Raw genomic sequence first — 55,889 nt, 5'->3', positions numbered from 1 at the left:
TTTGTTATAGCAGCCTGAACATACTAAGGCAGCTGCAATAGGTGGTGCTCAGCAGAGGGTCTGAGATGAAAACAAACATTTGTGCACAGTGGGGGAGGGACAGCATGGGAGCAACAGAAGCCTGAGGAGCACATCATCTAAGCTCCTGATGTGGATGAGGAACCAATGAAGCTGACCACACAGTTGTCCTCCAGTAAATGGTAGGTCAAGATTATTGGGATACTGGGCCAGAGGGTGGGAGTGTGTGGGGGGAGTCCATTTGCACAACCCTTTAACTGCCAAGAATGCTCATAACCATTGCCTCTGTGAGACTCACAGTAGCCCTGGGGATTGAGGGTCAGCTTTCTTGCCCACATTCCACAGATGAAGACACAGCCTGACACTTCTTAAGGAGGGATGGGCCTTGTGAAGGTCATATGAGGGGACCAGTGGAGGCACTGATCTCCAAGCCACAGCCAAACTCTCTCTGTTCAGAGGCACTGCTGTTTTCATTGGTCAGAACCCAGGTCTGGGATGGTCTTGTCAACAATTGCTGTATTCTGTGTCTGGATGGCCTCTGAGCATAGCAGAGATTTGGTCAGTTATTGGCCAAGTAGTCTTGAGTTGGAAGGCTCAAGAACACTGGGCAAGTCACTTCCTCTCTCTGAGTCTCCCCTGCTATTACTTGAAAAATGTGTTTGTACAGATTCTATAGGGATCAAGTGAAAAAAAAAATGGAAGCTACTGTGGACTGAACACTGCTTGTCCCCACCCAAACTCGTGTTGTGGCTTGGTCTTCAATGAGTGGTGCTGGGAGGTGGGGCCTGGAAGCAGAGCCTCATGAATGGATTGCTGCCTTTCTTGCATGAGTTCTTGCTCTCATAGGACTGGCTAGTCACTGTAAGAGAGGGTTGTCATGAAGCAAGCCCACTCTGGTAGTCTCTGTTTTGCACATGCCTGTTCTTTGCACATGCTTCCTGCCATGAGTTGAAGCTGCAGGAAGCCCTTGCCAGAAGCTGAGAAGATGCTAGTATCATGCTCTTGGATTTCCCAGTCTCTAGAATCACAAGCCAAAATAAATCTCTTTTTAAAATAAATTATCCATTCTCAGGTATTCTGTTATAGCAATAGAAAATGGACTAAAACAGAAGCAAAGGCACTTTATAGGCTCTGTATTTAAGAAAGGAAAAGATAAAGAAGAGGGGAATTAGGAAGGAAACCAGGATTAGGGAGTGAGCATGGAGAAGTATAAAAAAGGAGGCTTGGGTCTGGAGGAAAGGGAACACTTGGACCAGGTGTTCTGACAGAGTTAAAAGATAAAGACAGTCCAGACCCTGGGAGGGTGATGATTCTCCAGCATCCTCTTGAGCTTTGCTCTCCCTCGTCCCCATATCGGCTAAGCCTGCCAGCTCCACTGCTGGCTCACAAGCAACTTCCTTATCAATCTCGTAATTCAGCCTCCCTCCACCAATCCTTTACCTGGCAGCTCAGGCTTTCCTTCTCTTTGGGTCTTTTCAGTGGCTCATTCTTCTCTGCAGGATAAAGGCTAATGGGGCAGTCAGGCCCTCTGGCCTCTGTCCACCTTAGTGGCCTCACCTCTTATATCTTGCAGTACCACAACAGGCTGTTAGATACCTCTATGCCTCTCTCTGCACCTGGGCAAATACTGTCTGAATTTCCCAGCTCCCTCCAGACTCCTATCCATGTGCAGAGATCTTCCTCATCTGCTCTCAGCTCTGTGTCACCTTCTATGTGTGGCCTTCCTAGACCCCAATCTTCTGTGTCTCCGTTATGCACACTTGTAACCTAGTGCCAGTTTAGATTGGTCTATTACCTGTCTGCTTTTTATTCTAGACCAAGGCCATGACAGCCCATACAGTCCTGCAGCCATCTGCGGGGTGACCAGGTGGTTTCTGAATGCCACTTTAGGAAGCCACAGTAGCTGGATAAGCAGGCTCACCTCATCTGAACTGCACACCCTGTTCCCAGGCCAGTTGTGGGGGTGAGGAGGTAGTTAGGCTCAGAAATAGACATATTTACTGGGTGCAGTGGCTCACACCTGTAATCAATCCCAGGGGCTTGGGAGGCTGAGACAGGAGAATTGCAAATTCAAAGCCAGTCTCAGCAATAGAGAGGTGCTCAGCAACTCAGTGAAACCCTGTTTCTAAATAAAAATACAAAATAGGGCTGGGGATGTGGCTCAGTGGTTGAATGCCCCTGAGTTCAATCCCCAATACCCCCCCCCCCCAAAAAAAAAAGGGGAACTAGACACATCTGATCAGTTACTCCTTCCTTAAATGTCCTATGCCACCCTAAGGAAAGCCAGGTCCTCACAATCACATCCTCTTTGTACCTCCCACCTCGTCATTTCCTGGCTCAGTCTCATTCTGCTCCAGGCGCTCTAGCCTCCTGTTGGGGGTGGGGGGGAGGGCTCCTGAGTGTTCCACAGGCAGGGGTGCCCACCTGCTCCTTCCTGGGCATCATGCTGTCCATTCCCTCTGTGGGAACAAACATCTCCTGGTCTTTCCCAGGCCTCCTCTTTGCTTGAATGGCTGTTCACCCTACTTGGCACTTTTCTCCAACAGCTCTTGCTACCACCTGACAATCTCACATCTCATCCCTTCTCCGTGTCTCCACTCTGGTGCTTACGGGGCACGTTTCATCTGCTCTGTCCATCTCTGAACCCAGGGCTTAGAAGTTATAGCAAACAGAAGGAGCCTAGTAACTTCTTGCTAACAAGTGAATGAAGTAATAGTGGGGAGTCAGTGGGGCCTGAGCTTACCCACCACCGCTAAAGCACTGTAGGAGGTCCGGGCTGGAGAGATCTCGCTCCTTAGAGAGGGGTGGAGCTTGGGCGTGCAGGCGGGCGGAACCCGAGGCGCGCGGGTCAGGGCCACCCGGAGGATTGAACAAAGGGCACCCGCACCGCCGGAAGAAGCCGCGCGCTGGTCTGTCCCAGGATCGGAGCAAGAGATCCTGGAACTGCTATGGAGCGCTCTCAGCCTGACGCTGCTGACGACAACGCCATGGACTCGTTCCTGGACAAGTTCCAGAGCCAGCCTTACCGCGGCGGCTTCCACGAGGACCAGTGGGAGGAGGTGGGCGGTCCCGGGGACTCGGCACGTGTACTGGGCCGTCCTCTGGACTCCTGGGGCTCCGCGGTGTCTCCCGCATGCCCAGGTCCCTGTAGCTGCCTGCGGGTGGATGGTTTCTAGTTGAGTATTAGCGATTGGCCTTGAGGTTTGAGAGTCTTCTTAAGCTGTCAGTACTTTCAGGAGTACCGGATTTGCAGTCAGGCCCGTGACGCCGTCACCTACCGGCTCTGACACTGGTTAGTTTACTAAGTTCTCTGAGCCGGTTTCCTCTTTTGGAAAATTGCCCTACCTGTGGCACCAATCACTTAGGGTTATGGCAAAGATAAAATGAAGCGTCAGGAACATAAGAGCGCTCAATTGATGGTAATTACTACTGCCCTTGTAGAATCCCGTAGAATGTGAGAACTGAAAGAATAGATATCGTTATCCTTCATTCTCATTTTACAAAAAGGATTCAGCCAATCACGATAATTTGCAGATTGTGATGAATAAGAAAATGTTGATGATGAGTCGTGGATTGGCTTTACTCGATAGAAAAAGTTTATTCATGCTGTTCATTATGATTTTGAAATTCAGGAATTTGACAAGATCCCCTTATTTATGAAGAAAGCACCATCAGAAATTGATCCCAAAGAGAATCCTGACTTGGCTTGCCTCCAGTCAATTATTTTTGATGAGGATCGATCTCCAGAAGGTATCTTACGTGACTAGCATTTGTTTTGTATTGAGATAATGTGTGAATCAGAAAGGTTCTGATTGATAAGAAGTAGTTTGCATGAGCTAATTTGTCACTGTTCACACATATTTCTTTGGGTACCTACAGATTGCCAGGCTTTGGGGACATGGGGGTAAATAAGACACAGTTCCCGCCCTCAAAGGTCAGGCTCCAGTGAGAAGCTAAATTGTGCTGAAGAATTAGGACAAACTTGTGTTAAGTGCCAATGTATATACTATAGCTGTAGTGAGTGCTATTGGAACACTGAAGGAGCAGGAGTGGACTGTCAGTGAATTGGAAATTTGAGCTGAATCTTAACAATTTTGTAGGCTTTGACTAGGGCAAGGAAGGGGATTTGCATCCCAGAGAATAAAATAGTATAAATAAAAGCAGAGGGGCCGGGGATATAGCTCTATTGGTAGAGTGCTTGCCTTGCATACCCAAGGCCCTGGGTTCAATTCTCAGCACCACAAACAAATAAATAAATAAATAAATAAAGTGTAACCCCCTCCCATATCCTCAGTAATTAAAAAAAAATCCTGTTTTCAAAAGCTAGGATAAGTATACTTTTTTCCCCTTTATACTTTTTCTTTTTTGCTAAGTATTTAGTAATGTTCCTTATAAAATATTTGGAATTGATTGAAGCATTAAGTTTTCATGACATTGTTTCTCCATATTGACACTCCTGTTTTTTTTTTTTTTTTTTTTTTGTGGTACTTGGGATTGAACCCAGAGATGCTTTACCCACTGAGCTCCATCCCCAGTCCTTTTATTTTTTATTTTGAGTTAGGCCTTGCTAAGTTGCTGATGGCTCTACAAAGTTGTTGAGGCAGAGGCCTTGAACTTGGGATCATCCTTGCCTCAACCTTTTGAGTCTCTAGAATTACAGGCATGCCACCCCATACCCCAAACAGTGCCTAGTTAATACCCATTTTTTTAAAGTATTAATTTTTTAGTTGTAGTTGGACACAATATCTTTATTTATTTTTATGTGGTGTTGGGGATCGAACCCAGGGCCTCGCCTGTGCTAGGCGAGCGCTCTACCGCTGAGCCACAACCCCAGCCCATTAATACCCATTTTTATCAGAGCATTACTTTTGAGTTTCCTTTCCCTATTGATTTATTTTTCCTGTTGGTTTCTTCTCTTTGACTTATCATTTATTAAATTAATACATGATTTAAAATCTTAATGGGTCTTTTAAAAAGTGGGAAATAGTGTCTATTTTTCTTCTTTTTTGCAGAACAAGCCAAAACCTATAAAGATGAAGGCAATGACTACTTTAAAGAAAAAGACTATAAGAAAGCTGTGATTTCGTACACTGAAGGATTAAAGAAAAAATGTGCAGATCCTGATTTAAATGCTGTCCTTTATACTAACCGGGCAGCAGCACAGTACCATCTTGGTAATTTATTTCATTATTAAGTGCTTTCTAAAGAAATTACTTATGATAAAAGCCATTAGATGGCTAGAGGAGGTTTTGAGAATGGCAGAGAAAGAGGGGTTGTTCATCCCAGAAACCGAGACTAAGGATCATTTATTCCAATTGAGTTTTGATCTTCTTTGTAGACATGGTGAGAAGGAAACATTTTATAATTTTTACTATCTGAAACAAAAATAAAAGTGACTTAGTTACTTTATAAGGTATTTGATGTATGAATCAGTATGATCTGTGATCTTTAAGCTCCAATGCTTCTGTACTTTCAAAAGTGTTTTTTGGGTTTTTTTTCCCCCTGGCCTTTTATCCTCTTCTCAAGAATGCTGAAGGATTAAAACAGCAGAGCTCTTTAGGTGAGAAAAGCTGTAATCCAAGGGGAAATTTCTCAGTATTTATGGAACTCTTGAAGTAAAAAATATTTCTTGGATGAGGAAGTTTAGAAAATGCTGCTTCTTTGCTGGAGATTTTCAGTATGTATTAATACCGAATAGCCTACAACAAAAAACCTTATCCTGGGTTTCTAAAGTTTGTTGTCCCCTTTTCAGATAAAACATTATGCAGGGCTGTTCTGCTAATATGATTTTAGGAAGTGCTGATTATTTAAGTAGTAGTATTGCTGGGGACTAGTTTGGGTCATATTAGGCCCTTGTTTATAATCACAGAGTTTAAAGAGGACCTGGGGGGTAACCTCAGGCATTTCTGAGGGTCCAGTAGAAAACAAGTGCTGTAGTCGTGCTGGAATAGTTTTTTCTAACTCATCACCATTTGAACAGTTTATCTCTAAGGCAGGTCTCTCTCAGTCTGTTTCATTAGAAAATTTGAAAAAGTGAAAGTGGTACCGAATTTGAAAGATTATTTAAGCTAGCAAACCCCTTCAGTTTACATAATTTCATGAGGGTCCTTTTCATTAGTGCCTGAACCTAAACAGGAAACTTGTCTTTAATTTCAGGAAGAATATTTTTTCTTTATTCCTGTCTCAAAATAAAAAATAAAAAGGGTTGGAGATGTAGCTCAGTTGTTAAATGCCCCTGGGTTCAATACCTGGTACCAAAAAAAAAAAAAAAAAAAAAAAAGGACAAGTAGGCATTAATCAAGTAGAAGCAGATTGGGACATTCCAGCAAAAGGGAGAAGCAGGAGAAATTCTTGAAAGTCCTTGAAAGTCATTGTTGCCAGTGGAATCAAGACAGGAAATTGTGAGGAGGCTGGAGAAATTGTAGGGTTGGTTGCCACATTGGGCTTGAACTTTGAATAGCTGTCATCGAAGAGGCATTTAAGGGCTTATTGCAGGTCAGTGATAGGGTTATATTTCTATGAATTTGCAGAAGGATTAATTACCTTAGCAGATAATGTGAAGAGGACAGACTTAAATATTTTTTTTTCTTTTTTTGTGGAATTGGGAATTGAACTCAGATCTTTGCACATGTGAGGCCAGTGCTCTACCACTGAGCTATATCCCCAGCCCTTTTTATTTTTTAATTAATTAATTAATTTTTGCTACCAGGTGTTGAACCTAGGAGTGCTTAACCACTGAGCCACATCCTTAGCCCTTTTTAAATACTTTATTTAGAGACAGGGTCTTGCTGAGTTGCTTAGGGCCTTGCTAAGTTGCTGAGTCTGGCTTTGAACTCATGATCCTTGTGTCTCAGCATCCTGAGCCGCTGGGATTACAGGTGTGCACTATCACACCCAGCTTAATTTTTTTAATGTTTAGATATGGTCCCACTTAGTTTTTTTAGGTTGGCCTTGAACTTGTGATCCTCCTGTCTCCTAAGTCTCTGGGGTTATTGGCATGTGCCACTACACCCACTGGATTTAAAGAATTTTGAGAAAGGCAGTGGCAGTGAGGATGAAGAAAAGATGGATACAATAGAAATTAATTTGATCATAGTGATTTAGCCTGTTGATGTGAAATTGGTGATGAGCTCTTGGTTTTTGGGGAAGATAGTAGTGCCACCACTTGAAACAGGTAGTCTAGAGAAGAGAAAGTTGGTGAGGATGAGGGGTTCAAAATTAACTTTGGGGACTATTTGAGTTTACTTGGAATACTCAGTTCACTTGGAGTACCTATGAGATACCAGGTGGAGAAATCTAGAAAGTGGATTGATTGTGTGAAACTTGGGGCACAGGCTTGGACCAGAGATCTGTATTCATAGTCATCAGCATCAATGAGAGGCAGAAACCTAACCTAGAGCGCAGTCTAGGGATGGTATACAGCAAGGGAAAACAAGTGGCTGAGGAAGAAGCTTTGAGGAACTAGTTTCAGGAAACTGTTGGATGAAGTCGCCAAAAGAGAGATTAATAAGAAAAAATGAGGAAAATTTGGAAAAAGTTATATTATAGGTATCTGAAGAATTAAAGATGTCAGTGTAGCAGAAAAGTTACAAATAGAAGAATGGCTTTTTTTTCTCATTCCAAGTAGTGATTACAGGTACTTCTGTAAAACTGGCCATGAGCAATATGTCTTGTTTACTCTTTTTTTGTTTTGTACTAGGGATTGAACTTTGAGACAGGGTCTCATTCAGTTGCTTAGGACCTCACTAAGTTGCTGAGGCTGGCTTTGAATTCACAATCTTGTTGCCTTAGCCTCTGGAGCCATTGGTATTATAGGTGTGTAACACTGCATCTGACTTGGCTACTCTCGTGAATGGAGTTTTTCCTGCTTTGTACTGCACAGGTTCAGGGGCTATAACTTTATATGAATGATGTCTGCTTTTGGAATTTAGGACTCTTATCTGCTGATTTAGACGTGAGGTATTTTAGGAACTTTTATTATAAAAGTAATACAAGCATATTGTAACAATGAAAAATACAGAAAGGTTATTATAAAAGAAAATTAAGCCCATCCATAGTTTACATGAACCACTTTGAACATTTGATATGAAGCCTTTTGGTCATATTTATTTATTTAAAATCAGTCTTGGTTTGTGTCACAGTTTCTTATACACATAGTTTAAATGGGCAAAGTTCTGTAAGGCTTGTTATAAAGGTACAGCCCCTTGACTCTTTTTCCTACTATTTCCTGTTCCCTGGAGGCAAACACTACCAACTATTTTAGCTGTTTCTTTTCTTATGTACCTTCATATAACTAAATAATATGCTTGTATTTCTGCTGCTTTCACTTTCCAGTTTGGGGCAATGCCTGTTGATTCCCATTGTGGAAGTGAGTATGTTGTCCCCTCTCATCACTGCCACCCCAGATCCACAAGTATCCTGTCGTTTTGTGCATATACTTATGTGTTTGTTATTTATTATTTTCATTTATAACTATGTAATTGTTATTCACAGCTAAACCATGTTGAGAATTCTGGTCATTTTCTATTTTGGTAATAAAACTTTAAATTTTTAATTTAAGTAATAAGTGTCATAATTATTATGCTTACTTGGTTCCTATTGTACTTATCACTGAGTCAGTGCTGTGCTCTCGCCCTATTTTCTTACTCCCTTCCTCATCAGGTGTTATAACCATTTACCTGATTGGTGACACCCCTCTGGAGCTTTCTGACCTACTTCAGTATGGACTGGTTGGTTTCTCTGCCTCAGTTACTTCTCATCCTGCCATTACTATTTTTTTTCCCCTGGTAGAGGATCAAACCCTGGAACACTCTACCACTGAGCTGCATCTCCAGCCCTTTTTATTTTTTCCTTTGAGACAGGGTCTCACTAAATTGCCAAGGCTAGCCTCAAACTTGTGATCCTTCTGCCTCAGCCTCCCGAGTAGCTGGGATGATAGGTGTGCACCATATACTGTGCCCATTATGTATAAGGCATTTGTATTCATAACTGCTTTCTAGCTTATAGTATTGCTGTTGAGATGTCTAGAACTATTCTGATTCTGGCATTCTGGGTTTTTCTCTTTGGAAGCTTCTAGTATTTTCTTTTTATGCTTGGTGTGCTGAAACGTTTTGTGTAAAGTATGATAGTTCTATAGGTTGGGTATTCAGTGGACACTTTCAGTTGGAAACTTGTTTCTAGGACATTTTCTTAAATTATTTTGATACTCTTCTGTTTTCCATTTACTGTTTTTGGAAGTCCTGCTGCTGATGCTTTGGGAACCAATTTGGGGTCTAAGGTTACTGGGGTTCAGTATTTAGATTTCCTTTATTGATTCACCAATGTGCTTGGAGGTTCCAGTCCAAAGGCGCTCTGTTTTATGATCTGTATAGATTAAACCTCTAGTACTTTCCCAGAATTGGAGAGAGAGAGATCCCAGAAACACCAGAGGGAAAGGAACGTTGAGAATCTGTTTCTTAGACTTTAACGCACCTTCATTCTTAGTTCTGGAGTTACCTGAGTCTTGAGTACTTTATGATTTCTGCAGTACCACTTGGTAGCCTTTATGCTTTCCTTCTGCTGGCTTAGAATTCATTTTTTTCTAGCCTTATATATCAGTCTTTGTCCTTTTGTTTTCCAGTTTTTAAAATGTGTTCTGTGTTCTTCTCATTCTCTTTGTCTCTGTGGGTTTATGGCTTTGAGGAGTTGGGGAAGATGGTGTAGTTAAATACATGTGTTCCATCTACTACCTTTAACCAGAAGTCCTTGGTTCTTTTACATATGCATTTTTCCCCAAAGTTGAGATTGTTGTGTTCTTCCAATTTTGTATTTTTAATGTAATTTTATCAGGTAAATAATTTCACCTGTCATTAAAAATTATTTGTGAATATTATTTTAATAGCTATATGAAGTTACATCATGTGGACCTACAACTGTTTGCTTTATTGTTCTACTATTTTTGAGTGTATAAGCTATGTGGAGGTTTTTAAATCATACAAAAATGAACAAAGTTAGACATAAAGTTTTTTCAGTAATTTAAACTAAAGCAGGATTTGATAAACTGTGGCTCATAGACCATGTCTGACCTTCTGGCTGGCTGTGAACTAAAATTGTTTTTTACATTTTTAAAGGATTATTAAAAATACAGAGAAGAATATGTGACAGACCACATGTGGCCTGCAAAGTCTAAAGTGATTACTATTTGGCCCTTCACAGAAAAATTTGCTGACCCCTGATCTAGAGTTTTAGAAGTGAAATTAATAGGAAATATTAAACCATTAAGTAATACTTATAGTCTAAACTAAAAAGAGTATAACTAGAAATAATGATTATTACAGCTGGGTGCAGTGGCACATGCTGGTAATCCCAGCAGCTCAGGAGGCTGAGGCAGGAGGATCATGAACTCAAAGCCAGACTCAGAAACTTAGCAAGGCCCTAAGCAACTCAGCAAGACCCTGTCTCTAAATAAAATATAAAAAAGGGCTGGGGATGTGGCTCAGTGGTTAAGCACTCCTGGGTTCAAACCCTGGTACCAAAAAAAAAAAAAAAAAACAAAAAAAAAACCACGGTATTGCATTAAGGAATATTTATAATGTAAATCTGCCTCATGCCTTCCTCCTAGTTTGGATAACTGGTGTGTATGTGATTGTACTTTTTTAAAATGCACTTACGTATGTGTGTCTATATGTCTAAATATTTAGTTTGGTTTATTTTACACAAACAGAAATCTGGTATCCACTTGGAGTGGATACCACTACCACTTAAAACAGTATAACACTTATGTCCTACTGTGTCTCTTACAAGCAGATCTGTCTCACTCTTCTTTTAATGACTGCATAATACTCAATAGTATGAATCCATAAAAATTCATTTAGTCATTACCAAACTAAAAATATGTGAGTTATCTCCAGCTTTTTGCAATTAAAAGTAATGCTGTAATTATTGTGTTTTTATATTTATACAAACTTTTTTGAGCATAATGTTGAGAAGAAATTGTTGGGTCAAAGTAGTTGCACAAAATGCATGCTAATTTGCTAATTTTATCCTGAGAGTGCCCCTTTTCTATATCTACACCAATACTGGATATTATCTATCTGTCTTATTACCAGTTTCATGTCAGTTTTAATTTTCTGATAACTAAGACATGGAACATCTCTTCACTTGCTTACTAGCCATTTATAGTTCTTCTGTGGATTGCCTGATGTTATAAACATTTCTAAGGCTTAAATGAGCACAACTATATGTTTTCTAAAAATGGCACTCTGATTTATGTTTCTCCAAGATTGTTTTTATCACACAAAATTTTGGAAATGTTTGATCTTAAAACTTGTTCTTTCTTTTACTAAATGGTGTTTTTTTTTTTTGTTGTTTTTTTTTTGTAGGTAATTTTCGTTCTGCTCTCAATGATGTGATGGCTGCCAGAAAGCTAAAACCCTGCCACCTCAAAGCCATAGTAAGAGGTAAGTCTTATAGAACTATAGTATAGTTATCATTATGGAAAAGCTGGTATTCACCTACCAAAAACTGACATTTAAAGCTTTGATGTTAAGGTAGTAGGATACTTCCTAGTGAAGTTATCTTAGTTTTGCACTCTTGATATTAAGCTCCTGTTCCTTATTAACAGCACCATGCCGCTTTTGAAAGAAAATACTCTAATCCTTTATAAGAATTTGTATAGAAATTGAGACTCCTCTTTTTAAATTTGTATTGAATAAAGTAATTCCAAAAATGAATTAAAGTAATTCCAAAAAGCTACATTCTGATTTTTTTTCCAGATTAGCTGATTGAAAGGCAAAATCTTCAAATGCCTTGTTAATTCAGTGAAAAGATAAGTTACAGGACATTTGCTGATAGCTCTGATGCTGAGATGGCCCCAGATTATTTTTTCTCTTGTACCTTTCTGTGTAATAATAGTGCTTGTATTTCTTTTATACTTCACTTTTTCTTTGAGAACTTCATAGATGCTTTGCACACTTTTTTCATCACACTTAATCTTCCCTGCATTCTTATGACCAGCTTAAAATGCTTTATTAAGTTATGTTTCTTTAGGTGTTCATGGCTAAGGGATAGTAAGTAGGTCCTTGTCTCTCAGCTGTATAGAAAGAAGTTACTAAATAAAGATTGGCATATAGAAGATAGTCCTGTGGAATTAGCCTTAGGCTAGAAACCCATAATCCTGAATTCAGTTGTTGATTTTCTGTTATAATGTGACAGTAGGAAGATACTCATTCTAATGTTAGTTTGTTCATCTCTGGAAGATGGGGTTAGGTTCCTTTGACATCTAAGCCTTTATAATTCTGATATTTTGAAATTCTGTGGAAAGGCTAAAGAGGTTAATTATTAGAGAAAAACACACATGATTGCATTAAAAATTTTAATAGAAGAGGCAACTTAAACTAATGGTCATAAGGATCAAAATTAGGAGAGACCTAACATCTTTGGTCTTGTTACTACCATGATGAATGGCTGAAGCAAACTCTGCTTTCTGTCTGTCTTTTTAAAATCATCTGAGATTGGCTTTATTATTTCTATTTGCATATGAGGAACCTGGAGCTTGGTGATATTCAGTCTTTTGTCCTAATGGAATAGTGAATGACAGAGCCAAATCAGTCTGATTCCAGAGCCTTTGCTCTTTGCTAGTAAGCCTACTTTTAGAGTACTTTATACCAGGGAGACTTAGAGGAATTTTGAGCTGAATAGGCACTAGGGCATTTCTGATCTATAATACAAAAAAATATTCTTTGGGGAATGAAGTTCTCTTCAAGGGGCTGGTTGGTAGCTGGTAGCTGGTATGGGATAGGTATTGTTCAAGGCAGGGCTTATTCATGTATGTCATTCCTAGATCTTAAGGGCCCTGGTTTCTGTAGGTGCCCTGTGCCATCTGGAACTGAAACACTTTGCTGAGGCTGTGAACTGGTGTGATGAGGGGCTGCAGATAGATGCCAAAGAGAAGAAGCTTCTGGAAATAAGGATTAAAGCAGACAAGCTGAAGGTTGGTATCAGCAGACAATTGGCTTTGGCTAATTTGCATTTATCAGATTGCATCTCTCAGGTCATTGTAAAAACCTGGGTGCTGGAGATGTAGCTCAGTGGAAGTGCATGCTTTGCATGTGTGAGGCCCTGGGTTTGATCCTAGAAACACATACACACACAAATAAATAAATAAAAATAAAGAAACAAAAGAAAAGAAAAACAGATGGGTGCTGTTGTGCACACCTATAATCCCAGCGACTTGGGAGGCTAAGGCAGGAAGATCTCTAGTTTAAACCCAGCCTCAGCAATTTAGCGAGGCCCTAAGCAACTCAATAAGGCCCTCAGCAACTCAACAAGACCCTATAATTAAATATAAAAAAGGGCTGAGAATGTGGCTCGGTGATTAAGCAGCGCTGGGTTTAATCCTTGGTACCAAAAAAAAGAAGAAGAAAAGAAAAGAAAAACAAAACAAAAAAATCAGTTTCTATTCTTGGAACTCTGTAGAGGACACAAACAAGTAAATTGAGGTAAGCAAGAACATACAGTATTGTAGTAGTAGTAGTTGCTAGTGGTATCCAACTTTGCCCTCCTGCTTTTCCTCCTCATTTCCTGACCTACAGTAAGGACTCTGTAAAAAATTGACTTTTGGAGCTGGAGTTGTAGCTCAGCGATAGAGTGCTTGCCCTGGGTTCAATACTCAGCACCACATAAAAATAAAAAAAATAAAAGGTATTGTGTCCAACCACAACTAAAAAATAAACTATTTTTTAAAAATTGACTTTGAATTGAATATGATTTTAATAAATAGAAAACAAAATAAGAGTGCCATAGTTTATCTGTATAGTGTAGAGTTCTTGAAATAAGAAAAAAAGGACAAGCTAAATATTTAAACAAAACTTAAGTTTCTAATGCACAACTCCCAGTATTAAGACACCTATTACTTGCTAAAACAATGCCACATTTCTGACACATAACAGCCAAAATGATGATAAAACAGTAATAACAACAGAATACCATTAATACCAAATATACTACCCAATATTTAGATAGTATTTACTATGTATATGTTCCAGGCTCTAGTTTAAAATTTTCACTTATTTAAACTATCTAAACAACATAATACCCCTATGAGGTAGGGGCTGTTACTATAAAGGTAGCTAAAGCACAGAGAGATCAGGAAGTTGCCCAGGTCACACAACTCTGCTGAAGTAGACTTCAGATGCTGGCAGTCTGATTCAGGGCCCAGGCTCTTGGCCACTATGCAATACTGCCTCATCTGTCTGTTCAGTACAAAGCCAGCATGAAACTTCATGTCTCCTTTTCCTGGCTTAAATATCTCCTCACTGCTTATTCTATGGAATTGGAAATTTTAGTGCCTGGAGAATCTTTAGCTGGTCCTGAACAAGGAGTCGGAAATCATTCTCATCATTTGAAATATCAGAAAAGATAGATCTCTATGGCCTCACCTGGTTAAGTAAACAGAATTGTAAGCCCAGGTAACTGGGGGTTTCTAACATTTCTAAAAGTATATATACAGGAATGAATGTCCAGAGGGCTCCTGTGGAAGGCTGTGGCCACATCTGTCTATAGAAAACCCAGAGTGGACTTAAGTGAAAGTGTCTTGGTCCTGCAGCAAAGGTACACTTTAGGGGAGATTTCAGTGCCCAAAAGCTTGACATCAGATATAACTGACTTTGTTTACTGAATAACTGAATTATTCTCAAGAGTCTTAGTATAAATTGATTCTGGGTTCATTTGTGCTTGGCATATATAAGCACTAGATTTTCTGTGGCTAAGTTAATGCCAGAGAAAGTAGACTTCAAAGCAGTGAGTATTGCTAAAATAAAGCGAGGATTTTTAAAAATGGATCATCTTATGGGAAGATTTAATAATTCTAAATGTGTAGGAACCTAATAACAGAGCTTGAAACAAAAATTGACAACCCAAGGAAGGAAAAGACAATTCTACAGATAGATGGAATTCATGATATTCTTCTCTCTCAGTGATTGCTAAATCAAGTAGATAAAAAGTAAACAAGATGATATCACTGTAAAAAGTTGACTAAAAGATCTACAAAAATTCTCTCCTCCATAAAATCAATGAGAAAACTGGCAAAAAAGGTCAAAATCAACTTTTCTAGAATTCTAGAAATGAACCAAAAGCTTGCAGCAGGCTAGGAAGTGTTGTTCAAGAAACATGACTAATGTTCTATGAACTTTTTAACTATAGAAATATTGATGAAGTTGTGGAAATAACATACAAATGAAGTTCTAACCTTTTTGTCTCTAGGTTTAATTGCTCTGTAAAGGGAAAGCTAGTGGGGAAGATAAGAGGGAATTTCCTGAGTGAAACTCATTCTGTTCCCATGGTACTTGAAAGCAATTGCACTTGGAGAGTCTTTGTGAGCTCAAAATCTCTGGAGTTCTTTTTGTTTATTGTGCAAGATGGTGACCTGAGAGCCTTGCTAGTAGCTTGTGTGAACTGAGAGCTCCTCTTGGAGAGGATAGGTAAAGGTAGAAAATCAGCTTAATCACGAAAGGACAGCTTCTTGAAGTCTGAAGGACAGAGAATTAGGTGCTTGCCTGGTGTGCTGCTTGCTTTCTTGGTGGTACCTGTGGGTAGAATTAAGTGTTAAACATGACATTTGGAATTTAACACTAAGGAACAAAAAGCAGCAGTTCTAAGACTGATAGCAACTGTTTTCACATAAATGGAAATGGAGTGATTTGACCTCTCTTGCTATATTACCCATTGACTGACTACAGGAAATACAGCATAGCAATCATTTAGTATGCTATTCTGTTTTCAGAACTAAAACTACTCAATGTCAAAGAAGAATAAGAAAAAAACACATAGCCAAGAATAATAAGCTGTAGTAATAAGCTGGTGACATTTCAACTTCTTTCAGTCCTATCTCTCCCTTCCCAGTTCCCCAGTAGTTGTGAAAGGTGGTAGTCCATAATCATGGTGAAAAAAAGTGGCCTGGTGGCCACCAGAAAAAACAACATTACAATTCCTTCAAAGCCTTATTCCCAATTTATCATTATTCGACCATCTAGTAGATCCCTAGAAGACCCTGCTTATAGGCTGTCTTTATATGACCCAACTTGGAGCTCACCCAGTATGGACAGCTTTTTCAGATAGGGTATAGTAATAGGGAGATTAAAAGGGAGAACATTCATCAGAAACCATTAGAGGAATTATTTTAAGATTCCACATACCTGCGGCACCAGATAGCATTTAGTACAGATAATGAAGGCTTACTAGAAAGCTTAAAAGTAAAAGCTAGGGATGAGATTCTGAAGGGGCTTTGAAAACCTTCGGTATTCCTGGGAATCTAGAAGGTTACATGTATGCCCAGGGTGTTACATGTGTGCTTAGAAAAGGACCTGAGAAGAAACTAAACTCTCACCTCTGGCTGACCAAGCAGGAAGTGGCAGCTATGGTAGAATTGTAAGCTGCTCAAGTAAGTGTGTGTTGAAGGTGTGCTCTGGCATGTGCACAGAGCCTCTAGGCAGCAGCTAGAAGACTTACTGGCTCTGGTATTTGTGGAAATCTGTGCTCAGTTGTTAGATGATGACCAAATGAGTAGAGATTTTAATAATCACATATGACAGAATACAGACATTTTACAGAATTAGTTGAGGAAAATCAATAAACAGTAACAGCAACAATAATAAATCCAGGAGTGGATGGTCAAATATGAGTTCTAGAGTTGCCACATTATAGTGTCTGTTTGGCTGGCTTCCTTCCTTCCTTCCTTCCTTCCTTCCTTCCTTCCTTCCTGGGGATTCCTTTATCTCATTTTTTATTTTGAGACAGGGTCTTACTAAGTTGCTGAGGCTTGCCTTGAATTTGCAATCCTGCCTCAGCCCCATGAGTTGCAGGATTTACAGGTGTGTGCTAGTGTTTGGTTATTAGCAAAAAATTATAAGACATGCCAAGAAAGAAGAAAGTATGCAGACGGGGAAAAGTCAATGAATGGAAATTGTCCTTGAGGAAGCTCAGACATAGAATTTACTAGACAATGACTGTAAACTATCTACTTTAAATATGTTCTAAGAATAAAAGAAAACAATCTCTAAAGAACTAAAGAAAAGCACAAGAGTAATGTCTTGTCAAATAGTAAATGCCAATGAAAAGAAATTATTTAAAAAGAACCTAATAGTATTTCTGTAGAGAAAAAGAACAGTAACTGAAATGTAAAATTCACTAGAGAAGCTCAACAGTGAATTTGAGCAGGCAGAAAAGAATCTGCAAACTTGAAGATAGTTTGAGAATGGGAAAAAAGAAAAAGAAAGATAAAGAAAGACTTAGAGGCCTTTGAGATGCCATGAAGTGCACCAGTGTAGGAATAACCGAGGTTCCAGTTGGAGGGGAGAGTGAAAGAAAGACAAAGGAATATTCGAAGAAGTGATGTCCAGAAACTTGTCAAATTTAATGAAAAATAATAATTTGTACATCCAAGAAGCTTAACAAACTCCAAGTAGGATAAATTTAAAATGGCCTATACCTAGACACATCATTATCAAACTGCTGAAAGGCAAAGAAAAGAATCTTAAAGCAGCAAGAAAGACTCTCCATGTATAAGCAATCCTCAATAAAATTAACAGCTGATTTCTTACCAGAAACTATGAAAGCCAAATGGCAGTGAGATGACATAGTCAGAGTACAGAAAGAAAAAAAAAAAAGAACCTTAAGAATTCTATATCTAGCAAACCTGTTCTTTAAAAATTAAAAGAGAAGAAGAAGTAAAAGTATTTTTCTTGCAGATGATATGACTTCATGTATAGAAAATCCTAAGGGATTCAGTAAAAATTTCTTGGGACTTACAAGTTGAACAAGCTTGTAGATTTTTAACATCAAAATACAAAAACCAGTTTTATACATTAGACTTTTAATTAACACTCCAAATGGAATTAAGAAAATAATTTCATTCATATTACCATCAAAAAATAAAATATTTAGGATCAAGTTTAACAAAAGTAGCATAAAACTTATACTTTGAAAAATACCAAACACTGTTGAAAGAAATTAAAGAAGATGTGAATAAATGAAAGATAAACCATTTTTTTCTGGATTGGATCTTAATAATTGTTACAATGGCAGTACTTCCCAAATTGGTGTGCCAAGCCATATAATCTTTTATTTTTTAAAATTAGAACATTATAATTATGCACAGATCATACAGTCTTCATCAAAATTCCAACTGGCTTCTTTGCAAAAATTGACAAGCTGATCATAGTATTCATTTAGAAATTCAAGGGACACCGAATAGCCAAAACAGTCTTGGGAAAAAAAATTAGAAGACTCATACTTCCTAGTTTCAAAATGTACTACAAAGCTATAGCAATCAAGATATTGTAGTACTGGCATAGGATAGACATGTAGATCAGTGTAGTAGAATTGAGAGCTCAGAAATAAATACCATTTGTAGGGAATTGATTTTCAACAAGTGCTAACAGCCATAGCCAGTAGGAATGATGCATGGCATTTTTGGTTGAAAGGTGCCGACAGCAAGCCATTGAGATGATAATGATTATGTTAAGATGTGCATTCAATTGGAGATTAGACCCCTGCTGTCCGCCTTGGCCTGCTACTTTGGAGCTCTCTCGGGACTCCCGGAGAGTTCCCATTGGTTGGGGAAGTGCAGTAGGAGGGAATTCAGAGGAGGGATTTCCTGTTGGTGTGGTGTGTCCCAGGAGAAGGCCGCTTGCGTGTCATTCATGGGAGTTTTGGAAATAAAGTTTGTTCCTGCTTGAGTGGCTTGTGATTTTGTGCCCAGCCAGACTGTGGCATTTGGTGGCCCGTATGGCTGAGGCAGGATTGCAAGTTCAAGGCCAGCCTTGGCAATTAAATAAGATACCATCTCAAAAAACAAGTCTGGGGATACATCTCAACGGTAGAGCTTTGCCTGGCAGAGCTTTGCCTGGCGTGCTCAAGACCCTGGGTTCCATTCCCAGTAGAGAAAAAATAAAAGAAACCTCAGTGAGATCCCAATTCATTCCTATCTGAATAGTCAAAATTGTATAAAGACTGACAAAATAAAATATTGGTGAATATATAGAGCATCTGGACCTTTCATACATTGCCAGTGACACATAAAATAGTAAAACCACTTTCGAAGTCAGTGTTTTATTTTGGACACTTATCCTGTGACCTAGCAGTTTCACTTCTGTGTGTCTGCCTAAGAGAAATTGAAAGGTGTACACAATAAGACTTATATACAAATGTTCATAGCCTTTTCCTTATATAACAGCCCAGCAACAGGGTTTGTGTCCAACAACAGGAGAATAGATAGGCAGATTATAGTATGTTTATTCAAAGAAATATTATTTGGCAATAAAAGGAAAGAAGCTTATCAGTGATGGGTTGGGAGGGGGACTGACTACAAAGAGGCAGAAGGGATGTAGAAATGTTCTCTATCTTGATTGGTCTTTTAGGCACCCAGGTGTATACATTTGTAAAAACTCATTGAACTGTGCACATTATATTTCAGCAAAATTATTATTTTTTTAGGTAGTATAAGCCAGATGTGGTGCCATGTACCTGTAGTCCCAATACTCACAAAACTGAGATGGGAGAATTATTTGAACCCAAGAGTTCAAGACCATCCTGGGCAGCACACTGAGACTTCATTTCAATTTAAAAAAAAAATACCAAAGGGGGGTTATAAACAGACAACCAGATAATATGCAACAGAGATAATCTATGGTCTGTGCAGCCTAAAATATTTACTGTCTTGCTTAACAGAAAACATTTGCTGACTCCTACTAATGTGTAGTTCTGAGGATAAAAGCAGAAACAATGAGTATTGGGTAGATTAGCAGGAAAAGAAAATCTGAAGTATATTTCTGCTATATTGAGTAGAATGTTGGTGTTTTTCTGTCATGGATTACAATTGTTCAAAAGGCAGAACCTCTGATAGGTTCTTATCCTAGTTTTTTCCATTGTGTTATCCTGTACTCCAGCCAAACCAGGGAAGTTGAAATTCCCCATGAGGTGCTCATCTGCCCTGTGTCAGTTCCTATATGGAGACTGCCCTTTCTTCTTTGTCAGTCAGTCTTCCTTGTCTAAGCCTGCTTCCTCAGTTGGGCATGGTCAGTCACTGCCTGTGTTTCATAGCACTTGGTTCACTCCAGCAGACTAACACAGAGCACACCTGTTACACGTGTCTCTTCACTGGTCTGTACCTCTCAGTAGACTGTGAGTTCCTTGAGTCTGGGAACTAGACCTTAAACTTTTGCTGATAGCACCTCACACCTTGGTGTGTGCTTTGTGCATGTTTATTGAACTGAATCAGCCCCTGGCAGCCCTCAACATAGGAGCATGGCTTGAACAGAGTCCAGAGAGGCATTCATTCAGGCACAGGCTGCAGGCGGGGGAAGAGGAAGCAAGTTCCCTGGGGCTGATGTATCTGAATTTCATCTCCAGCGAACTGAACAGAGGGATGTGAGGAAAGCAAAGTTGAAAGAAAAGAAGGAGCAGAATCAGAATGAAGCTTTACTCCAAGCCATCAAGGTAAGTTCTCAAACCTTAGGTCCCCCAGTCCTGCAAAATCCACTAATCCTGTGATGCCTGCTGGGGACCTTTCTTACTGGAATTACTGTGTTCATTTTCTTTCTGCTTTGGTGAAGCAGTGTGACAAAGGAGGCCCCCCCCCCCCAGTTGAGTCAGCTCTCCCACTGTGTGAATGTGCTGGTCTCTAACATACTGAGTACTGCTCTGGGTCAAGTGACCTCTCCTTTCATCTTCACTACAGCATCTGAGGGGGGTCTTCTTGTTCCTGTTCTGCTAACTGTTGAAATAGCCTCAGAGAGGTGAAGAAACCTCACACAGCTAATGAGTGTCAGCCAGGGCTTTGCTCTTCATCACTGTGTTATACTACATCCTGAGAAGCTGAATTTTTAGGATGTTGCTCTTTTATCACAACAACATCCTGCCTCCCTTTTCCTCTGTTTCCTGCATTTTGAAATTTATGTACTGTGACTCAAATCTTGCTTGAACCTTGTTAGTGCTAGCTTCATTTCCATAAGGTACATAACACCTGTTGAGAGATTGTGGGGTGGGTTTTGATTTGATTTTTTTTTTTAATATTTTTTTATTTATTTTTTTAGTTCTCGGCGGACACAACATCTTTTGTTGGTATGTGGTGCTGGGATCGAACCCGGGCCGCACGCATGCCAGGCAAGCGCGCTACCGCTTGAGCCACATCCCCAGCCCTTGATTTGATTTTTTTGTTCAGTTAAATTATCCACACATTTAAGGTACATGTTTGACTTTAAGAATTTAACACTTCTAAAATGCCTCCACTTATCTTTCTAACAAACAATCTGTTAACGTGTATTAACAAATAGAATATAGTATTCCAGATTTCTCTTCTCATTCACAATGAAAGATTTGGTCATTTTCTCAAATGTAGGATATTGGAATGCTAGACATTTACATACAGACTTTTTTTTTTTTTTTTAATTTGGTTTTCTCCTTTAGTCCAACCCTGCATCGTAGATTTCAGTATACATGAGAATTATTCTCAATAGAACACAAGCCATACTTTATTTTTTAAACATATTTTTAGTTATAGATGGACACAGTAGTTTTATTTATTTTTATATGGGGCTGAGGATCAAACCCAGTGCCTCACACGTGCTAGACAAGTGCGCTACCAGTAAGCTGCAACCCCAATCCTTACTGATGGTTTTAAGCAGGATCAGCAAACTACAGCCATTGGAACACAGCTTTGACTGTTCATATATTATTTATGGTAATTCTCACACTACAATAGCAAATTTGGTTAATTTCAACAGAGACTATTTAGCACACATTATCAGATTCTTTAAGAAAGTTTGGTAGTCCCTGTTTTATCAAAAGTAATTCTGATTGCATATGATTTCCCTTCATGTGCTAAACTTATGAACCTCCACGCATGTACATAAGAGGTGACCTTTCTATTCAGACCCTTGATTGATCCTCATTTCTTTATCTGACTGTCAAGATAAAGTCTGTATACATTTTTTGTACTATCCTATGTCCTAGCCAAATTGAAACACTTGACATTTTTGTCCACGCTACACTCTTGATCTTTTCTTTGTCTTTGTACATGTTATTTCTTGTGGTGGCATATTATTCTAATCCCCTACCCCCATCTTCTCTGCCTTTCAAAGTCATCATTCAGAGCTTAGCATTTTCCAATACTTCCAGCCCCAGGGTGAATTATTCCATTGTCTGCAGTTCCACAATTGTACTTCTTACTTTTTATTGTAATTATTTCCATAGCTGTCTCCCCACTAGACCATAAACAAAGGCTTAAGGGTGGGAGGTGGGGGGAACCATGTCTGCTCCTCTCTGTGACATGGTCCACATGGCAGATACATGGTAGATGCCTAGTGAAAGTGAGTTAAACAAGTGGTGCCTACTGTGCCGGCCAGTCCTCAGGGATCGTGATGATTAATCTTGGGTAGAGCTGGCCCTCTAGGAGCTTACGTTGTTAGGTTTCCCTATTTCAGTGAAATGGATTTCTGTCTTCCCACATAATAAGGTTCTGGTGTGTGCGCATTTCTGTCTTTAACCCAGGCTAGGAACATCAGGCTCATCTCTGAAGCTGCTGGTGAGGATGAAGATTCGGCCTCAGAAGGTATAGGTGAGATTTTTCTGGATGGACTTAGCTCTGAGAATCCCTATGGAGCCAGGCTGAGTCTAGATGACCAGGGAAGGCTAAGCTGGCCTGTGCTCTTTCTGTACCCGGAGTATGCCCAGTCGGACTTCATCTCTGCTTTCCATGAGGACTCCAGGTAATCACTTGCCCCAAAACCTTCTGCTCTGGCTGGCATTCTCTCTCCCTGCTGTCTTTGTAGGTAGGACAGGTGGATTTTTGGTTGAGAAGAGAAAAGAATAGTTCAGAGAGTTTCATACAATCTGATTTGATATAACTTCTCTATCCTATAGCTGAGTGAACTTCTGTTAACTAGGTTTTTAAAAAAAATTTTTTTTTAATTTATAGATGGACATAATACCTTTATTTTATTTGTTTATTTTGTATGTGGTGCTGGGGATTGAACCCAGTGCCTCACGCATGCTAGGCCACAATACCAGCCCAACTAGGTTTTAATGATAGATACAAGTCTCATTGTCATACTGCCTGGGCTGGTCAGTGTAACACCACGGTATAGTATTTGCCAAAGAGTGGCACACCTCTGGTGAAGTGTGAAATCATTTTAGGTAGTACACATATAGTAATTTAAGTGTATATTTATTAGAAAAAATATAAATAGCACATTTATCTTGTGATTTCATAGGGTTAATACTTAGAATATGGCTAAATATGAGAAATGTTTTTAACTCTTGAGTCTGTTTAAAGAAATTATGTCATAGATAAGTGATATGCATATACCACATTTTGGGCACTACCGTCAAAATGGATTAAACCTGTTTTGCGTTTTATACATTCTTTTTGTCTCTGTGAATTGCTGTCCAGGGACTGATGTAGGAAAGTAGATCTTGAGTTTTTGATACCCAGAAAGTATATGTTATATCCTTAGGTTTATTGATCATCTAATGGTGATGTTTGGTGAAATACCCGCTTGGGACTCAGAGCAAAAATACCGCCCTGATAGTCTGGAGGTAAGAGAAGTTTTATTTTGTTCCTTTATGAGATTTTATTTTGGGGAGGGGACAAAAGGATAGAGATTGACTGCTTTTTTAAAAAGTTGTAAGATATATATAACATTTTTAACAGTTTAATCATTTTAGGTACACAGTTCAGTGACATTATGTAGATGCACAGTGTTTTCCAATATTATCTTCACAACATTCCATAATCCCAAATTGAGATTCTTCACTTATTAATCAATAACTCCCATTCTTCCTTTTTCCCAGCCCTGGCAACCACCATTCTTTCCTATTTATGAGTGTGACTGCTCTGGGTACCACACATAGTTTGAATTTATAGTGCTTGTTCTTTTGTGTCTGGCTTATTTCACTTAGCTAGTATCTTCAGGGTTCATCCATGTTGTATTGTATGTCATATTATTGTATGTGTCATCCTTCCTTTTTAAGGCTGAATAATATCCCATTATTGGGATTAAAAAATATTCAGTTTATAGTAGAAAGAATTTATCTTTTTGTAATCATTTGAAATTAAGATGCCAACTAATGTCCTAAATTCCTGTACTTGTGTATGTGTTTCTTACAAGGACATTTTTCTTCATAATCCCCAAATAGCCACCAAAGTCAGAGTTTACATTGGCGGCACACTGCTGCTCTTTGATCCTTGGGCTCCACTCAATGTCCTTCCCAGCCCATGGGGCCTTTCAGAACCATGCTGAGCATTCAGTGATCATATCCTGTAGTCTCCTCTGCATAGAAGTGTTCCTCAGACTTTTCTCCAGTTTCTTAACTCTGTGCAGATTGTAGACCATTTGTGGAGTGCCTGTCTGTGGTTTGCCTCATGTTTCTGTGACTGAATTTGGGTTCTGTATATTCAGTTGGACTATCACAGAAATAATGCTGTGTACTCATTGCATCCTATCAGGTGGTACCTGATTTCAGTTTTCCCCCTTACTGAAATTCAGTGATCGCCTGATGGGAAAGGGGTCTGACAGGCTTCTCTAATATACAGTTATTCTTTCTCCTTTATGATTGATAAGTATTTTATAGGGAGGAATTTTGAAATGATGTAAATATCTCATTGTTCCTCAAACCTTCAATATTTTTTTTTATATTAGTAAATTTATGGTTTATTCTTTTATTCAAATTTTCTTTATAATGTGCTACTCTGATTATTTATTTTTTGCTTAATTGTCCTAGATTTGGCCAGTGGGAATATCTTCAAATTTTGTCCTTTTGACTTACCTCCATGTTTTAAGCACAAGATGTTCCAAGTTCTGAATGTGTTTTTCTTGCCCTAGCTCTGAAGTCAGTCATTTCCCCTCAGGAGCCTTGGTTCTTTCTAGTGGAGAATGCTATTTAGAAGCCCAAAGCTCTGTGCTTTCTCAGTGCCTCCCTGCTAGAGAGCATGTATATGTGTGTGTAAAAACATGAGGTATCTCCAGTTCTAACTCTCACTACAGGATTTGTTTTTTCCTTTCTATGTTTGTAAAATGACTTTAGTATTCTTAATATACTTGTCTAATCATCTCCCCTGCCTGTCACTAGCACTGGTTCCTCTCCTCCATGGAATAGTCCTCAGCCTTTCTGGCCTCCTGACTCTGTTAGGCTGCTGCCCCAGCAGGCTGCCTTCCTCATCCTGTGCAGGATCTGACATCCCTACTTTCACATCCTCCTCATCCTGCTTGGGTTCTTGCTATACAACAGGCCATCCTCTGCTGACTGGTTGCCCTCCTCACCTGCTTTTGTCCTAATAGTCCACTTCAGCTGTCCTACACATGGACATGCTCCTCATCCCACTTGGGCTCTGACCCACCCTGGACAGCCATCTGAGAGGGAAGCCCTTCTCACCTTGCTGAGGCTGGCTGGCTCCCAGCAGGGACCCCTCCTCCACTGGTCTAGCTCTGACACCCCTCCCCCTGACTCTCCCACGCAGATACCTGCTTAGTTCTTTGCTCTGGGTTACCATGGCTTTCTTCCCACCCCACAGTGACTCAAGGACTAAATTGTTAGGGAAGAGAAGGTTACATGGGCCTGGGCTTGAGCCTTGGCTTCTCTCTTTACTACTGGTGACATTGAACCTTGGTTCTGTCTTTGGAGAATGGAACTGCTAGCCTTTCTCATGGTGTTGAGGGGAGGACTGAATGCAACATACTTGGTCCTACAGCTGTGGAAAGGGGGCATTCAACCAACAAGGGTTGCAATTTCCTTAACTTGTCTCTGGGATTGACCTTAATATGCCTCTGGCTATTGAAGCTCTTGGTTTCTGACTCTATTCCATTAACCTTATAGGTCTACTTTGAGGATGAGGATGGGGCAGAACTATACCAAGTACCTCCCAAGAGCACCCTGCTGCAGGTGCTGCAGCACCCCAGGTAAGCAAATCTGTGGGTCTGAGTAGACTGGGGAAGATGCTCAGGCACCTCCCCAGGGGTACAGCCAGTTTCTCATTCCTCCACTCAGTGATCACCTTGTACTTTCCTTTGTTCTGCGCTGGCACAAAGCTGTGTGAGACAGCAGCCATATGGGCTGGCCGGGCCCATGAAACCCAGCTGTTTGCCAGACAGCTTGCAAGGTGATGACAGCCACTGCACTACAGCCCTGATGCCCCCAGGCCAGGGCAAGTAAATAGGCTGGTCTCAGATGAGAAAAGCTGCCTGGCTTTTGTACCTGAAGGCAGCAGAATGGAACAGGCTTCTTTTTTTTTTTTTTTTTTTTTTTTTTTTTTTGAGCATTTATTTACTATTTATTAAGCATTAATTTTTTTTTATTAGTTGGTCAAAACATTACATAGCTCTTGACATATCATATTTCATACATTTGATTCAAGTGGGTTTCCTAATTTTTCTCTTGTCTCCTGATACTGTCATGTGAAAGAGCATTGGCTTTTGAAGTCAGAAACCTTCATTCACTGACCATGTGACCCTGAGCCCACTATGCCTCCCTGGGGCTCTTCCTTCATCTCTAGAATAGGAACAGTAACTCTCACCTGTGTTTCTCAGGCACTTGAGTACCACTGAGTCAGTAGGAGTCAGAGTGGTCTTATAAACTATGTAGGATAAGCCCTCTGCAATAGGATATCTTTGTCACTAGAGGTAGCAGCAGGTGGGATTTGGCGGTTGTCTCTCATCTGCTTATATGAGAGTGCCCTCAGCATTAGTAAGTTGACTATTAGACTGCTTTCTTTAATTTTGAGCAAAGAGAAGGCAGGCAGGTTCTTTTGCGCTTAGGTTAAAGGAGCCCAGTGTTTTGGGGAGAAAGAAGGTGGCTGGGTGTGGTAGAAAATGAGGCTGAAGAGCTAAGTTAGAACCACACATGAAGCATAAACTTGAATGCCTTGTTAAGGCACATCAACTTTATACCCTGGTAGTGTATGGAGTCACGGAGGTATTTGTTTAAATAAACTGTACATAGTAATGTAGAGGATTGAAGTGTACTCTTGGGTAAGCCCTGAAGTATGAGGGGATGGGTTGGAAAAAGCTTTAGAACAGATGGGATAGGTGTTGGTGAAGTGCTGACTGAATTGGTAAGGGTCAAGGTCTAGCTGAGCTTGATGCTTCTGATTTGCCTTGGGAGGCAGGTAGGGAAGACTTTCCAAATTTGATTAGTAGTTCTCTTAGTGGTATTTTGCTGTGATCCCAAATCTTCCTTCTAGTTTATGGACAGAATATCAGATGATCATTTTCTCTGTAGTTAATAAATTGCCCAGAATTCTTAAGGCCTGAGGTCCACCTTGTACCCCATTTCCAAAAAATAAAGCAGACTGATCCATGGAGGAAAAGCAATTTCATACTTTTAGAAAATGTAAATGGTATTAGGAGTGATACTTAGGCTATCTGGGATGGGTTTCTGGAAGCTCCAGACCCTGAACTAGGTGGAGCCAAGAAACAGACCCCTCTGTCCAGAACCAGACACTGGATGATGCAAACACCCTTAGACCTGGGAGGCCAAGGCCCTGCCCATCTCTCTAACCTGTCTCACTCCATTTACTTTATGTTCCAGCGATAGCTTTATACTCTGGTAATCTGCACCTCCTGGCTTTTGCTCCCCTACTCCTCAACCCCTTCCCCAAATTAAAGCCATGTTCCGACATGGCATCTTCTAGGGAGCCTTTCCTGGTTCCTCTCCCTGTAGAGGGAATTGTGCCTCCTTGCACTGAGGCTGTATTTCACAAATGCTTCTACAGTTGTGCTTGCTGCCCCCATCTCCCAGGATTGAACCTGAGAGCAAGGGACAATAGTTTTTTACTTTTTTTCCTCTACGTTTTTATATGTTCTTTTTTGAGGGGGGATGGGGGGTGGAGTACGAGGGATTGAACTCAGGGGCACTCAACCACTGAGCCACATCCCCAGCCCTATTTTGTATTTTATTTGGAGACAGGGTCTCACTGAGTTGCTTAGTGCTTTGCTTTTGCTGAGGCTGGCTTTGAATGCATGATCCTCCTGCCTCTGCCTCCTGAGCTGCTGGGATTACAGGTAATCTGCACATCCTGGCTGTATGTTCATTTTTTAATCTGTTTTCAACACAGGGCCTAGGTTGACTGCTGAATGAATAAATGAAAATGTTTTATGATTTTGTTTATCCACAGATAAGCATTGATGCTGGAAGACTGGCCTAGAGGTTTTGACTAGGTTGTAAGGGGAAGAATGTCATGCTAGTTTTACAGATTTATAAACAGCCAGACAAATAAATTTGCTAAACTTGGGTTTTAATGTTTATTCATATCAAAGGTTCACCTTGAATGCTGTTGGGAAGGGCCATGGATGATTTAAGATCATAATTTAGTTAACCCCCTTTCTTTGTGTGTTTACTGCAGGTACTCTGTAAAAGCCCTGACACCAGCATTTCTGGTCTGTGTAGGATCCTCTTCTTTTTGCAAGAATTATCTCCGGGGGAGGCAGGTACACCAGATAAAGTGACTGAACCAGGCTGTGACAGCCAGCTTTCCTGGATCTCCTGTGTCACCTGCTTCTGCCTGGAATTTAGCTCACTTGAATCGGCGGGACACATTCTCGGTCCAGCAGTGTTTTTTTGTCACCTCAGAGACAGTCCTTCCTATCTTCATGCTGGAGGAAGGATGAGCCTCTGGCCAAGTACTGAGCTCTGGCTGTTTATCACTCTCCTAGTGGATACAAAACTCTGTGCCTTGGTTGTGATGTCCTTGTAGTGCATCTCAAGAGACTGTCTGCTGCTGTTACCACAAAAAACTCACTGGCCTATGGAAACCAACTTATGATATGACGTGCTTCTGAACCTTTGTGGTGTCAGGCACCTTAGGAAAGAACACTCTTCTAAGTCGGTAAAACCAGCTCTGTGTAGAGTTGTAAGGCCTTAAGGCTAGGATCCTTGGTACCCCTTAGAGGTTTGCCAGTTTCCCTGGTCTTTGCAGTGTGAAAACTCCAGTAGACTTGGACAATGGTCACTCAGTTCCTCTCTGTTTTTCACATTTTAGGGTTTTATGCCTTCTTGTTTGTTTGTTTGCCTGTTTGTCTTGAGTTGGGGTCTCGCTGTGTTTCCTAGGCTGCTCTCAAACTCCTGAGCTCAAGTGATCCTCCTACCTCAGCCTGCTGACTGCTGGGAACAGGCATGCATCATTATTGCTCCTGGCTAGGCTTTTAGTCCTTTTAAAATAGAAAATCTTTTTGCATCTTGGATCATTGTGATAGGTTATATTTTTGTCTTCAGCTATTTGTTCCCCATATCCTAGAGGGCTTTGTGTATATTTACTGGTAGCTGTGTTACTTCCTGCAGTGGCCACCCCTTCCCCTGGTGGGAGTGTACTTCTTACTGCTCATGCAAAATGATGTGAGCAAACGGGACCTGTGCTCATCCAGAAGCTTGAAGAGCCGGTACATGGTGGCTTGTGCTCTTTGATTCTTCTGTGAGATCCCAAATAGGGGCATTGCCTTCAGCTTGAGTGACAGAGTGGGAAGGCACAGGGAGCAGAGCCCAAGCAGCCGGCCAGAAGCCATTGATTGTAACATGAATGAGAAATAGATGTTTGCTGAGATTTGGGGTTGTTGGTTACAAAAGCAAAGCTGACTAATACTTCATTAAACTGAAACCAGCTGCTGTCCTTCAGATGAGCTAGTTTGGGGTTTGTCTCATGTGCATCATTGTTTTTGGAAGAGAAATTGGCTGTGGAATATTTACAAAGAACCAGACAGCTTTCCTTCTAGGTGCTGGTTCCTGCCAGGCCAGGGTCTTTCCCAAGCCTGGGTTTGGCCACATTTAGACCATCCTCTCTCACTTAAATCTGTCTCCCTTTGTAAGAACTCAGAATTTTGGGTAGAGGGCATAACATGTAGTCAGCAGCAACCCCTTCAGGCATTGAGGGTTCTTGTAGCAGCTGTCCCTGGCCACCTCACTGTTGTGGAGCACAGTAGGCTCCACTGTGCCCTCACTTATCTCTGATTAGAGATGCCTGCACAGCCTCCTTCCTAGACACTGTGAGACTGAGATGAAGTGCTGGATGCTACCAAATTGTACATTGAAATGTACCTGAGAAGAGTTCTGTGACTTTTATCCTCAGCACCCATCCTTCTCCTTCAGCTCCTGGCAGGCTAGGCCATCAGCCAGCTTCTTGCTGTACCTTCTCTTCAGTTTCTACTCCCCTCCAAAAGCTGGGGCAGAGGGAAGAGAGGGACTTAGAAGACAGTATTAGACCAGAGGTAGAGCTCAATGGCAACTACTTTGCTATGAATGTGGGTAGGTTAGGGACTGCTGCTTGGAAACTGCTTCACCTGCAAATTGATGGTGACACCAGCTTATTGATGGCACTTCTGTGCGATAGTACATGTAAATACCTAGCTCAGTGCCTGGCCTGTACTAATTCAATGGCTCTTCACTTAAGCACACTATATCCAGGGGTACATCTATGCAGACAGGTAGCACTAAACCAGGGAGGGATTCACAACCAAAAGTAAGATTGTCTCCTGGGGGACATAATTACTTTGTGGGTGCTACTGACATTGAGTGTAGAGGCCAGGGATGCCTTTAAACACCATATGGTGTACAGGACAGCCCCCACAAGGAATTAGGAGTTGTCAATAATGCTGAGATTGAAAAATGCTGCTCTAAACCAAAAAGATAAAATAAACACTATTAAAGACCATGTATGTTGAAATACTTTTAAAGTAACCATCCCATTAAGTACTTTTTCAGCCTCTCCCAGGTCTATGAATAGGGGTGCATAGAGGATCCCATGTCCATTGACTTCTTAGTCATTTGTGCCTAAGTCATCAACACTTATTAAAGGAGGGCTCTGACTCTGCTGAGACAAGATCCTATATTAAAGGGCTGTAACCACATAGGAAGCTGGGATCCAGCTCTGACACACTGTGGGGGTCACATGACATTCTTTCTCTCTGAAGTGTCAGATGGAGAAGGGAAATGGAGGACTGGATGTTTGCCATGTTCTCTGGTTTTTTACAATTTTATCCCCATCCTTGATGTGAGAAGCAGAACCTGACCCCTTCCCATCAAGGTTCAGTGTGCAGTCCTTGCAGAAAGTCCACAAAGAATAGAGCCTGATAAACCATTGTGTGGTGGACATACCAGGCTCAAGGTATGTATGCAGCTGGAGAGACGCTTTTGTGGCTAGAAATAAGCCCACAACAAATTCTGGGTTAGTGGGCAAGTTGGTGCAGCCTCCTCACTGCTCTTAAATGGAACTGAAGAAATTTATGTGGTTTAGGACAATCCCTGTCATATTATGATGGTCTACCCCTGCTATGTGAGTGGCCTGGAGAGATCCCTAAGGCCCTATGCAGTTCTACATTCCAGGTTTAGGAGCCCCGAGTATGGGGGTTTGGGGGTATAGCCATGTGATGCCTCCCTGTCAGTAGGGACTGGAGCTTGGAGAGGTATGTGGCCAGGTAGTGCAGCCTCAGGCTGTTAAGGCCCTTGAGAAGTTCCCAGGCCTTCAGGGATAGGATGTGGAAACCCAACAGGATAAAATGAAGGTACAGAAGAGGCTAAGCAGCATGATCTGACTGAGCAGAGGGATGAGTGATCAGTCCACATGGGGAAAGGTTCCAGAAAGAGGTAACAGTGCTGAAGAGGCCCCAGCTGAGCATTCCTGGCAGAAGGCTCAGCACATGTGAAGGCACAGAAACCTTTCCTTCCTCACTGCTCCACACAGCACCCACTCGAAGGACTGTTACCCCTTTGCCACCAGACAGCTCCCTGAGACTTGGGCCTATGGGATTTCCAGATACCCAATGCCCCTCGGAGCAGAGCAGAGAATGTGGTGGGTGCCTGACTGGCATGTTTGAAAACTAGCGAGTAATAATGCTGGAGAAAAGAGGAGATGGGAGGTGAATAGCCTCCTTTGTCATTGGGCTCAAATGTTTGGATGTAAATTGCTACACACTGGACAGTCACTGCTGTGTTGAAGGAAGGAGTGGTTTGCCCAGAGGGGTTTTCTAAAATTCTGGAGAGCCAGTCAAGAGCAAGTCCTCTTGTGGCATCATCCTCAAGGAGCTCCCTTGGATGGAACATGGCAAAAAGCCTCAGGTGACAGAAGGCATAGGCCGAGCCCTATGTAGAAGGGAGAAGCTGCTCTGGCTGAAGCCCAGTATGTGTGCTGCAAAGCCTGAGGGACAAGCTGGTACAGTGACAGTGGCTGGCAGTGACTGGTGGGGACAGGGTCTTTCGTCCACCCACATATAAGATTCTGATATTCCAAAGCTCACCTGAAGAGTCCAGTGGTGTCTCCCAGCAGGTGAGCTCTCAGCCAGGCAGGTAGGATCACATAAGGACTCACCTGAGTGCCCAGCGCCTGACACAGAGGGAGCACGGTGAGAGTGTGCTTAAGAGTGCAGCAAGTGTTTGGATGGCTGAAAGAAGGAACTAATAATGCATCCCGTTCCCAAGCCCCAGCCTGCACACAAGCACCAGCTGTTACAGCATTCCCAGGCACACGCCCAACACGGCCACCTGACACCTCCTCCAGGAAGGCTCCTGACCTCCCCTGGCCCCTGCTTTCCCTTTTGCTTACCAGGATAGTGGACTCGGGGAATGGCGGGAGGACTTGAGGTGGTACACAGGAAGCAGGGGGCCTCTGTCCATCCTGGGACTTCTTTCTGCAGAAGGCCCTGTAACCACTGTCCCCATAGAGGGAAGGACTCTCAGACCAGAGTGCCAGGGCTCAATCCCCAATTCTGCCATTTAATAGCTGTGTGAATGTGGGTATGTTTCTTATCTAGCTTGTGCCTATTTCTTTATCTATAAGGAAGTTTAATATTACTTGGAGGATTATTCTGAGGGTTGAGTAGCTAGCCCCTGGCACATGTATGGTAAGTTGCTAGGAGCCACAAGCAAATAATATGATGCATGGCACCTTTGGTTGTAAAGCGACGCCAGATAGCCACTGAGATGATATGATTATGTTAAGATTTACATTCATATGGAAATTGGACTCCTGCTGTTCACCTTGGCCTGCTACGGGACTCATGTTATGGGACTCCTGGAGAGTTCCCATTGGTTGGGGAAGGACAGTAGGAGGGAATTCCGGGGGAGGTCCGGGGGGGGCCCCCCCCGGTTCCGGGGCCGGCCGAGTCCGGTAGACACGCGCGTGGGTGGACCGATTCTGGCTTGCCAGTGCCTACGGAGTATTGGCGGCTTTTTCAAAAATAAAGTTTTGTTCCTGCTTGAGTGGCTCGTGATTCTGTGCCCAGCCAAGACTGCGGCAATTGGTGGCCCGTGCGGGGAACGCCTGAAACTTAGAGGTGAGTAAAATTGCTTGCCCCTGAGGGAAGGCGACAGAATGGGTGACCATTTCAAAAAACAATGTGTTCTTGTTTTGATTTATTTTGTTTTTATTTCAAGCTCCCTAGCCCTAGAATTTTCTCAGGCGAACTGGGAAAAATGGTTGGCTCAAGGTTTGAAGTTATTTGACCCTGAGAAAGAGAAAACTGATATAACCATTCTCTGCTCCGTTTTTGTTTCATTCTGCTTCGGCTTTGTTTTATCCTATCTTATTGGGTTACGTTACCTTTATAGTAGATTAGAATCTAGTAAAAAACAAACCAAAAAACTGTTAAGTAAATTGTTAGAGGTCCAAACTATGGTAGAAAAAATGCTAGGTCAAGCAAAAGAGAAGGTCTCTCAAGCTAGTCAGAGGAAAATTTAAAGAAAGAAAGCTTAGAGGAAAAATAGCCATCAGGTGGAGAATTACAACAGGAGGTTGCTACTAACTCCGTTCTATCACCAGAGGGCGTAATTCAACCAACAGCTCCATCTACCGCTGAGCGGCCCTCAACTCCCATAGTTGATGGACGGAATTCTGAGGCAGGACCCCAAAGATTAGCATGCCCTGTACTTGAGCAGGCAGGAGGGCAACGAATTCACCGTGCTTTAGATTTCAAAACAGTAAAGCAATTAAAGGAGGCTGTAACAGCCTATGGGCCGCAAGCTCCCTTCACGATAAGCATGGTCGAATCTGTTACCAACTTGGACATGACACCAGCAGATTGGGCTAACATGTGTCAATCTGTGCTAAATGGAGGACAATATTTGTTATGGAAGGTTGCCAATGAGGAATTTTGCATGGAGACAGCTAGGTGAAATGCAGAAGCCGGTTACCCTCAAAGAAATATAGATATGCTATTGGGAAAGGGACCTTATGAGGGTCAAAGACAGCAAATTGAATATGACCCTGGCGTATACGCACAAATTGCTGTAGATGCAGTTAGGGCATGGAAAACTTTATAGGAGCATGGAGATTTACAAGGTCAACTATCTAAGGTAATACAAGGAACTAATGAACCTTACGCTGAATTTGTAGATAGACTTATCCAGACAGCCTCTAGAATATTTGGTAATACAGAACAGGCAATGCCATTTATAAAACAACTGGCTTATGACCAAGCAAATCGTTGCTGCAGAGAGGTCATTAGACCATGGAGACATGAAGATTTAAACACATATATTAAATTATGTAGAGACATTAATGAACAAGGGCAAGTCTTAGCAGCAGTACAACAGGCTTTAGATGCCAGGCCAAAAACATGCTATAATTGTAATCAAACAGGACATTTAAAAGGAGTTGCCCCATAAGAGGAGGGTTTAACAAAACTGGGTATCAAAGGAATAGAATACCGGGTATTTGCCCACGATGCCATAGAGGGAAACATTGGGCTAATGAATGCCGTTCTCAAACCACCATAGAGGGTATTCCGTTATCAAAAAATGGACAAGGACCAAGTGTTTACCCACAATATCGTGGAGAAAGGTATCAGGCTCCATTGCCAAAAAACGGACTAGAGGGCCCAATGCCCCGGGGCCCAAAACCACAAATATATGGGGCAATGGAGGAACCCAGCAGCACCATCAAGGTAGTGCCCAGGACGCATTATCCATTAAATCCCTCATCAGACAAACTAGAGGGAGCGCAGGGTTGGACATCTGCGCCTCTGCCAGAGCAGTACTAACTCCAGAGATGGGAGTTCAAATCATTCCCACAGGAGTAAAAGGACCTCTTCCCCAGGGAACAGTAGGCTTATTATTGGGATGCAGTTCTTCTACACTAAAAGGACTTATGATAAGTCCTGGGGTAATTGATCCCGATTATGAGGGTGAAATAAAAATTATAGCTAGTTCTCCAAGAGGTATATCAGTAATTTCACCAGGAGATAGAATAGCACAGTTATTAATAATACCCAGCCTGCATGATAAATTTTCCAGTTGTAATGTAAAAAGAGGTTCCAAGGGATTAGGCTCCACAGGTGTAGATTGGGCTATGCTGTCTTTAAATTTAGATTCTCGCCCAATGCTAAAATTAAATATTCAAGGACATGACTTTAATGGGCTGCTGGACACAGGAGCTGACCTCAGCATCATATCTCGTCAAGAATGGCCAAAACATTGGCCATTACAACAAGCCACTCAAACGCTTCGAGGCCTAGGAGTGGCAACAAATCCCCATAGAAGTGCTATGGTATTAGATTGGAGGGATCCTGAAGGATGTGAAGGAACTATACAGCCCTATGTATTGGATCATCTTCCCGTAAATTTATGGGGACGAGATGTCCTAGATCAATTAGGATTGACATTAACAAATAACATCAATCCTAACGCGCCCACTACTAGGGCTAAACAAGGCTTTAGGAAAGAAAAAAGATCAAGAGAACAAGAATAAGGTATGACAGCACCTATTCAAATAGATCAAGAAATAAATAGACATGGATTGGGTTTTCAGAAAGGGCCACTGAGACAATCAAAATTACTTGGAAATCAGAAGGACCAGTGTGGGTTCCTTAGTGGCCCCTGACTAAAGAAAAGATACAAGTAGCCCATGACTTGGTCAGACAACAATTAGTGGAAGGACATATACAACCTTCCGTATCCCCCCATAATACTCCCATTTTTGTCATTAAAAAGAAATCTGGTAAATGGAGATTATTACAAGATTTAAGAGCCATTAATAATGAGATGGTTCTTATGGGACCTGCTCAATCAGGGATTCCCCAATTGTCTGCTTTACCAAAAACCTGGCATGTTTTAGCTATAGATATTAAAGATTGTTTCTTTTCAATTCCAATTCATCCCGAGGATAGTCCACATTTTGCATTTACTATCCCTGCACTGAATCATGAAGGTCCTGATCAGAGATATGAATGGAAAGTACTCCCTCAAGGGATGGCTAACAGCCCAACTATGTGTCAAATTTATGTTAATAAAGCAATCCAGCCACTTAGAAATCAAAATCCTGAACTACAAATATTTCACTATATGGATGATGTGTTATTAGCACATAAAGATAAAAACACATTGCTAGAATGTTATGCCACACTTACAAACTTATTGAAAAATTATAATCTAGAGATAGCAATAGATAAAGTACAATTAAATCTTCCAATTAATTATTTAGGAGTTCTATTATCCTCAACCATGGTCCATCCACCAAAAATTCAAATACGAGTAGATCAACTCAAATCACTTCATGACTTTCAAAAGTTATTGGGAGACATAAATTGGATAAGGCCTTATCTAGGCATACCAACAGGAGAGTTAGGACCTTTATTTGATATTCTAAAAGGTCCATCAGATCCAAATTCACCCCGCATGTTAACGCCTGAAGCAAGAAAAGCATTAAAAATCATTGAAACATATATGGAAAATATGCATTTGGATAGAATTGATATAAGTTTGCCTTTATTATTTATTGTACTACCAACAAAAAATATTCCTACAGGAGTATTTTGGCAAGAAGGTCCATTATTGTGGATACATTTATCTTATTCTCCTAACACTATTCTTACTAGATATCCTGAGGCTGTAGGACAATTAATACTCAAAGGAATAAAAGCAGCAAAGGGAGTGTTTGGGATTTCTCCCAATAAAATTATTACTCCATATACTATGGATCAAATTGATGAGTTAGCTAATGAGTTAAATACTTGGGCAATAATCATGTGTAAAACTAGTGTTTCATTTGATAATCACTTACCATCTAATCCTTTGTTGTCTTTTTGGTCTAAGCATCCTGTAGTTTTTCCAAAAATGACAAGAAAAACCCCTATCATAAATGCTCCAAATATATTCACTGATGGGTCAAACAATGGTACAGCAGCAGTAGTTACTCCTGATCAAACTTTTACATTTTTAGTACCCAAACAATCAGCTCAAAAGGTAGAGCTTAATGCAGTATTACAAGCTTTTATGATGTTTAAAGATTCTGTATTTAATTTATTTTCTGATAGTCAGTATGTAGTTAATGCTATAGTATCCCTTGAAGATGCTGGTAGGATTTCACCTTCTTCTACTGTTTTCTCTTTGTTTTCCGCTATACAAAGTCTAATCTGGGACCGAAAAGATCCATTCTTTATAGGACATATCAGGGCACACACAGGATTGCCTGGAGCCCTTAGTATGGGCAATGAACTACAGATAAATCTACACATGACATACATATTTTCTCCACAATAGAAGAAGCTATAAATTTTCATAAAAGGTTCCATGTCAATGCTAATACTTTACAAAAGCGTTTTAAAATAACTAAAGAACAAGCCAGACATATAATAAAACAATGTCAAAATTGTGTGACATTTTTACCTCAAGTTAATCTTGGAGTCAATCCTAGAGGACTGATACCTAACCATATTTGGCAGATGGACGTCACACACTTGCCAGAATTTGGAAAATTAAAATATTTACATGTTACAGTTGATACTTCTTCCGGATTTTTGATGGGCTCCCTTCATGCCGGAGAAAAAACTAAAGATGTTATAGCTCATTGCTTACAAAATTTTGCCGCTGTGGGCATTCTAAAACAGTTAAAAACGAACAATGGTCCTGGTTATACTTCCACCTCTTTTAAACAATTTTGCTCATCATTTGGCATTACTCACATAACAGGAATTCCATACAATCCACAAGGACAAGGCATAGTTGAAAGAGCTCATCAAACTATTAAAATGTACTTATTAAAACAAAAGGAGGGAATTGGAAAGGGGTATATATCCCCCAAAGATAAACTTAAAATAACCCTTTTTACTCTAAACTTTTTAAATTTGGATTCATCGGGACTTAGTGCTGCGGAAAGACATTTGTATCCAAAAAATGTACATAAGCCTAAGGTACTTTGGAAAGATATTCTAACAGGACAATGGAAAGGCCCAGATCCAGAGATAGTCTGGAATCGGGGCTCTGTCTGTGTTTTTCCACAGGAGGAACAGCAACCAATTTGGATTCCAGAGAGATTAACTAAAACAATTTCTACAGAAAAAGAAGATGATTTGACTCAAATCCATAACAGCTGATATCCAGAGCTCCAGCTTGGCTATTCTTACATCTGTGACAGTGATTAACCAAGGTGTTTTTTTCAATATCTATTTTATTATTGCATTTTTCCCACATCATAAAGTTCTATTTTATTTTTGAGCTCATACAAACCTAGGTTAATGTTTTTCTGATCAGTTTTATTTTTTGACTGTGTTTTATTTTTTGACTGTGGAGTTTTTAAACATTGCAATGGAGATTTCACCTAGGTATAGCTACAAGGCCTTTATTTACTATTGTCTTATGTGTTGTATGTTGTGTGCACACTTCTGTTTTGTGTTGTATGTCTGTATGTGTGTATGTCCATATTTCTTATATGAGGAGCGCTCATGAAAAAATGGATCCGAATTTTTTCTTTATTCACGTGATTTATATGGTTTAATTTAAATTAGGTGAACAACTGTTAATGATTGTTTTTAAAGATGGTTAACAGATCTGTTTGTTTACTAATTTAAATTAGGTAAACAGCTGTTAAGGATTGTTTTTAAAGGAGTTTAACAGATCTGTTTGTTTACTTTCACCTTTCCTTTTCATTATATTTAATAATTCTGTTCAGGATAATGTCTCTTTAGCATCATTGCCAGAATTTCCATCTCCATCCCAATTCCGGTGAAGACTAAGATAAAACCAAACTACAGCTTCTATGATAGCTATCACAGTAAACTGTATAAACTGATGCATCAATGAATATAACTCAACAAGTAATGTTCAATCAAGGACTTGATTTACTTTGGGAGGAAATGGACATATTGATAGACTCCTCCGATTTGAACTGCCTGGACTATATATCAGTTACATGCATTATGAAATATCGTCTGGTGCAGCGAATTGTGGTACTGCTGGCATATCTTTGCTGATGGTGTCACCAGTGATGCAATTTCCTTGCCAGCTCACCCCATGTTAATTGTGGTAATGCTGGCATATCTTTGCTGATGGTGTCACCAGTGACGCAATTTTTCCAAAGGAGCCATCAATTGGCTTGGTGTCGTGGCATTTCTGTATCCTCCTCCCTTCTACTAGTGATGGTCTAAATTTGGGGGTCCCCAATTCTGCCATTTAATAGCTGTGTGACTGTGGGTATGTTTCTTATCTAGCTTGTGCCTATTTCTTTATCTATAAGGAAGTTTAATATTACTTGGAGGATTATTCTGAGGGTTGAGTAGCTAGCCCCTGGCACATGTATGGTAAGTGTCTAGAAAACATTAGCTGTTAAGAGCACCAGGCACTCTTTGGGGCAACATAAGCCTAAGATATTTCTCCCCTGCCTTTACCCCCAGATGAGAAATTGTCACAGCTCTAGGGCCCCTTGCACCTTACATCTCTTCATGTAAGGACTTGGTCCTCAGGCGTCCCTCCTGAAATCCTGGGTCCTAGAAGTATAGCTGAGAAGGGTCCTGCCATTTAGAGAGAGTACTGGATGGAAAGCAGGAGGTGAAGACCTGCCCACAGAGCTAGCACCAGGGACTCACTGCCTAATCCTAATGAGTCACTGCTCTCTCTGGGCCTTGTTTTTTCCATATAAAAATGGGGATAATATATTAAAAAATATATTAAAACATAGTACTGCATCCCTATAAGGGCTTCTTTTTTTTAAAATAACTTTTATTTGTAGGTGTTTTTTGTTTTTTGTTTTTTTTTAATGTGGTGCTGAGGATCAAACCCAGTGCCTCACACATGTTAAACAAGCGCTCTACCACTGAGCCATACCCATAGCCCTGGCTTATTCTTTTTAAATAGCAAGTAGCAAGGGCCCCCACTCAGGAGAGAGGTCTTTAGCTCATACTGAATGGTGATTTTTTGTTTTGTTTTTTAACCAAGGATTGAACCCAGGGGCATTTAATCACTGAATCACATCCCCTGCTCTTCTAAAATAGTTTATTTAGGGCTGGGGACATAGCTCAGTTTGTAGAATGCTTGCCTTGCATGCACAAGGCCCTGAGTTCAATCCCCAGCACCACCAAAAACAAAACAAAAAAATTATTTAGAGACAGGGTCTCACTGAGTGCTCTAGGGCCACACTTAAGTTGCTGAAGCTGGTCTGGAACTTGCAATCCTCCTGCCTCAGCCTCTCAAGCCATATTGTACCTGGCCAGTATGACTTTTTAAAAATATTTTTTTAGTTGTTGACAAACCTTTATTGTATTTATTTATTTACATGTCGTACTGAGAATTGAACCCAGTACCTCACATGCTAGGTAAGTGCTCTACCACTGAGCCATAGCCCCAGCCCCAGCATGACTTTTGATATGCAACTGATATTAATTTGAATTCTGGCTCTGCAACAAGGTTATGTTCCAGTCACTTAGCCCCTCTGGGCCCCAATTTGACCACCTGTAATCTGAGGCAAAAAACACTGCCAAATATAGGGGGCTGGGGAGTGCTGGGACAATTGCATCAGATGCAGTATGTTCAGTGCTCCATCCTGGTGCCTGGCATACATTAATAGGTGCTCAATGGCCTTAGGAACCCAGCAGAAGTCATGACTGGACAGAAGGTGCCAAAAAAGACAAATGCAGGGTCTTGATGAGTTCCAAGGGCCTGCTACCAGCATACTGTCCCCAAGTGGGAGCCACCTTCTGATGCTTCAAGGGCACAGAGCAAAGCCCACAGCAGACTCCTCAACCAATGAGATGAGAGGCTGCCTCCATCCCCTGAAGCAGTCCGTCCTTACACTCTGCCCCGCCAACACTGGCCTCTCCAGGCTTCCCTCTGCCCACACAAACTGGATTACAGTTCCCCTCACACACCTTTGCTCTAGTTGCCTGAACTTGGAACCTTCTTCCTCTGGTTTGGTCCACATGCCCCAAACAAGTTGGAAGGGCACCCCCCCCCATCCTCACCTGCAGACACCTGCCCCACCTCTGCAGTACTGCAGTGCACCTGCAGAGTCCAGTGGTGTCTCCCAGCAGGTAAGCTCTCAGCCAGGCAGGTAGGATCACATAAGGACTCACCTGAGTGCCCAGCGCCTGACACAGAGGGAGCACGGTGAGAGTGTGCTTAAGAGTGCAGCAAGTGTTTGAATGGCTGAAAGAAGGAACTAATAATGCATCCCGTTCCCAAGCCCCAGCCTGCACACAAGCACCAGCTGTTATAGCATTCCCAGGCACACGCCCAACATGGCCACCTGACACCTCCAGGAAGGCTCCTGACCTCCCCTGGCCCCTGCTTTCCCTTTTGCTTACCAGGATAGTGGACTCGGGGAATGACGGGAGGACTCGAGGTGGTACACAGGAAGCAGGGGGCCTCTGTCCATCCTGGGACTTCTTTCTGCAGAAGGCCCTGCAACCACTGTCTCCATAGAGGGAAGGACTACTACTTAGCTAAGCCCAGTTCACCCCTGCTCTAGGGAAGGAAGAATGAATGAGTGGCAGGCACAGCCTCAGGTCTCAGCCATGCTGGTGGCAGTAATGGTGGTAACAGGAGCACTGGGAATCAGGGGAGGCCAGGCTGAACCAGGCAAAATGCTCCCCTTCCTATGGGAAGCAGGACAGAAGTGTGTAGAGGGGACAGGGGCATGACCTGATGGTTCCTATGGGAAACGTGGACCTGACCATCATCCGGTGACCCTGGCCACTGGGACAATAACTGAGACTTCAGCAGAGCTCCCATGCTTCCAGCCCCTCCCTGCCCCTTTTATGAGATAGGGAAATGGAGGCCCATGAAGGGGAAGGCTGAGGGCAAGACACACGCTCCATCCATACACTCTGCCCCGCCAACCTGTCTTGAGGGCAAAGCCTCTTCCATCCCCATCCCAGTGACCCTCCCTCTCAGAAGGACCAGAGTGTGGCTCTTCCCAGAGTCAGAAGTCAGTAATGGAGGCAGTGACATCAAACTTATGTTTAGTTACCTCTGTGGATTTGGAGTGGCAGCTGGAGAATTGAGTAGGGGGACAAAGCTCTCCAAAACACACTGCTGTCAAGAACACAGGGGTGGCCAGGAAAGAACAATAGTCCTGGCCTCTGTTGACTGAATTCCTACATCGTGCTAATGCTGTAACTAGATTCTCTTATTTAATCCTAATAGCACCCTCTTGGATCTGTGACCCCAGTTTTGTAAACATGGAGATGAAGGCACACAGTTGCAGCACTAGTCAGTATCAAAGCCAGCATCTGAACCCACACACCTCACCCAGGGCCCACCATCCCCCTGTCCTCTGTTCATTTCTTTTCTTTACAAATACTTACCTTGCACTTACACAGACAAAGCATCAAGGTCAAAGGGCATCAGGCAGCTCTGCATTCAGTGCCCACTGTTCAGTGGACGTGATGATTCACCCCTGGACTGGGAAATGCTCCAGTGAAGAGACACAGTTACAACAAGCAGGCCTGTCCTTATGCCTACTCAGAGCCCTCCCAGGCTCCCCTTCTCTCATCAGCACTCTCAGCGTGACATTCAAGGCCCTTCAGGATCTGGGCCCTTGCCCCTGCTGCAGCTTCCTCCTTCCTCTTTGACCCCCTGAGCCCAGACATCCTGGACACAGTTCATCTCTGCAGCAGGAGGGTGCGGTGGCTAAGGGGCTCACTTCTGGAGTGAGGCCATCTGCATTCCAGTTCCAGCCCCATGCTCACCCCTGTAGGTCTTGGGCACTTTGCTTAGGCTCTGTGGCTCTTTCCTCATCTGCAATATAAGCAAGATAATAGCATCTACCTCATGCAGGTGCTGAGGTTGAAATAATCTCTGTGAAGCATATAGAACACAGCCATGTTCTCAGCTTTGGGCCTTTGCACCTTGTTCCCTCGGCCTGGCCCACTCTGCCTCCCACTTGCTTCCCTCTCTTCACCTCCAACTGTTCCTGCCATCATTGCTTAATGCCCATCCTTCAATCAAGTCCTCTGTCTCTTCCAGGAATCCCTTCCTGGTTCCTCACCCAGGTGTCCCCATGAAACTGCACCATCACTACTCTTACCACACCGAATCCTGTTAACTTGATGGTTCCCCGTACCTCTCTGTAAACTGAATCAAGGTCCCTGAACCTCTTTACTGCCAGGGTCTAGCACAGCACCTGCACGGCACCTAGTAGGTGCACAAGTGATTATTGGCTGATGGCCCAGGGAAATGATTAATTCTGAACAGATCATAGGTAGAAGTGATCACACATGATGGACCTGGGCCATGAAGCTGAAGAAGGAATCAGGGGTGCGGCAAGGGGAAAGGCCCTCAAGCAAAGGAGCCTTGAAAGGGCATAGGCTGGCCTGGCTTAGAAACAACAGCTGTTGCCTACTGAGTATCTAGACTAAGCCAGGCAGCATCCCAGGTGTTTGTGTGGACTGGCTCACTTAAATCCTCCCCACACCTCTAGGAAGCAGGGATTTTCATGCCCTTCCTGCCTTTTACTGATAGGAAGTGCCACAGAGAGGTTAAGATACCTGTCCAAAGTAAGCAAGCTAATGACAAACAGAGCAGGCCATGAATTCAGAACCCTCCTAAGCTCTTCAGGAGCTATCAGTATTACTAGGCCTTACTCTCCCTCTAGGAATTCGCAATTGATCCAGGTGCCTTTGCCTTGCTCACTCCAAGCTATGATAAAGTTTTGGCACTCACTGTGTCATGAATGCAATGTCTCCAACCTGCCTACCTGCATAGAATAATCCACTGTCCGCAGAAATCACTGCTAGAGCCTACGGTCAAAATCCCCATAGCACCTGTCACTCCATCAATAAGATTCTTATCACCCATGAACTTTCTAGGTGAACTTCAGCAGTTCTGCGCTTGCAAATGAAGCATCCTCAGTTACTGTCACTCAGTAAGTGCTTCTCTCTCTCTCTCCAGGACCTACACAGTTTCCATTAGCCAAGGGCAATTAAGCTCTAACCATGGGAGCTCATTAGCAGCCTGGAGAGTCTGGCTTGACGGGAATGGACACCATTCCTGCACCACAAAGGAGCCTAAAGTACCACCCCTTTCTGCTGGCCCACAGTGCACCACCCATCCACCTACTATTGCCAAAGTGTCACCATCACTTAAAGGCAGCTGCTGCTTACCAAGTACCAGCTATGAGCAGGACACCATTTCCCCACTTTATGGATGAGGAAGTTACAGTGCAGAGACTTAAGGAAGCATCTTGCAGTAACATGGTCCAGCTGATCCGATTCCAGTCTGTAATCTTACTTGATGATTCAAGTCATTGTTTTAAATTAAGTGATGTACCTTGAATTTTTAAATAAAATGTTTGTAATAACATCATGATAATTTCCTTAACTCCAAACAAAGCCTATGTGCCCCTGGATACAAACAGTCCATTCTAAAAACCATCCTGGCATTTTAATATAGAAATGGATCATGGGAACTCTGAAGAAGCATGGCACTGAAGAAGTTAAGCAAATGGCAATTTCAGCATATTTCTGTAAATACCTTTATTGATAGTTCAGCAGGAGTTTCTTCCATGAAAACACAGAATATTAATGGAAACCTTGATTTACATTCTAAGTTTAACCCATTTAATAATGATGGGTTTGTTATGAACCAGCCTTTGTCCCAAAGTATTAATTCTGCTATTTCCCAGCCAGTTGCCTCTAGATCTCCCCAAGGAATGAGCAATGATAATATAGCCTGTCCCTGTTATTTTTCCAGCATCTTCATTTGATCTATTTATAGCAAGAAGTAAAATCAGCAAGTTCAGAAATGGGAGAAAATAAGGTACATTGTTTGACTATTTCTGTTTTTGCTCTGAGATGAACCCACTCAGTAGGTGTTGCCTAGTCCTTATCCACAGCACTCCCTAGGAAGGCAGTAAAGCATCCTATCAAAAAAACCAAGATCCTGTTCTTGAGCTAAGAGTTAACAGCAGAGCCTGAACTCCTGGTGTGTGGGGGTGTGTGTGTGGAGGGGTCCCTATGTGGTCCAGTATAAGGGAAAGTTTCTTGAAGGTACACTAAGGGTTAAGTATTTCACCACAAATGAGCTCAGTCAGTCCCAGACCACCACACAAGGCAGGTGCCATTAGCTGAAGCCTTTTACCAATGAAGAATCAGAGCTGCGAAAAGGATGAGTAATTTTCTCAAGTCACGTTCCCAGCAAGTGGTGAATCTAGATCATGTCTCCTCAAGGCTCTGATCCTTCCACCAAATCTCACCGCCCCTGGCCCAACTGAAGAAACACTGGCCTAGTGGTCAGGACGCTGACCTTGGGCATATCACTGTCCTCCTCATTATGTGTCTCTCTGCTGTAAAATAAAGAGGACAAGTACCAGCTTCAGCAGACTAAGGCTTTGGTAACTCAAAGGCTGACCCAGGCCTCTTTTCTTCCAAAAGGCCTGACCCAAGGGGCTATTGTGCCTGCCCTCATATTTGCCAGTCAGATGGCATGTGGCAGTGCATTCCTGCTTCAGGCTATTTCCTCTCTGTGAACCCACAGCTGGAACAGCCAGCTTAATGTTCTCCTGTTCTCAAGTTCCAGGACTCTACCTTATCCTCAAATTATCCTAGGACTTGCACATTTATGAAAAGTTGAAAATTAATTGGCTGTCTATTCCTGGAGTCTTGGTTTTTGAAGTGCCATTAGGCTAACCTTCCATAAATAAGCACAAAGTTAAAAAGGACTATTTGAAGCATTCATTTGCATGGATTCTAATTTCTCAAATATTTGAGGCTAACCTGACTAGATAGACATAAATTCAATTTTACTTATTAAAATCTTTTTATCTAAGCAGAAGCCAAGCAATATTTGGAAGGGCATAGTTTTTGGCCACTGCCCAGATTCTAGCTCTAATCCTTAATAGCAGGGCATGTTTGAGTCATTTGCTTTAATGGAGCCTCAGGTTTCTGCACTTGTAAAATGAGACTCATGTCTACTTTGCAGACATGGAAACAGTATGTAAAAATGCCTCACAGCACAGGGACATATGGCAAGCTCTCAACAAAAAACCAGACCGATAAAAGCAGACGGCTTACATCAGTCTGATAATACCTTACTCAGAGAAATGCCCAACTACCAAGAGGGCCCCCAAGGAGGCGGCTCTTACAGCAGGAGCTCTCAATCCACTGACTGTGCATGAGAATCATCTGAGAGCTTTAAACGTTTTATACCCAGGCCACAGCCCAACCAAAACCTCTGCAGGGAATTCTGGCGATTCCAACATGCAGTAAAGCTAAGACCATTGCCTTGTGACCTGACCTTTCTAAGTTTGGTCCAAAGGGATCCAGGACTCCAAAGGGAGGCCTGGGAGCCATCAGGGCTGGGCAGATACATTCACTGGGAACACAATGTTGCCTGTGCTTGGAGTGGCATTACTCTTGCAGTAACCCCAGTGGTAGTAAGCTTTGCCCAGCAGTTTAACAGGGCCGGGGGTGAGGACTCACCAAGACAAGAGCTACAGTGCACTAGGAAGCAGCTCCGGCTGGCCTCCTGCAGCTCACCATCAGCGATGAGACCACCTGGACACTGTAGAGTGACTGGGTGTGTGCACACAAGAAAGAATGTGACCAGTGCTGTGTGAGGCAGAGGGAAGAACCATTTCTAGAAGCTGTCAGGCAGGTTTTTTGGAGCTGGTGGCTTTGAGATTGGCTTTGACAGATTCTTGTTAGACCTGGACGTGGGAGGGGGGACTCCAGGGGTCAAGGATGGAAACTCTGGTTATGTTCCTAATCTAGTGTGCAGGAGCAAGAAAAGCAGGCAGTGTTGCTGTGTGGCTCAAGTCCATTCCCAGTTTCCCATGGATTTTAGGCAGAGAAAAGCTCTTTATAGTCATTCCATTGTGGCTCTGGGATCCAACTCTGCCCTCAAGACAAGGTCACCATGGGGCTTGAAGTCTGCTGCTCACAGATGGTTAAAACATAATTTCCCAACCATGCTTTTTTCTTTTTTTTTGAGTGTGAAAACAGAAGAAAAAGAATGAAAAGGAACAGTAAGGTATTCTAAGCAGTTAAAATAGGAAATGTTATTACCATTCAAATTAACATGAAAGGCTCAGTCTAATAGTTAGATTTTATTCAATCAAGAAAATCTTATCTCAGCTACTCAGGAGGCTGAGGCAAGAGGATCACAAGTTTGAGGCCAGCCTCAGCAACTTAACAAGATAATAGTGATAGGGATGTGGCATGGGGGTAAAGCACACCTGGGTTCAAGCCTCAGTACTCAAGAACAAACAAAAAGTCAATAAAGAAAACATGATCTCAGTGCTTAGGCCATCTCAGTAGGGTTAAGTCTCTGGAGGTGGTTCTTGGGTTATCAGGCAATTCAAATTTGTAGGAAACTCAGACCATGGAGGATCAGAAGAACCAGATCCGCCTATTGTGAGCCTCTTGTGGAACCACTCAGTGACAGCTTTAAGGATTTCATAGAGTTCCAATTTCTCATGTAACAGATGGGAAAACTGCAGCCCAAGTTGGGAAGCAGACGTGTCAAGCCACCAGTGAGTTGGTGACAATCAGACTCTTTCACTTACACTCTCAGCTTCTCAGGAGAGGGCTGGTGGGCCTGCTCTCTGGACTGAGTGAAGCTGAGGCCCCTGGCCTTCTGCCATTCCCATCCTACACAGGAAACTCAGCAGAGAAGGAAGTGACTTGCCCAAGGGCCAAGACTAGAACTTGGGTCTCTTTCTTGCCTCTCAGCCTTCTAATAGCAGCTTTCAAAATGGTATGTAAAAGGAATGGCACATGGTCAGATGGCCAGCCCAAAGAAGGGAATCAAGTTAACAATTTCAAATACAAATAATCTGAACAAATGACTGGGTAAACACTGGTTTCTCTAACACGTTCTCACTTTCCATGAGTGGTCCTGTTCCTGTGGAGACCACCAGGAGAGGAGCATGGGCCAAGAACTGAAGTGTTAGAGTTAATACTAGGCTATGAGATGGGCACTTAGACAACTTGCACTTGGGTCAAGAATTCCATGACTCCTTCTTTGGTGAGGAAGAGCACCTCACCAGTGTTTTGACACCAAACCTCAAAATGTGCAGGGTCCTCCAGGGCCCTCTTGCCAGCAATTATCACGAAGGGGTAGCCGAGCTTGTTGGCATCTTTCAGTCTATTTCCAATGGTAAGATGGGTCCTGTCGTCCAGAAGGACCTCCCCATGGAGCTGAGGCAGAGCCTCTGTGATGTGGTCATACAGGTGCCCCATGAGCTCTGCAGCAGCCTCCTCCTTACTGGCTGCCTTAGGGGGGATGAGGCAGACTTGGTAAGGGGCCAGAAGGTGGGGCCAGCGGATACAATCTTCTGTAGAGAGAACTTCAATAGCAGCAGCCAAGATCCGTGTCACACCCAAGCCATAGCACCCCATTTCAGCCAGGGATGGTTTACCATGAGCATTGGTAAACTGGGCATTGAAAATGGAAGAATACTTGGTACCCAGGTAGAATGTATGTCCTACCTCAATGCCTTTCGTTTCAGTCAGTGGGCCCTGGCAGGCAGGGCAATTCATCTGTGACAAGCCTAGTGTCTCCACGTTGGCTGAGAAGCTGCAGCTTGGACAGACTGCAAGCCGGTCCTCTCCAATATCCACTGGTAGCTGGAACTCATGAGACATTGTGCCCCCAATACTACCCACATCTGCCTGGGCCTTGATAAATCGCAGCCCCAGCCTGTCAAATAGGCTGCAGTAGGCATCACACACCAGGCCATAGGTCTGCTGGGCAGCCTCTGGGGAAGAGTCGAAGGTGTACATATCTTTCATGTAAAACTCTCGGCTACGGAGAAGACCAAAGCGGGGTCTAGGCTCATCCCGAAACTTCCTCGTCACTTGATACAGTAGAAATGGAAGCTGCTTGTAGGACAGTTTCTTCTGGGAGGCAATAAGGGCAGTAATGGCCTCCTCGTGAGTTGGACCTAAGCAGTATTCCTTACCATGCCTGTCTCTAAGTCTTAGCAGCTCCTTGCCCATCAGGTCCCAGCGGTTGGTGGCCTGCCAGAGTTCTGCTGGGCTGAGGCTGGGCATGCTGATTTTCTGCCCCCCAATCCCCTGCATCTCCTGGTCTATCACTCGCACAAGCTTCTCCATAGCACGAACGGTGTAGGGCAGGAGATGGTAACAGCCAGGGCTTGCTGGGAGGATCAGACCCACCTGCAGCATCAGTCGCTGGCTCTTACAAGTCAGGTCGTTAGATTTTCCCTCCACAGAAAGCACCTGGTCTTCCCGGAGGTTCTGTGGCTGAAACATGCGGGACAATATCAAGCGCTGCCCTCTCCCTGGGGCAGAGTGGTGACATCTGTGGGATATGTATCTGGAGAGCTGGTGGCTGCAGGTGGCCCAGGTGGACAATGCTCTGCATCTTGTCAGCAGCCCTTCCATGACAACCTGGCACAGGGAAGCAGGTACCTGGAGACAAATGAGTCGTGGGGAATGAGCTGTGACTGGGTTCCGAGTCACTAAGAAGTCACTCAGTCTGGTCTCCAGCAAACTTCCAAGTCAGCCACTGACTCTGTATGTGTGAATCCTTCTATTTCTGATATCCTAGCAGATCAAAGCACTACTTCTCTTACCTTTTATTTCTTTAAAAAAAGTCAGTATTTTTCCTGGCTATGAGAGCATACCAACATGCTGTGGAGACGCTACCAGCAGTGACTGCACGGCCCTGAGACCAGGCAGCCTGGATTCCAGACAGTTTCTTCATCTGGGAGATAATAATAATAATGGGACCTATCTTGAAGGTTTACTGTGGGAATTTAGAAGTTCTTAGAATAGTATGTGGCAAAATACTATGAGCCTACTGATGTTTGCTATTATTGTAGGAAACTGAGAGGGAAAAAAACTAGAAGAAAATCCACTATAATCCCTCAGGCAATTGCTGTGGACACTGTGGCAATCCCTTGTCTCTTTTGCAAACCCTGCCCTTCCCATCTCTCACCCTGTTTAAAAATCAATTTCAGGTGCCTCAGCCCTCCTCATTGCACGTGCCCTGGGCAGTCCGAATCTCCACTCCCCCCGTGTGTGGCTCATCTCAAGTTTCAAACCTCCATATTGATGAAGCCAGATTTAAAGTTAGGTAGTCAGTGTAGTTAGGTAAATCCGGGTCTAATATCGAGTGAAATCTAAAATGGAGGCCATGCTGAGAATGATTCCAGAAACGCAGGACAACTCATGGAATGTTAATAAAGTCCCAGAAAAGCCCCTAGGCCCAAAGTCCATCCCAAAAGAATGTTAATGAAACCCAGGAAACAGCCCCCAACAGATTGGGAGATAGCCCATCCCAAAAAAGTGATAATGAAGTCCTTCCTGCCCAGATTACTTGTTTGGCCCACCTGTGTCCCAACCCTTCCCCCTTACATTCCATCACCAAAACTATAAAAAGGGGAGACAACCGCACTTCCACGGATTCCACCTCTTGGGTCCCCTTCTTCCTCCGGGAGAAGTCTTTTCTGCTGTCCTTTTATAAACTTCTAATTTCTCCTCTGACCTTGCCTCCGCGTGCTTCTCTGGTGTTATTCTTCAACATTGGGGGAGCAAGGACTCCTCAACCGTCAACAGTGGTAACATTGACCCCTGCCTGGAGAGCACACTGCACAGCTTACTTCCAACTCTGCACCACAGAATAAACTCAACATTTTCCCCAGACCTGCCTATCATACTGAATGGCACTGCAAGCTGTCCTTACCAAACAAAACAGAATCAGAAACCTGGGTATATCCACTCTGCCCCTTGCTGTGGCCACATTCACCAGCCCTCTGGATCCTGTCATTCTTGTCCCCATCTCTATCTTCTCAGCCTGTACCTCAGTCTAGGCCACTGTTATTTCATCTCCTGACTTGCATTCCTGCCCTCCTTCAATCTGTTCCCCCACTGTAGCCTTCAAGGAGGCTTCCAATACAATGCAGTCCCAGTGTTTGTTGCTCAAAATGGCTTCCTGGTGACCCAAGAATAAGGTCCAAGCCTCTGACCTTCAGAGTGTATACAGCATGCCCCTCCTGGCCATGTCACACCAGTGCACGCTCCCTGTTCCAGTTTCCCCATGTGCCTCTTTTTTACTTAATATTTTTTTTTTTTTTTTTTAGTTTTAGGTGAACACAATGTCTTCATTTTATTTTTATGTGATGCTGAGAAACGAATCCAGTGCCCCACACATGCTAGGCAAGCACGCTACCACTTGAGCCACATCCCCAGCCCTCCCCATGTTCCTCTTAAACACACTGATTTCTCTGTGGAACGTAGCCCCTGCCCTGTGCATCCCAACACCTACTCGAGCTCCAGGCCTGAGGATCACTGCCTTGTTCTCTGGGAAGCCTCTTTTGTCCCTTTCTCCAGACACCAAACAACTGGCTTCTCCTACATACCCACTGGTTCCCACCAAACATGAATTCCTGTGTGGAGGCTGCTCATTTGGCTGCCTGATTCCTCCAGAAACTCTGTGTGGGCAAGGACCCATCTGTCCTGCTCACCACTGTATCCTTGGCACATGGCAAGACTTACTATATGCTGTCCAGTGAATAGTGATAAGATATTCACATATTTCTAAGAGCAGGACCACCTTCCACTGATGGACTACATCAAAAACGATTCTCCAGTCACCAGAGTTGTTGGTTTTCTCTGTTACATATAATCTATAATGCACAGATCGCTTTCTTCTTTTTTGGTATATATTTGGGAAACATTTCAGGAAAGGAATTAATGAGTCAAAGGGCATAAACTCCTTTGAGGCTCTTGATTTACAGTGCCAAATTCAGCTGAGTACCTCAACTTTTCAGCACAGTCCCTGCAGCAAAGCTCTGGCAGTATGCCAATATGTTACTGATGTTTCCCATCTTTGGAGTATTAGAATCCCAAGATTCAGGTCCACTTGTCGGTCCCCTTCAACAAGTAGCCTCATCAATTTCTCCTGTGCACTGTACAAATACTAAAAGGTTGTGAGGCACTACCACAGAGCCCTAGTGTAGCTTCACAGAAATGTGGCCTAGAAGAAGGCACATACGGATTCACCCCTGACTTCATCACTTACTTGAGGTCCAACCTTAGCTCAGTGGCCCAAGTAAGAAACTCCTTCACCTTTGACTCCTCCTAAAGCAAGAAAATCTCCATAATTTCTCCCAGGTCCACCCCCTTTTTTCTACATTACAATAGTCTAGTGATCCTGAAATTCAATGGAGCATCAGAATCACTGTGGCCTTGTTAAAAACACTGATTATCAGCGCCTGAAATCCCACTGGCTCAGGAAGCTGAGGCAGGAGGATCATGAGTGCAAAGCCAGACTCAGCAATTAAGTGTGGCCCAAGGAAACTCAGCAAGATTGTCTCTAAATGAAATATAAAAAAGGGCTGTGGCTGAAACAGTGCCACAGGTGCCCCTGGGTTCAATCCCCATACCAAGCAAAACAAAACCAAAAAAAGCCACTGATTGCCAGGTCTCAACCTCATTGAGTATCTGATTCAGTAGGCGTAGGCAGAGAACTCAAATTCCTAACAAGCATCCAGGAGGTGTTGATGTGCTGGTTCAGGGACCACACTGGGAAAAACACTGTAGGGACAGAGCTGTGCACGTGTGCTGACTGGGACTATAAACTTCAAGAAGACAATAATCTTGTCTATTTTATTCCAGGTAGTATCTGCAGCATCCAGCACAGTGCCTGCACACAGTGCTGAAAGAGTCTTTTTACCTGTCAGTTCAGTCTCCCCATTACTGACAAAAAGGTAGATGGTCTGAACACTCCACTGCTTATATTATATTATATTAACAACTCCCCATCATGTTTTCTCAGAATGGCATCAAAGCTTTTCATATTTTGATCTCAACACATCTTTTCCAGCTTTTTATCCTACCAATTCCTTAACATGCCCCAAATTACTAATCATTCCTGGAACAGGCCAACCTCCAACTCCCAGCAACTTCAACACACCATGCAACCTTTACTTATCTCCAGAAGCTTCCTTCAGGACAGAAAGCCACTTCCTTCTCCGAACTCCTTTGGCACATGCTTCCTTGCAGTGTATTGTACTGCAGCCACTTCCAAAAAATATTTCTAAGTGTCTTAGTATTGGGAGTGAATGTTTCATGTCCTAATCCTCCATTAAGCTATGAGTTCATAAAATTTATACACTCTTAGACTTAGGGTCTAGCACAATGCCTAATATTTGGGCAATTATTAATAACATTTCTTGATCAAATATTAAAAATGAAGAGTACAGGGACGCAATGATATAATTATTTGTGTAATTTAAATAAGAGCTTTAAGCCCTCCCCCACCAAATGTGTGCCTGTTCTCTGCTTATACAAACAGAATAATTAGTATTTTATCTTACTTTTCAAAATACTGGCCACAGACAATAAAGTAATAGGGTAACAAATATGGTAACCTTATAGTAATGAATGGGACCAAAACTTCAAATCTAGCAAAGAGCCTCTGAGTCATTCAAATTCAGCAATCTTTTACAGAGTACACACTCTGTGTGGAGCTGCTGGTGCTTCCTCATCAGGTCTTTTAAAAGATTCTCAAGACTCCCAACTACCCTGCAATCCAATCAGGTAAGTTGTACTCAAAAGTGTTTACAATAGTGCTGGGTGCCCAGTTAAGTGCCATAATGTTTACTGCAAGAGAAATCCCCCGTCAAGCAGAAGCAAATCGGCACGTGGTCAACCTTGGAAGACAATGAACACTCCCCGCTCCCAATCCAATAAAACTGCAATGGAACCCCACACTGGGTTCTAAGAACTGGCTAGGCCTTCACTTAGGAGTGACCCTGAATCAGTCACTTCACTGCCGAGACCTGCTTTCCCATTCCTAGAACGGGAAGCTTGGCTCGACCGCCAGGTGATTCCCGAGGCCCTTCCAGGGCCGGCACTTCTAGGAACGCCGATTCTCAAGACCACCCGACGCAGTCAAGGGCGGAAGTGCTGTCCTCACTTTTCCACCTAGAAAACTGAGACAAGGTGACCAGCAGGATCCATCCAAGAGTTCATGTGATTGTACCCCGCCCCAGTTCAAGGACGGGACACACGTAAGAAAACGAACACCAGGTCCAGGGTCCCCACGCCCAGAACCCTCGCCCACTGCTCTCCTCCCGCTGTCATCCACGCTCACCACCAGCAGTCCCGGCCAGTGCCACCCGCTCGTCCACCCTGCCGAGCCAGCGCGCCTGCGCCAGCTCGCGCTAAGACCTTCTCGCCAATCGCAAGGCCACACTCACGGGGATGGGGCGGTGCTCCCTGGACCATTCATTGGTCGCGAGTGTGCAGTTTTCCGGAAGTTTAGTCGAAGAGAGAGATTGGCTCTCCCCGAGATCATAGATTGGCCTGGATCAATAGATCACCATTCCGGAAGTGCCCTCTAGGAAACATGGAGGCTTAACTCTATGGTCAAACCCGACTCCAGAAGATTTTGCCTTAGTGTTCTCTCCCACTACCCCTCCCCATTCTCCAATAGAAGTGCTTCTGGCTGCAGTGTAACTATGACAACCTGCAGGCCATTCACCCGATGATTATTTAAGATTTCAATTTAAAATTTTAAAATTGTGAAATGGTTGGAGAGAGGCACTTCTATTAGTGCCCAAGATGGTCCTTAAGACACGAATTCAAACTTTCATTTACAAAATTTTTTTGGAGCATCGACCTTGTATGATCCACTGTTGCAGTCACAGGGAAGAGTGAAGTGAACAAAAGAGACAAAATTACCTACGTTCAGTGTAGCTTACATCCTAGAGAAAGAAACAGTTAACAAACTCGTCTGGTGAAATTTAAGCAGTGCGGGAAGGGAGTCTACAAGGACCACAGTAAATAGCATTTTAATACAATTATTTTAAAAAATAAAAATTAAGGGGCTGGGGATGTGGCTCAAGTGGTAGCGCGCTGGCCTGGCATGCCTGTGGCCCCTTCTCTATCCTCAGCACCATATACAAACAAAGATGTTGTGTCCATCGAAAACTAAAAAATAAGTATTAAAAATTCTCTCTCTAAAAAAAAAAATTAACGCGAAAAATTATCAAGATTTTAAATAATGACACAGTCTGTCAGCAGGTGTTAGTTGCTTTGGAGAAAAGCTAACTAGGGAAGGAGAATGGAGTGGGGATTTGAGAGGTGGCAATTGAAAAGGATGCTCAAAGGAAACATCAAGAAGGTGCCATTTTAGCAAAGAACCCAAAGAGGTGAAAGACAGCCTTGCAGATAGATATCTGGAGGAAGAATATTCCAGACCCAGGGAGCAATATGATGTGCTTCTGAAGTGGCACCCCCTTTCTCCACTGAAAAGTCTTAACCGGGCCTCTCCAGAAATCTTCACCATGGCTGATTTTAGGACTGTCAGCAAGAGTCTCTGCAAAAGAGTTCAATGTACATAAACTTCCTATTTTTGTGTTGCCCTGTTTTACTTGGCCACTGGCTGAGAAGATACCAGCACTCCAGGTGCTGGACACCCCCTTACTAGTTTTTCACAAACATATCCAGTATAGTACTTTGAAGAAATGTGCAAACAAGGCCTCTGGTCTTGAGCTGGGCTTCACAGAGATGTCTACATTTTTAAGGTAAGTTACAAATGGGCTCCATGGTAACAGCTGGCAGGGGGAGGAAAGAAAGGGGGGAAGAAGCTCTCCCCTTCTCAGGTGTTGTCCTTGAAGAGTTAACTTGCCCAAAACAGTGAGAGAAAAAGCTGCTTTTATGTGAACTTCTGCAGACTGT

At 42.6% G+C, this 55,889-nt stretch overlaps 2 protein-coding genes across 4 annotated transcripts; one reads left to right on the top strand and one right to left on the bottom strand.

Annotated features, from left to right (window-relative positions):
* Positions 1–2,898: 2,898 nt before the first annotated feature.
* Positions 2,899–29,226, top strand: TTC4 (tetratricopeptide repeat domain 4). Of its 2 annotated transcripts, XM_081308354.1 has the most exons (10): positions 2,899–3,077; positions 3,651–3,768; positions 5,031–5,192; positions 11,379–11,456; positions 12,864–12,988; positions 20,404–20,490; positions 22,543–22,760; positions 23,508–23,589; positions 25,867–25,949; positions 28,391–29,226. In XM_081308354.1, exons 1-10 carry the CDS (start codon positions 2,967–2,969, stop codon positions 28,491–28,493), a joined length of 1,167 nt encoding a protein of 388 aa, XP_081164480.1. In that variant the 5' UTR covers positions 2,899–2,966; the 3' UTR covers positions 28,494–29,226. The 2 variants fall into 2 exon arrangements, with proteins under 2 accessions (XP_081164480.1, XP_081164481.1); XM_081308355.1 differs by lacking the exon at positions 5,031–5,192.
* Positions 29,227–47,266: 18,040 nt separating this feature from the next.
* On the bottom strand, positions 47,267–54,504 carry PARS2 (prolyl-tRNA synthetase 2, mitochondrial). 2 transcript variants are annotated; one of them, XM_081306744.1, is made up of 2 exons: positions 54,407–54,504; positions 47,267–49,610 (listed from the first exon to the last, which is right to left on the bottom strand). In XM_081306744.1, exon 2 carries the CDS (start codon positions 49,581–49,583, stop codon positions 48,156–48,158), a length of 1,428 nt encoding a protein of 475 aa, XP_081162870.1. In that variant the 5' UTR covers positions 49,584–49,610; positions 54,407–54,504; the 3' UTR covers positions 47,267–48,155. The 2 variants fall into 2 exon arrangements, with proteins under 2 accessions (XP_081162870.1, XP_081162869.1); XM_081306743.1 differs by having other exon boundaries at positions 54,301–54,431.
* Between the last annotated feature and the right edge of the window lie 1,385 nt (positions 54,505–55,889).

The sequence above is a fragment of the Spermophilus citellus genome (assembly GCF_964194105.1).
Source record: "Spermophilus citellus genome assembly, chromosome: 9".
Taxonomy (NCBI): domain Eukaryota; kingdom Metazoa; phylum Chordata; class Mammalia; order Rodentia; family Sciuridae; genus Spermophilus; species Spermophilus citellus.
This window is presented reverse-complemented; position numbering and strand designations above follow the sequence as displayed.

What these genes read in the sequence shown, in the direction of transcription:
- TTC4 (XM_081308354.1), top strand. Translation starts at nt 2,967, where the DNA reads ATGGAGCGCTCTCAGCCTGACGCTGCTGACGACAACGCCATGGACTCG. An exon ending in AGCAGCACAGTACCATCTTG is followed by an intron (nt 5,193 to 11,378) that starts GTAATTTATTTC and finishes TTTTTTTTGTAG; the next exon opens with GTAATTTTCGTTCTGCTCTC. An exon ending in TTAAAGCAGACAAGCTGAAG is followed by an intron (nt 12,989 to 20,403) that starts GTTGGTATCAGC and finishes TTTCATCTCCAG; the next exon opens with CGAACTGAACAGAGGGATGT.
- PARS2 (XM_081306744.1), bottom strand. Translation starts at nt 49,583, where the DNA reads ATGGAAGGGCTGCTGACAAGATGCAGAGCATTGTCCACCTGGGCCACC.